At 44.2% G+C, this 72,089-nt stretch overlaps 1 protein-coding gene across 2 annotated transcripts; it reads right to left on the bottom strand.

Moving 5' to 3' along the window:
• Positions 1-18,349: 18,349 nt before the first annotated feature.
• EDNRB (endothelin receptor type B) lies at positions 18,350-45,637 on the bottom strand. 2 transcript variants are annotated; one of them, XM_075918841.2, is made up of 8 exons: positions 45,164-45,637; positions 44,063-44,553; positions 30,255-30,367; positions 29,459-29,663; positions 28,617-28,766; positions 27,085-27,218; positions 24,851-24,959; positions 18,350-22,616 (listed from the first exon to the last, which is right to left on the bottom strand). In XM_075918841.2, the coding sequence occupies exons 2-8, from the start codon at positions 44,513-44,515 to the stop codon at positions 22,485-22,487; spliced, it is 1,296 nt and encodes a 431-aa protein (XP_075774956.1). In that variant the 5' UTR covers positions 44,516-44,553; positions 45,164-45,637; the 3' UTR covers positions 18,350-22,484. The 2 variants fall into 2 exon arrangements, with proteins under 2 accessions (XP_075774956.1, XP_075774957.1); XM_075918842.2 differs by having other exon boundaries at positions 45,310-45,637.
• Between the last annotated feature and the right edge of the window lie 26,452 nt (positions 45,638-72,089).

Raw genomic sequence — 72,089 nt, 5'->3', positions numbered from 1 at the left:
GAGGGGGAAAGACAATGGAAATAGCCAGAGTTCAGAGTCCCACAAAGAGAGATGGTAAAATGCAGACGATTGCAAGTGAAAACAGAAGACTTGCAGCCAGAAGGAAAGAATGGGGAGGCTGGAGAATCACACCAGTACCAGGAAAAGGCAGGTCTATGTGTCTGGGGTCTTTCTATTAAAGAGCACAGACAGGTCTTTAACGAGAGCTAATCCAAAAAACAGAAGGATATGCTATCTGCTGGGAGACAAGATATGAGTTGTGGACCTCAGACTGGAGAAGATCTTACTGGGCGCAAGAAAGAATCCATTGATTGTCCTTCATGTGGGAACAAAGAATACTAATAGATTCTTGCTGAGATGCAGCAAAGAATACTGCACCAGGCTAGGAAAATGCTTTGATAAATGGAAGCTCAGGTGATCTACAATGGTTTCATTAGGAAGTCTTTGGGATATTCCCATGGGGCAGATTCCACCTGAATAGGGAGGGATGTAGGATGGCACAACTGTGTAAGGGAGCTTTAAACTAGGAATTCAGAGGAAATGGTTGGGAGAGGCTGATGTAATCTCAATGCTTGATTCTAGCACTGAGCAGGAGAAAAATCAAATAAAAAAGATACAATGAAGAAAGGATGAACTGAAGATAGGAGAACAGAAAACAAGAGGAAAGATACAGTCAGTTGTATTAGCATTTAGCAGGTAGGTAGGTGATGCAGGGCAGCAAAATGACTGAAACTAATCAGGCAAGGAACCTCAGTGAAGCCAAGCAGAAACAACAAAGATGACTGTACAACAATGTAATAGAGATGTAGCTGTGTTAGTCTGTTCTTGCTGACTAACACTAACAATGTAAGGAAGTGAGTAAGAAAATAGAGGAACTAGAACTACTGGTGCGGGAAATGAAACCAGATACTATAATGATGATGGAAACATGGTGAAATGGTAGTCATCATGCCTGGACTAAGTTACTGAAGAGTATGTGCTGTTCCCAAAAGACTGAAATAAAGGTTAAAGGTAGTTGAGTAGAATGGTATGTTAATGAAGTTAAAGTGACGATATGGATAAAGCAGAATCTGCATCAAAATCACTTTGAGGAAGACAGATTTTGTGTGCACATATTGAGAGAGCTCCGCACCGATGCAGATTTCTAGCTGCGGATAGAGACTGGTATTTGCTGAACCACAAGGCTCTACTTCCAGGAATCACAGTGGCCAAAAGAGAAACATATTGTGCTGCCACTCCCAGGAGCTAGTGTCCTCCTGGCTGTGGGGCTATCTCTCCCTCAGTCCCGCCCCAAGCCTTTCAACACAGCTGTGTCTGTCAGGAGTCGTGCAGCCCTGCTGTGGGCAGTACAGCTGCATGGAAAGGAGAAGCTGCCAGGACAGGGCACTGGCTCCTGGGAATGGCTGTTTGTCATTATTCTCCTTTGGCCACTGCCCTGCAGTTCTATACATACCAATCTCTGTTCACAGACATCCACATCCATGGACAGCAACTTCTATCCATGCAGGGCTCTACCTACTGAATGATGCTTGTTTTGAGTATCTGTAATAACAGCAATAAAAAGAAAAGCGTACTGAAATGCATGCCTCTCTCCTCACTTGCCATTTATTTTTTTAGGTCATAATCTGCAAACACATGTTAATACCATTACTGATGTAGGGAGTCTCACTGAACTCAGTGGGACTATTCATATGCATAAGTATTTTCAGAGTCAAGCTTTTAGATTGCAAGTTCTTTGGGGAAGGGACTGTGTCTTCCTGCATGTTTGTATAGTGCCTAACACACTGTGGCCCAGACAGGGACCTCCAGGCAGGCCCTCTCAGAGAATGACACAGGCCTGGGCCACTGTGTTTAGAGACCCCATCCCCAAGCCCTGATGTATCTAACTTCTAAGAACATAAGAGCAGCCATACTAGGTCAGACCAGTGGTACATCTAGCCCAGTATCCTGTCTGCTGAAAGTGGCCAATACCAGATGCCCCAGAGGGAGGAGACACAACAGGTAATCATCATGTGATCTCTCCCCTGTCATCCATTTCCAGACAAATAGAGGCTATGGACACCAGTCCTACCCATCCTGGCTAATAGCCATTGATGGACCTAACCTCCATGAATCTATCTAGCTCTTTTTTGAATCCTGTTAAAGTCCTAGTTTTCACAACAACCTCTGGTAAGGAGTTCCAGAGGTTGACTGTGTGCTGAGTGAAGAAAATCTTCCTTTTGATTGTTTTAAACCTGCTGCCTATTAATTTCATTTGATGACCCCTAGTTCCTATATTGTGGGAATTAGTAAATAACTTTTCCTTATTCACTTTTTCCACACCAGCTATGATTTTATAGACCTCCATCATATCCCTCCTTAGTCTCCTCTTTTCTAAGCTGAAAAGTCCAAATCTTTTTAATCTCTCTTTATATGGGACCCATTCCAAACTCCCTAATAATTTTGTTGCCCTGTTCTCATCCACAGGATCATATTAAAATAAAATAAAAATATGAAAATGAACACTTGAGACATTTATTTATTGATAATTAAGTCATTATATCAATAGCACTGTTACCCCAGTGACCCAGGTAAGCAACTTGATACTGTGGGCTGACTATGATTTTGAGAGTGTCTGCACAGAAGTAAGGTTTGGCCTGGCACTCCCGTATCTAATTACTGGTAAGATTAACACAGCCAGAGTCCGGAATAAATTTAAACTCAATTATATTATAAATTTGAATAGACACAGTAGTTAAAGACATAAACAACAACCCCTGACACTTTGTGTCACAAAGCCAACCCATACCCACACCCACGAAGAAATAGAAGACAGTACAGAAAACCTCAAAAGGTAAACAACTTTACAATTGGTAGATGGTACAACAGAGGAACCGAACAGGATTCGGGTAAGCTGCTCGGGACTTTCAACCCTAGGGCTACTTATAGCCATTGGGGAGGAAAACTGAGTGGTCCCTTGAAGATTCTAGGTGGTATTAGAACCGAACAGTTCCGAAAAGGCCTGGGCCTTTGCCACAGCGTCCGAAATATCCACAAATAGCTGCTCTTGTTTTTATTTTCACCGATGCTTGGGCATTCACCACAACTCGGAAACCCGGACTGCTGAGGTGTTATCCAGCTATGATGGTGAGGACCCTCAGTCTCTAGTTGACACTACCACACGCAGTAGCTGAGCCTTCACTACAGTCTACACTGAAAGATGTCACAGAGGCCTGAGAATCTTACCACCCTTGAGTCCGACAAAGCAGCAACTGAGGAACAAGGGAACTCAGGAACCGAGGAAGAAGCAACCTAAGCCTTAGGGCAGGACCTCCTTTTAAAAAGTCCTTGGCGGGAAAAGGAGGTTTGTGCCGTGTGCACATTAGATGGTGCAGAATGCAAACAGTTAGTGCTGAGTGCAGATGTTTAGTGCCATGGGCAAATGATGGTAAGTGACATGTGCACCTTTTAGTATTGCGTGCAACAGTTCTTCTGGTGGGAAAATCCAGTTCCTTTGCCTCAAACAGTCTCAATAGTTCATAGATGGTAAAATGGAACCGAGAATTCAAAATGGAAGTTGGATTGCACTGTCCATATTAGCACATAGCAGCACCCAAATTAATCCCAACAGCATGTATATTAAAAATTTAATTTTAATTGTGAGCTTCTACTGCAAGCAAAACTCTTCATTTTAGGGATGCATTTCTGGATTTGTTGTGTGCAAACTCATTTATAATTGAAGAAAAATCTAATTCATGTGCAACATCACTGTTAATATTAAGCATCGCGAGCTCATTCAAACGCTCTTGTCCTATTGTAGAATGATGATTGTTCTTTATTTGTTTTAACACATTGAATGTACATCCACCTGAAGCCATTGATGCAGGGAGACTGACAAAAATATGTAATGCAATTGCAATATTAGGAAATACAGTCAGCAGGCCAAGATCGAATATTTTTTGAAGCAGTTCTTTTGGCTTGCAGTCCGACTTAAAGTTGGTGAAACGTAAATGTTCCAAGAAGATGATCTTATCACGGAGATCTCTTGAAATTTTGTTGTTGTACCTTTGCTGAAACTGTTCAGCTGCTGAATATAGATCTTCATCACTTAGTTCTCTGAACTCCCACAGGAATCCAAAAAGGGGTGCAAATTTGTCACAGTAACTCAGATCGATGTGTAAGACAAAATTTGATGGCGTCAATAATAAACAAAAAAGAAAAAAAAACCCACCCATTGACTCGATAGTGCCTTTCTGCATCAGATTGAGATGTTAGGTTGCGATTGGTGGAAAGCTCAGATGAAATGTCGATACCTTGTGCTACTGATTTGGACTCAGAAAAGATTGCCTCCCATTGATCATGAATCTTCTGAATATCTTTAAGAAGTTGTACAGTATTATCTCTCTCAAACTCTAATGTAGCATTGCATGCTTCAATTACAAGATTAGTTTCATAGATCATTTTTAGCAGCTTCATCCACATGGAAGACATTAAAATGCATTCAAATTTGGATGTATACTTCTAAATTGACTTAAGCTCAGTGTGACCCTGTGATGTGAGAGTAAGAGATTCAAGCTCACTTAAAACCTTTCTCAGAGAATCCAAATACTGTGCAACTGGTTTAATGCCATCGATTCATGCTGACCATCTCGTCATCGACATGCCATGAAGGGAAACAATCAGATGCTGCTTCAGAATTTCCTACTTTTGAGGACTGCTACTGAAGAGGTTGTACAATTGCTGGATTGTTCTAAAATATGTGTTTGCTTTCTTGCATGATTCAGTGCAATCAACGCCAACAAGATTAGCATGTTGCCACCAATGAAGAAAATACAGTTTGGATTTTGCTCAAGAAGAATTGTTGTTTGCACAAATGTCCCACACAGCTCAATAAACTCATTTTGCATTCTGGTAGACAGATAATGGACTTGCATGCATTTTCTGCTCTCTTGTGATTCATGAACACACTTAAAATGGCCTGATAAAAGTGGGTCATACTTTCTTAGAAGCTCAACTATACCTAGAAAATTTCCATTTGTAGGAAAAGCTTAAAGAACAACAAATAGATTAGTAGCACCTTAAAGACTAACAAAACATGTAGATGGTATCATGAGCTTTTGTGGGTACAGCCCACTTCTCCAGATGACAGGAGTGTTAGAAGTCCAGATCCAAGAATAAATAAGGGAAGGAGGGGTGGAGGGGAAGAGGAGGGAAGAAGGAAAAAAGAGAAAGAAAAGGAGAGGAGGAAGAAAAAAGAAAGACAGTGAGTAGATAAGCTTCAGGGGGTAACCGAATTAGTCTGTAACAGGAAAAACTTAAAAAACAACAAATAGTCTAGTAGCACCTTAAAGATTAAATAATTACAAGAGGCTGATAAGAACCATTAGCACTTCCATTATTTGGTTGGTAGGTTAAGTCATAGGATGTGGAAGGTAGCATGTGAGCCAGTGGATGTCTTTGTTCATACCATTTGCATAAGAATTAAACTTGTAAATGAAGTTACATTCCTATCCTTCTCTGTGTATTTGGCTTGTGGATTTGCCTGGAACAAAACGGTGACTTGGAGATCCATTAATGAGTGTCTAGGTAGATTAAAGTGTTTTCCAATAGGATTTTGTCTATTGTCTTTTCAGATATCTGATTTGTGTCCATTAATTCTTTCCTATAGAGACTGTCCAGTTTGGCCAATATACATGGCAGTGGGGCATTGTTGATATTTGATGGCATAGATCACATTAGTGGATGTGCAGTTAAATGAGCCTCTGATTTGGTGGCTGATGTGGTTGGGACCAGAGATGAAATAGCTGATGTGGATGTGTGGGCAGACGGCAGAGTTGGCACTGGGGCTGATTGCAAAGGTGGGTTCCTGGATGATTATGATAGAGATGTGTTGCGTGGTTATTGGAAAGAATTTGTTTGAAGTTAGGGTGTTGGCTTAAGCGAGGATTGCCCTTTCCCCCAAGACCTCTGAGAGTGAGAGGTCATTTTCCAGGATAGGTTATAGATTGTTGATAATGCGCTGGAGGTGTTTAAATTGTTGACTGTAGGAATTCTGTTCCGTTTGTAGGGTCACCCGTACATTGACTGGAACCAAACAAATCCCTATTCAGAAAGGGAAAAAAAATGACATTCAATATCAATTTTTGCAGGTATTTATAGCTTCTTTTGTTGTCTCTGTTATAACTGCAAGGTGTATAATAAATGGAAATTACTCGGTAAAAAAATGTCAAAATTTGAGGCCCCCTTTTCTCCTGAGGCCTAGACCAAATTGCCCTCTTGCCCCCCTTCTGATAGGGCCTGCCTCTAGGCTATTGCACTATAGATATAAATTAATAATAAATATCATTTATCTGCATACGATTATTGTCCTAATTATTGCAGCCATACTTTTGTGTACTGGTGTACTGGTGGAAAGAAATAAACAGAGAATCTATGAGTTAATTTTAAGAAATTTTGATGTTATAAAGCAGTGGTTGGGAACCTTTTTGGGTCAGGTGCCACTAACCCACAGAAAAATAAGTCAGGGGCCACACACAAGTGAGAAACAAACAAACAATAAATAAACAATAAATAAAATCCTTAGTGACATGGCCTCTGACTGAGACGAAAGACACTCCCCACATTCCCTTTGTACACTAGAGCTTAGTGGGGCCCAAGCTAGTAGATTTTGTGTGCTCCAGCCCTGCAGGCTCCCCTGGGAGGAGCCCAGAGCCTTGGGGGCCAGATCCAGGCAAGCTGGGAGACACATTCAGACCCCGAGCCTTATGTTCCCCACCCCTGTTATAAATGATAAAATGGTACTGAAAGCCTGTCACTTTCTCAGAATAATATTTTTCATCTGGGTTTTCTGCAAAGAAAAAAAAGGAAAAAGTTTAAGAAAATACATGCATATTTTTAGTTATAGTCAAATGATGGTTAACCACAGTTTGTATTAGAAAATTATTCATTTACTTTCCTATATGAAATAGTATCTCCCCAAGTTATCTTTGGTGCATGACCCCTGAATACCTACCATTCACTGAATATGCCTGCTAGCATTTTATAAAGTCCAGACCTGATCAACAGACTGCAGAAAGGCAATAAAGGGATTCTAATAACTTAGAAGTGCCTATACAGTAGAAATGCTTCCCACAGAGAAATATTTCTCCTGACTTCACTATCTGCATTTGACACAGGAGCTGATAGTATTCAGTTAAACAGGCATGAAACTTGATATTTGAATTACATAAATCTCTAAATTGAACTGGAATGGTGTCTCTTTACATGTCTTTATACATAAAACAGTGTTGTGTATTTGGGTTTTTTTTCCTTCTAGAGATGAAAATGGTGAGGTGGAAGAATGTTGGGAATGAAAAGATTCAGAGATTTTTTTAAAAACATAAGCTAGCATACCATGCCACTGATATTTTTTAAAGGCAGACATAATTTTGTTGTTGAGCAGCAAAAAGATTTTTATAATTGAACCTGATGAGACTATGCCTTAAAAAACCAAGCAGGTACAATATTGTGCATGGTTTGGTCACAGCGATCCTCTTGAAACTCTTCCTTGATGAGCTGAAAATATCTCTGAGCCCACCCACCTGTCCTGTTGAGCCAGACCCTCAAGTCTTATCCAGCTTTGGCACAGAGTTGGGGTCACAGTCCACAGCAGAGCAGCACAGACCCTGAGATCCACTCAGCCCTAGGAAGGCTCAGTCAAGCGGACCTGACACAGCACTCAGATGCACAGCTGCAATGGGACCAACACCCTAAATAAATCCATCTCAGTATGCATAAAGTTAATACAAAGTGAACTTCTAACATGTTCACCCCCATTATCAATTAAAGAGAGAGATGCACAGCTGTTGTCCCTCCCCACCCCCAGGTAAGAGTTATGTGCACTGGGTTGATTAATAAACAAAAATGATTTTATTAAGTATAAAAAATAGGATTTAAGTGGTTGCAAGTGATAACAGATTAACATAACTTACTAAGCAAAATAAACAAAACATGCTAGTTAAACCTAATACGCTAAGAAATTTGTTACATTCAATTTCTTACCCTAACAGTGGTTCTAATCACTTTTTCTCACAAACTAAGAAACCTCTCCACTTGGGTCTGATTAGATTTTTCTAGCACTCATTTTAGATGGTAACCCAGGGTCTCCTGGCATCTGATAGCAACCCATATTGTTAGGTTTCATGCCTTTATTTATATCTTTGCCCAAGGCAAGAATCAAACTTGTTCAGTTCAAACTTTTCTCACCTTGAGTGGAAAAGTATAGCATCCAAAATTATTCCCAGAATCAGATGGCCTGATGACACATTTTTGTGGGACTAACCATCGTCCAGGTTCACGGGAGAAGGAAGACTATTCATGGATCATTGTCCCAAATACTAGGCCATTAAGTTCCTTAACTATACCTAATGGCCCTCACTTACCAGGTTCAGATCAGTATACATGTTTATGCTTCATATTTCTGACTTCAGATACTGGAATAATACATGAACACAAACAGAATATACACATTCAGCAGATTCAAACTTTTTAAATGATACGTGAGATGCAATATTTTATATAAAGCATATTTGAGTTAGGCATATTCATATTTATAAATATATTTGCATACAGGATATGAAACACACAGTTACAAATATGGCTTCAAAATAAGAAAAAGAAGACTTTGTGAGGGTAGCAAATGTAGCCTGAAATACTGGAGGATTTCTCTATTTTAAAAGAAAACAAGTTGATCACCAATCTCGTGATCATGGTAATACATGCAGAAATAAGAGAAGCTACTGGCTACAGGTGATGAGGGAGAAGAGAAGAAGGTATGGGGGCAAAGGAGTTAGAAGCAGCTCCTGATTTTGAATGGAGCTGCTTCGATATTAATCTCTGGTCCTGACATTGTCTAACGGTGGTTCTAATCTACTATTGAAAGCTGTCATCATAAAGGGACCATGTTGGGAGCAGCAGACTCTGATATCACCATATAGTAAGGATCAGCCAGACAGCTGCATTTTTAATCTTTTAAAAATAAGTTAGAATCATAGAGCTGGAAGAGACCTCAGGAGGTCATCGAGTCCAGCCCCCTGCCTAAAGCAGGACCAATCCCAACTAAATCATCCCAGCCAGGGCTTTGTCAAGCCGAGACTTAAATACCTCTAGGGATGGAGATTCCACCACCTCCCTAAGTAACTCATTCCAGTACTTCACCACCCTCTTAGTGCAATAGTTTATCCTAATATCAAACCTAGACCTCCCCCACTGTAACTTGAGACCATTGCTCCTTGTTCTGCCGTCCATCACTAGTGAGAACAGCCTCTCTCCATCCTCTTTGGAACCTCCCTTCAGGTAGTTAAAGGTTGCTATCAAATCCCCCCTCAGCCTTCTCTGGCTGAGCCTTTGCATGCTGCTCATGATCTGCCTGGCACACAAGAAGTGGAAGACAATTCTAAGTCTGAAAGAATCATGCTGGCAAGATTGTGTAAAGAACATTAGAATGGAAGTTTAGCAGGGTCCCAGAACAAGAGGAGTAGGCAGCAATGAAAGTAGAGATTGTAAGTGGGGAAAGAGTTGTTTGGGGACCAGGATCTGAAATTTGGGTATGTGGTAAGAGGAAATCAGTGACAGGATTATAGAGTGGAAATGGTGTGTGTGTGGAGAATTATGAGTCAGAGTTCACAATATATTTTAGGTACAGGCAGTCCCCGGGTTACGTACAAGATAGGGACTATAGGTTTGTTCTTAAGTTGAATTTGTATGTAAGTCGGAACTGGCTCCAGATTCAGCCGCTGCTGCTGAAACTGACCAGGGGCTGACTACAGGAAGCTGGAGGCAGAATTGTTCTGCCCCCAGCTTCCTGGAATCAGCCACTGATCAGTTTCAACAGCGGCTGAATCTCCAGCCCGGGACAGAACAGCTGGGCTGCCAGGTACGTCTTTGCAGGACCAACCCGGCAGCACCCCAGCTGCTCTACCCCAGGGTCCACAACAAAAGCCTGGTCTTCTGGGGGGGGGGAGAGGGGCGCACTAGCTGTGCCCCCTCCCCCCCCAGCAGACCAGGGACAGGGGGAGCAAAGCCCCAGCAGACCAGGGACACCTGGAGCAAAGCCGGGGAGGCGGAGGGGTCCCGCGCCTCTGAGGCTTAGAGGCGCGGGACTCCGCCACCGCTGCGGCTTTGCTCCTGGTGTCCCTGGTCTGCTGGAGATGGTCCTCAGCAGACCAGAGGCACCGGGAGCAAAGCGGCAGCGGCGGCGGGGTCCCGCGCCTCTGAGGCTTTGCCACAGAAAAGCCTCAGAGGCGCGGGACCCCTCCGCCTCCCCGGCTTTGCTCTGGGTGTCCCTGGTCTGCTGGAGATGGTCCCCAGCTGACCAGGGGCACCTGGAGCAGATTTTCTTGCCCCGGAGGTCGAGGTGGCGGGACCGCTGCGCTCTGGGCAGTCCCGCTGCCTGCGAGCTCCGGGGCGAGAAAGCCCCGTTCGTAAGTGCGGATCCGACATAAGTCGGATCCGCGTAACTCGGGGACTGCCTGTATGTTAAGAGCCCTGACTATAAGTTAAAGGTGTCATATATAACCAAGAGCAAGTTGCGGGACTGAAAGAAAAAAAAATTATGGAGGCTGAAGGAAGTTTTTCCACAGACATGTTGTTCCCAAATAGAACTCTATTTGCATTGTTTCTGCCGTACCTGGGGGCAGTTTAAAGGGTTAGTCTTAGGAAGAAGAATTTTATCTTGAAGGCAAACTTTAAAAGTAACAGACAATGCATTCCTTTCTTATTAAAATATGCCATTTCTGATTTTTGTATATTAGTTTGCAAAAGAAAATCTGGAAACTTTAAGCCTCACTTTGTCTCCAGTCACCTGCACCAAAAACATTCATCCCTTTTGAAAGAAGGAAAGAAGTACAAAAATATTTCAAATAACACACAATCCATCTTCTTTTCAAATCAACAATGAGAGATTCCAGCACTGACTGATTCCATTCTCCCTCTCAGCCACATGTTTTCCATTGAAATCCTTCTGTTCTGAACACAATTGTCACAGTACCTTGCTGAGCCAGTTTGAAAATAGGCAGGTGTGTGTGGTGTCATGCCCAGTTAATTCTCAATTTGGCAGATAAACAACATCCTAGGTACAACAAACACTACGTAATTGTGGAAGGAAAAAATTTTGAATGTATATAGTCTGTTCATAGAGCTTCAGAGAAGACAGAAGTGGAAATTATGGATGCCTTGTCAAAGCTACGCACAATATATAATGTATATTATATATACAATAGAAGCAGTATGTACGCTTTAAATTACCTCCGTGGCTGTTCCTGTTAAGATGGTTTTAGTTGCAGAGAGAGGACAATCTTATGGTGAAAGCATTTGACTGGGATGACTCCTCTCTTTTCCAGATTTCCTAAGCTTCCTGCAATTGAACTGTTTGGAGACAAACAAACTTTCCCGTTAATTTGATTCTTACACCTCTTTCTCATCAGCCAAATGACCTTAATAGAAGCACTTATTACCAAAGGTACTGTATTCTAAGACTTGAAAAACCTATATATATATAATCTTAAAAATAAAACTTTTACACCTGGGCTATGTCTAGACTGCAGGCTTCTTTCGAAAGAGGCTCTTTCGAAAGCATCTTTCGAAAGAGCCTCTTTCAAAAGATCGCGTCTAGACTGCAGGCGGATCTTTCGAAAGAGAAATCCGCTTTTTCGAAAGAGAGCACCCAGCGAGTCTGGATGCTCTCTTTCGAAGACGGCCTCTTTACATTGAAGAATGCCTTCTTTCGAAAGAGGAACTTTCGAAAGAAGGCGTTCTTCCTTGTAAATTGAGGTTTACCGCCATCGAAAGAAAAGCCGCGTTCTTTCGAAATAATTTCGAAAGAACGCGGCTTGAGTCTGGACGCAGGGGAAGTTTTTTCGGGAAAAGCCTACTTTTCCCGAAAAAACCCCTGAGTCTGGACACGGCCTTAGAAAAAAGTGCAGCTGCTGAAGCTGTAATCTTTGAACAAAGCACAACTGTAGTTCTTACTGAGAGATAAAAATCTAGCCACAATTTAAGAAAATCAGTTTTATATTTTACCATTTTGAAATCATGGGTCAGCATCAGATCTGCAAAATTTTTATGGCCACCACAATATTAGCTAAGTGTAAATGGTTTCCCAATTCTGCTTTTCCTGTTTTACAAATTCCCTCATAACTACAGGTTGAACCTCCCAAATCTGGAACTCTCTAGTCCAGCAACATCTGTGGTCCAGCAAGGCTATGGTTGTTGCTGGACCAAAGAACCCTGGGAGAGCCAGCTCTGCGGAGTCCCAGCTTGGCCACCAGTGGAACCCCAGTGTCAGCCAGGCCAGATGGTGTCTGGGAGCCTCCTCCCTCGCCAGGGGACCTACAGCCTCAGTGGGGTCAGGAGTGACTGGAGTGGCCCTGGCCAGAGAACCCTAAGAACTCCCCGGTGGCAGCAGGGCCATGGGAGCTCCAGCCAGGGAATCCCAATGGTGGGACCAGGTGGCAGCTGGGAGTTCTAGCCCCACAAGGGGAATCCCTGGAAGCAGCAGGGCTGGCCTGGTGGCCCCAGGCAGAAAACCCCAGAAACCTCCCAGCAGCAGTGGGTTGACAGTGGCTGTGTGTCTTTGGAACCTCCTGGGGGCAGTGGAGCTGGGCCACAGCTATGGGACAAATGGCAGCCAGGTGGCCTCAGGGCTGGGAAATCCCAAGGAACCCCCAGAGGTACCAGGCCAGCAGTGGCTGACTGGGGCTGGCAGCAGTGAGGCGGCCCTGGCTGGGGAACCCCTGGTGGCAGCAGGCATGGAGCCTCATCTGGGCCAGCATGAGCGGGGGGCAGTGGCAGGGTGGGGAAGCCCCAGCCTTGAGTGCCCCAGGGAAAGGAGCGGGCAGCAGGACAGCCAACATTGGAGCATTGACCTCCCCCGGTCCAGAAAACTCCCTGGTCTGGGAAAGCGCAGGTTCTGAGGGTGCCAGATCAAGGGGGTCCAACCTGTAGTTAGGAAAATGGAGTAAAAGAAACTGAATCAAATATCTAAGCACGTCAAGCCAAAGTTTCTAATAGCAATATTTACTCATCCATGTGGCACAAATGATATGTTATTGAACAATATATTAAGATACACATATACCTTTATTTAACAGGTACAATGTTAATATATGTGTGACATGGTTTAGTCAATGCGGATACAGTAATTTAGCTCTCGAATGCCAGGGTTTTTGTGGGGTTAATTTCTCATTTGTAGTACTGCATTCACCTATGTTTGTGGCTGTCTAGAGCAGTGTTTGTCAAATGCAGCCATTGCGACTAAGAAATGGCCTCTTCTGAAATAACTAATAGAGCTAACACCTGGAATAACGCCTCTTCTGAAATAGCTATTTCGGAATAGCAGTTGTGTGGATGCTCCACTGCTACTACAGGCAGTCCCCGACTTACGTGGATCCGACTTACGTCGGATCCCTAGATACGAACGGGGTGAGGCAACTCCCGCACATGTGCAGCAGCATTCCCGGGGCTTGCTCACCTGGGTCCTAGGATCCTCCTCCTCCTCGGGCCGGCTCCGACTGGGGTCCCACAGAGCTGCCGGGCAGAGGAAAAGTGCCTCCCCACGCTCGCTGCCCCCCACCACCTCCCTGCCAGCAACAGGCTGCCCCCTCCCCTGAGCAACAGGCTGCCGAACAGACAAAAGCAGCCTCTCCGCCCCTCCTCCCCTCTATACATGCCGGGCTCCCGGAGCGCAGCAGCGTCCCCGGGGCTCGCTCACCTGGGTCCTAGAATCCACCTCCTCCTCCTCTTCGGCCGGCTCCAACTGGCCTCTGCCTGCAGCAGCTGGCCACAGGGACAGGGATCCCGCAGAGCTGCCGGGCAGAGGAAAAGTGCCTCCCCACGCCCGCTGCCCCCCCCCCCGCGGCCTCGCATCCTGCACGCCTCCGCCCTCCCCCCTGCCAGCAACAGGCTGCCCCCTCCCCTGAGCAACAGGCTGCCGAACAGCAGACAAAAGCAGCCTCTCCGCCCCTCCTCCCCCTATACATGCTGGGCTCCCTGGGCAAACAAAGACTCCACCAAAACAAACAAAGTGCTGGCCTCATTGTGTTAGCAAAAAAAGGACCCTCCTCCTAGAACCCTGGGTGGTGTGTGGAAATAAAGCTATTAGCTCAAAGCATGGTGCAGAGCTGTTTGGTATTTGATGAGTTACTCCTTTAGTCCTGAGTTTGTCACAGGGACAGAAATAGATGTGAAATCTTCTGAACAGGGGAACAGACAGCAAAACAAACATTAGAGGGGAGTTAACCTTTCCCTATGCTATCCAAAACTAAAAAAAATGTTCGGCTAGAGTTTCCCCTACAATATGGACCAGTTCCGACTTACATACAAATTCAACTTAAGAACAAACCTACAGTCCCTATCTTGTACGTAACCCGGGGACTGCCTGTATTTCAAAATAGCTCCTCCCCCAGGCCATTCAAAGTAATTAATCCCCGGTGTTTCCTGGGCCTCTAAATTGAGGTAGCACATCCACATTAGGGGAGCCTGCCTCAGACTAATTTCCAGGCTTCCCTGTAGTATAGATGTGCTATTTTGAAATGTGCTATTTCAGGGTATTTCTTTCAGAATTGCTTATTCCGAAATAAGTGCACAGTGTAGACATAGCCTAAGAGACTAACTCTTTTGTGAGTAACAGTTTAAAAAAAAACAAAACTCTTTTGTATATTTGTTATCTGTAGCAAACATCTGTACATAAAAGAGTGCACTAGGATAATTCTCTCATTCCCTTTCAGCAACTGATTGAATCCACTTTGCAAATGGATAATATGAAAGAGATTGTTTACAGGATGCGGTCTCATTAAGTATCTTTGATTTCCTTCCTTGCTCTGATTTCATATTACTTTATTCTGTCTGCCCCATCTAGAGTATCCAGATGTTATAGTCGGATGGACCAAAAAGTTAGTACATAACAATAAAATTACAGATAATCATTGCAGGTGTGTTACAGAACTCTACTTTGAAAATTTCTGGGTTACACTGTGTTCAAATAACGTAGTAAATAGTTGGCATCTGTCTATATAGTGTGCCTATCACTACAGAATAATTCATGTGCTTCTTTTAAAGGATCTTGAACTGCCAATCTACAATCTCATATTGAAAAAAGTTCTGGTGGTGTTTCTTATGTGGTGGATGTGTAGGGACAGGGTTAAGAGGCTCTTCTACATTGAAGGGGAAGGAATTGATATCACTTGTCAGGTAGGGAGGCTTTCAGGTGCAAGTTCTTAATTAAAATAGACAACTTGATCCCTCCAACTGTATAATTGATGTTAGAGAATGTGTTTCATTATCTCCATTAATTGTATTTGACATCTGTAGGTATAAACTTGTGTCTCAGAGCTTCCTTCTTGCTTTTCATGAAGTATGGTAAAAATCAAAGATTTACAGACATCAAAGTTACTACTTGCAGGTCTCTGTAAATGCATGCAGATCTTGATTACAGAAGGGTATACATTGCTTCCAAATGTGTTATTTTGCTAGTTTTCCTTGTTATGAATATATCTTTTCTGTTCATGTTATTTAAGTGAAATTATAGAAAAAATCTTTTGATAAAGGTAATCTTATTAAATTATCTCTCTGTAGCAGTGGTTCTCATACTTTTTGACTTGCGGCCAACCTTACTCAACACAGACCATCAGCCAACCACTCATGATAACAAAATGGGTGCAGGAGGGGTTGAGAGTGCGGGATCTGACTGGGAGGTAGGGTGCAGGAGCAGGCTGCGGGTAAAGGGTCTGGAAAGGCGGTAAGGTGCAGGAGCAAGGTGGGGGTGGAAGGGTACAGAAGAGAGGTAGGGATTAGAGATGTAAAATCCCATGTAATTAGTTTACTGGTTAAACGATTAATTGAGAACCCTGAAAATCCACAGTTATTCACTTTATATCAGTAGGTATCCTCATCCGTGAATGGGGATATCTTTGGCTCATTTTTGCAGATGCAGATACTAATTTTGCATATAGAATCCTGCAAATGTTCAGGTATCTGCTTTATATCCATAGGTATCTGCATGGGCTTTAAATATATAGTACTACACTAAAACCTGTGTTATCCGGCACACTCGGGGATTAGGGCGTGCTGGTAACCAAAAAATTCTGTTTATCTGTGGGGGGGGGCCTGAGAATTGTGCAGGGCCTACTGGGTGAGCCACAGAAGCCGTGAGGGGGTCGGGATGTGGCCTGCTAGGGGGGCCCACGAGCTACGGGGGGTGGGGGGAGAGAGCAGGATGAGGCCTGGTGAGGGTGGGTGGAAGCTGGGGGGGTAGGAGGTGGAGATGGCGGGGGCGGCCTGCCGGGGTGGGAGGGCAGGAGCCGTGGGGCGGCTGGCCTGCTGGGTCATGGGGGTAGCCGAGATGCTTATTACCAGCTGCCGTTCACTCCTCCTCCAGGTACGAGCAGCATGGTTGTCTGAGGAGCGGCCCCGACACTTAAAGGGCCAGTTTCCTTTTTTTGTTTTGTTTTTTGTTTTGTTTTTCCCAGCATCAGAAATTTGCTGGTTTCTACAGTTTTCTGGATGCTTAAGTTCCGGATAGCGCAAGTTTTACTGTACTAGCATAATTTACCTGGTATTGCTTGGGTCCTTAAGGACGGGCTTAGGGCAAGGAAGTGGGTATGTGGAAGGGTGGAGTCAGGGTTGGGAGGTGAGGAGAGGCTGTCTGGGCAGGGGACTGTGGGTGTGGGTGCTAAGGAGAGATTGCAAAAGTCTCACCACCACCCAGAGATTCATACCAGGGCTACTTGCTCTTCCCTTCTGTCCCTGTCAGGGAGCAAGAGCAAAGTTTACAGTTTGTCTACCCCCTGCACTCCCCAGCCTGAATGAGGAATGCAGCAAACTGTGCACTTCTCCTTCACACCCTGATGAAGGAGAACAGCCAGCAATGTCCTAAAATGAATGGGGGGGGGGGGGGGACCCAGGACCCTCCCTAAAGGCCACCTGGGGTATAGGAGGCTTGGGGTTGGGGCAGTCCCAGACAGGGCCAGATTAAGGGTGGGGGGGGGGTTAGTCAGGCAGCTGCCTGGGGCGCCAACTTATGGGAGGGGACGCCTGATGGCAGCTGTAAGGGGTGCCGTGCACCCGGCCGCGTGGTGCCCCTTAGAGCTGCCATCAGGTGCTGCATGCCCAGGGCCTGCATGGTGCCTGATGGCAGCTCTAAGGGGCGCAGGGTGTCGGGGCCGTGCATGCTCTGTGCTCCTGGGGGCGGAGCCACGCATGCATTGCACGCCTGCTGCCCGGGGTGCAGGAATGGTTCGAGCTGGCCCTGGGACTCCCAGAGGGCAGAGAGGGGGCGCACCCTCAGCCATCCCTTCACCTTCCTGGTGATTCTCTTTTCTGTATGGTTTTATGAGAAGCAATCCCATTCCAGGCACATCACATTTTCATGGCACAACCTTACATTGCTTTAAGTTTTAAGAGGAATCTGTATACCGAATTTGGTGGTCCTAGCTCTTACCGTCTCAGAGTTCATGAACAGACAAACACACACTTTCATTTAGTAGATAGTAAATGAAATAATTAATTTGTGCTACTGTGGCTCTTTTGGGAAATCTTGATTGCTAATTTGGCTCCTGAACCACTGCTGTCTATCACTGAAGTAGACAATTTTAGTCCAAGGGGTCTCTGAGAGTGCCTCTGGAAGTGATATCCGTTCCATATATAGGGGAAATTAAATTCCTGGGAAGATGTAGAAGGAAAGACCAACATTAATGGAATAGGCTGCACTTTGAACACAGGGAACCAAATTGGTGCATAAAAACAGAATGTAGGAAATGTGAGCATAGGAATTTCTAAATATCTGAAAATATGAAAAGTGTTAATTGCCATCATATTAACTACATGCTATATTTCCACCTTGAAGCTACGCCATCAAGGATAATAAAGTAAAACTTTCTTTTTTTATAATTTCAACCTATGTTCCTAATCTTCAGAGGGGTAGCTGAGTTAGTCTGTAACAGGAAAAACTTAAAAAACAACAAATAGTCTAGTAGCACCTTAAAGACTAACAAAACATGTAGATGGTATCATGAGCTTTCATGGGCACAACCCACTTCAGATGACAAGCTATGTTCCTAACGCTGGACAGTGTGTTACTATTTATGAGTATGAAGGAGGAGCGTGCAATTGACATTTTTTATTAAAAAGAAATAATACACGGAATACAACAGGCATGATTGATTTTCAGATAAACATTAGAAAGCTTTGCAGCATATACTCAAGTCTTAACCATTTCCATCCTTCATTTAGTGGAACAACCTCACTCTTTCTTACAAATCACAGATTTTTAACATCAGTGTCATTGAAAAACAGTTTAATAAGTGAGTGTTTGTAGAGAAGGAAAGATCAAAGAACATCAATGAAGCAATTAAAATATTTTATTGGTAATTAAGATTGTTTACACTATGGCAATCACAAATGTTGCTATGTTTAGTGACAACCGAAAGCAAAATGTAATTATTTTACATGGTTATACACAGTAATAAAGTACAAAAAGTACAAAAAAGATTTTTACATTTTCATATAGGCACACACACAACATTCCATCTGTGTCTTGGTATAGCCAGCCCATGTCTATTAAAAGTTGTGTGGGACAGTGAAATACCAACAGCAATACAATGAGCACTAACACTGTATTTGCATTCGACTTTTCCTAAATGCAGTACCAGTGTATCAGTGCACTGCACCCAGTATGAAACCCACTTCACTCACACAAGGCCCTGCGTGTGGAGTGCAGTGATGAGAAAAGTGAATCCAACTGCTCACTGATGGCCAAAGCACAAAGCTCCCATGAGCAGTGTGTATCAAAGGCCAGGGAAAGTTATGCCTTCCCTACCCATACTAGGCCGTGGTCCTACCCATGTTTTGCCCCGAAGGCCCCACCTCTCCCCCTCTTTCATTAAGCTGGTTGGGTTTCAACTCCAGCTGGTGGACAGAAGCTCAGGCCTGCCAGCAGCTGATGCTCAGGCCAGTGGCTTGGCCCCGTGTTGGGGCTGGCTTGTGGCCTGGGGCTCAGCCTAGCTGGTGGCTTGAAGTGGCTGTGGCAGGGCTTCTCTGGCCAGTCTGGTGGGATAGTAGGGCAGCTTTGGGGCTCCAGCTGTATGTGCGTGTGTGTTTGTGCTGTGGGCAGAAGGGGCAGGTCTGGTGGGGTAGCTTCCCTGAAAGGTGGCTTATCCATCATCCATAGTAGCCACCTCTGAGGCTGTTAATTTAGCCTAAGAATTGAAATAGAGTCTTAAGTCCCTCTGTGGCCATTGCACAAGGTATCAGGTTGAGGAATCTGGGATCCTTTCTCCGGGTCGCTATTAGGCTAGCATGCTATGTCAGGCTGCACTAGAACAGTGCACAACCTTTTCCTTGGTATACAGGTGTCCCATATGGCTGATAGACAATACATGAGATATCTACTAGCCTAGAGCTTGATACCAGAGGTAATTTCACTCCCCTTTACCTCATCACTATTCTAGATAACACTTCATCCTGGAAAATAAATTTTGCATTTACTATTTATTTAAGAATGGTAAGACAGGTAGCAAATTTCAGATGGATATTTTAAAAGCTCCAAGATTGTAGCCTAACTGTTCTTTCGGAAGCCAATAGTTAAACTTTCATTGATATCTCAACACTCAGCACTCTTGCAAATCCCATCCTTCATACTTTGGTTTTTGGCTAGAACATAGATTTCTCTAGTGTTTCTCCTTGTATTTTTTAACCTATGTAATCAGCAAGTTTTTTTATTAAAGGAAAAATACAGTTGCTGGAAAAATACTGTTTTGTAAATATTGGAAGTAAAATAAAAGTTTTCCATGAAGTATATATTATTTTTTGAAAATTAAGCAGCGCACATGCCCTTTGTCTGTAATACCTAAAAGGAACTAATTAGTGCAGAAAAAACAAAAAACATGCTACGTAGTTGTAGAATACAACAGTTACATTTCAAACAGAAATAAAAAAAATACATGAACAAAACTGTAATGATGTAACTTTATGAAAATAACACTGACCAGTATCAAATTTAGGATTCAGTTGGTTATCCGTTTTTAATATATGAAATGCATTTCACAGAAATAATTGTTTTTCATGTGCATTAATTCACGTTTGCACGTGAAAATTGATAAAATAAATGTGTGTTGAACATACAGTGTGTTGAACATTCATAATATTTACATGGTATACTAGTCAAATTACTGAATTGTGCATAGGAAAAGGAATTATTTTTACTTTAGGAATTGACAGAATATAGCTTGAATGACTTTTCGTGTTTCTAATTAAAGGGAAAAAAAAACCCCATGTATTTCATTCTTTAAGTTTATAGCAGTTGGGTTTATGGGCAAAGGGTGATGAAACTAATGATGGAACCCCCCCACTTTCCCAGAGTCTCAGCTTGTGTAAATAGGCATAATGCCAGTAGTTTCCAATGGAGCAACACCAATTTACACAAGTTGAAGATCTGATTCAAACTGTTTTTATCCTGAGAATATTTAAAGCACTTTGGCTATGTCCACATTGGCAAGATTTTGCGCAAATACTTTTAATGCAAGAGTTTTTGCGTTTAAGTATTTGCGCAAGAGAGCGTTTACACTGGCATGTGCTTCTGCGCAAAAGCATCCATGCCAGTGTAGACACTCTCTTGCACAAGAAAGCTCCGCTGGCCATTTTAGCCATCGTCTTTCTTGTGCAAGAAATTCATGCTGCCTGTCTACACTGGCCTCTTGTGCAAGAACATTTGCGCAAGAACATTCCTGAGCAAGAGCATCATAATTCTTGCGCAAGAAGCACTGATTTCTTACATCAGAACGTCAGTGTTCTTGTGCAAGAACTTGCGGCCGGTGTAGACAGGCGGCAAGTTTTTGCGCAAAAGATATTGCTTTTGCGCTAATTTTTGCGCAAAATCTTGCCAATGTAGACACAGCCTGAGTGGATAAAGTGTAAAGGTTACTGAAGGAAAGAACATTGAGGAATTCACTTGAAATTTGGAAGGTAAGAAAATTCCCAAGTTTGACAAATACTAAATTATAATGATTATTTCTCACTCTTAAAATGTTTTCTGTATATACTTGTAGGAAAAGCTCACAAATTACTGCTTAAAATGTGTTAATAAGTTTTTGGGGAATCTTCAAGACATCAATTGGAAATACAAAGTCAAAGAATGATGTTTTTACTAAGCTGAGTTGCTTATATTAAAATGTTACCAAGACAAGCATTATTGTGCCATGTATACACAAAATGTGAGGTGCTCCTGGCATTACACATCATGTTTATTATAGGCATCTTAATCTCTCTAGATTTGTATAGGGTCCTGCCCATATTTTAATATCTTACATGTAATTATGCTTCACTAAATATTTACAGAAGTCAAAACTAATCACACATGCTATTAACACATGGAAAGAAAAACATTTTCTTAACAATATCAGGAATGACAGTATGATGTAGTACTAGCCCATACTAGCCTTTTAAGTACAGTTGTGAATATTTTCTTAAGGATCTAGCAGAAGTACAATTAGAACCCAAAATGCTCTGTCTACCTCTTCTAAATTTTGTACTATCTGCTATATTAAGGGACCCTCTCCAACTATTGTTTAGATTGCTTCTGATTTTTCCCAAGAGAAATCACTTGAATTTGTAATCTCTAGAAAAATAAACTTGGCTAACCTAAGTCAATTACTTGAATGTCCATTATTTAAAACAGATGCTGTAAACTTGAAATCTAATCAATTAAAAAAAACCACTAATTTCAACTACTATCCAGAATTTTTGTGCTTCTGCAGTCCAATTTGCCACCATCTAAAATGTTTTTCTCCTCTCTTATCTGAAAGACTATATCAGATAACCAGAGAAACAGTGAAATGGACGATTACTAAACAAACTGATATGGGAGAACAAAATTTGCCGTGACCTTAAATGTTACTTGTAACAATAGTAGGTAAAAATACTTAGAAGTGTGATTTTTAACATGAGTGTATCCATATAGTATTGTTTTCGGCTAGTAGTGTAATATTCCTGATAAAAGTACTTTATTGTTGTTTAAACTGTGCTATGAAGTATTTTGGATTTGATTAAAAAAAACAATTTGACACACAATCTGCTTTACAAATATAATACATAGAGTTATATACAATATTACTTTGTCTGATCCACTCAACAAAATATATGGTTTACTATTTAGTAATAATTGTGACTCCAGGTCCTAAGACGCTTATAATGAATACTAATGACTGATATTACGGAAGTGAGGATGACCTGGGATTGTTGACTCAAAAGAGTTTAAGTGCTTTAATAATTAGTTGTTTCTGCTGATGATCATCATGTTGCATATGGCTAATGATACCATGCATCATTATGAATGTTATGTAACTGTGGGCAATCCATTTTTTATTATTCATGCAAACACAAAACTAGATTTTTCAAAAGTTCTACTCTCTTAATCTACAACAGCAATTGTCAGTCAGACTCAAAGACACTGAAATTAATTTCAGAGGATAAACTTTTTATGAAGAACTGTACTTATTACTGGAACGGAAATTATCATATCCATGATCATCAGCTTTGAACTTTAAGCAGGATTGTTTTTCCTCCAGGGACAACATGTCTTTGGATTGGCACCAGCAACACAAACATGACTGTTTTAAATAAAAATAATAATGATTTTATACATTTCTATTATACACATTTTTGCATAATGCATTGTAATATTGCCATTATCTATCTTTGACTGAGAACATAGGGGCCATTATAACGCTGTTATACTACAGGAAAAACAATGTACTATCCCCTATATGCTTGGGTAGAATGTGACCTGTAATTGTTGTGGTATCTGGAAATGAAATGAAAGATTTAGTATTTTCATTCTTCTTATAACCCCTCTTTTAGTTTTATGTCTAAGGTTGTTATAATACCTAAGTGCACCTGTCACACTTGTCTGTGATTTTTATAAAAAATTGTGTGATTTCCTACTTTGTTTCATTCTAAAGCAGGAAAGAGAAATTATTTCATCCAATCCCTCTGCCAATGCAGGACTGGTCTGTGGGAGTTGGGGGACAACTTGTAAACTGTAAAAAATTCCTTGCCTCATGGAATTTTTCTTTTCTGCTGACCAGCAATTTCCAAACTTATAGCCTGATTCTACAAGTCTGTTCTGATGCTGCGTACTCTTAAAATTTCAATGGGTGGTCCACTTGTGGGGAGAGCTTTCAGAATTGGGCCATGATTATAGATAGATCACAACAAAGGTGAAGCTTGACACAAATGTCATTAATAATGACAAATAATATCTGATATTATAAGGGAAATAAGACTAATATCTAAAAAGTACAGCCGGTTTTAATTATTTGACTAATGAAGTTTTGTCAAGATGGCAATGTTATGAACAAGGTTTTTTTGGTCTGAGAGGGGCAGAAGAAAAAAAAGAGGGAAATAACGAGACACACCAAAGCATAACTATGTGATGAGGGGACTTACATGGGATGGAGGAGACCCACTAGCTTGGTAATTAGGTTACTCACCTGCAGAGCTGGGATTGAACCTAAGTACAAGTGAAATTCCCTAACCATGTAGCTATTCTCAGGTAGGTTGGGCTCTTTCACAGTTTTTGAAAGGTCTCTGATTCATTCCACATATAGCTAAAGTCCTTGATATCCTTTGAAACCTTGAAACTTTTCATAAAACAGAATTGTTGTTTTTCAGGGGCCCTAATAATTTGTCTTTGGTCTCATGAAGTTTTAAGGCTCATTCTATATGGGTACGTCTAGACTGCAGCGCTATTTCGGGATACCAGAGGTATCCCGAAATAGCTATTTTGCATCTTTTAAACAAGCCTGTTATTTTGAAATAGATTTCAAAATAATGATCTTGCTATTCCAACATCCCTGTAACCCTCGTTCCACAAGGGTTAAGGGATGTTTTGGAATAGAAGTTTATTTAGAAATTTGGTGCTTTATAGAAATACACTATTTTGAAATTAGATCAAAATAAGGTACGCAATTTGAGCTACGTATTGCATATCTTACTTTGATATCCGTGTGCAGTGTAGATACACCCTATGAAAGAAATAAAGACCGAAGAGTGCCCTCCTGAATTCTCATGAGAAAATAAAGATTTATCATGTATGAAACCACGTCAGACTATTGAGAGAATTATTGATTCAGCTCAAGAAGGCAAATAGGCATTAATTTATAGTGCAAGAAGAGTGAAATCTAGCCATGGATAAGGTGTATCTTGCAGGATCAGGCTTTGTGCAGAAGGCCTGTACTAAGCATTTTTAAAGTTCCATTTGAATCTCAAAGGGTAAGTAAGTCCTTGCTTGAAGAGGCACAGGTCCTCTGCATGGAGTGAATTTCACTCAGGGTATGTCTACACTACCCTCCTAGTTCGAACTAGGAGGGTAATGTATGCATACCGCACTTGCTAATGAAGCCCGGGATTTGAATTTCCCAGGTTTCATTAGCATAAGCGGGGAGCCGCCATTTTTAAATCCCCGCTGCTTCGAACCCTGTGTAGCGTGGCTACACGGGGCTCGAACTAGGTAGTTCGGACTAGGGTGCCTATTCCGAACTACCGGTACACCTCGTTTCACGAGGAGTAATGGTAGTTCGGAATAGGACCCTAGTCCGAACTACCTAGTTCGAGCCCCGTGTAGCCGCGCTACACGGGGTTCGAAGCAGCGGGGATTTAAAAATGGCGGCTCCCCGCTTATGCTAATGAAGCCCGGGAAATTCAAATCCCGGGCTTCATTAGCAAGTGCGGTATGCATACATTACCCTCCTAGTTCGAACTAGGAGGGTAGTGTAGACATACCCTCAGAGAGAAGGCATTTTCTAACCTGGGGAAAAGCAGTCTTATACATACAGGCTCTTACCTTAAAGCAGTTTTTGAATCTTTTGCTCACCAAATACAGGGCTATTGGATTAATGCAGGAATTCAGCGAAGCCATGTTAATGCCAATGTAGTCCAATACAAGAAAAAAGCTGTGTGAAAAGTAAATGTGAGTCATACACCACTTCCTCATAATGTTTATTGAAGTTCACAGTTGTAAATATCAGGCTCAGTCCTGCCATGATTAACTACCAAGTATAGGAACAGCAGCGCTGGGTAAGGGTGTGAATTCAGTGGGTCTGACAGCCTCGCTGGGGCCCTGTTCCGTGCCTGCAGAAGGGGCGGGGCTTGGGGTAGAAGGGGTGGGGCTGGGGCAGCCAGCCCTCAGCACCACCTGGGCCATGTCACACACCCGCTCACAAGCCCTAGCATTGCCCGAAGCATGCTGCACCACCGCAGTTCAAAGTGTTCAGGGCTCAAGCTGCCACCGCTGCTGCAGTAGTGGTGACAGCTGAGAGGTCTGGGCCCTCTTGTATCCCTAGGCCTTGGGGTAGTGAAGCTTCCTGCCTGGGAGCGAAGTGGAGCCGAGCCAGCAGGGGCTGGCAGCCCCACTCCCAAGGAGGAGGCTTTGCTGCTCTGCCGCAGTGAAGCCGCCTTCTCCGGACGTTGAGTGTAACTGACACCATTAACTGCTAAGCATCTGCTTACTGGTTAAATGGTCACATACACTCTTACAGCTCCACCTTGGACTGGACTGGTTCAACCTCAGTGCAGAAGCTCAGGGCTGCAACGAGGGGATCATATGTATCTCCCTGACCTTAAACACAGCCTACTCTGTCCCTCCACATAGATCTCTGGACTAGCAGAATGCCCTTTGCCGATTCCCAGGGAAGCGTGTGGGGAAAACACTGCACTGACGTACAGAGTCCCCTTAACAAATAGATCCTGAGAATGACAGGTCAGTCTTTAACTTTGAATTAAGAAAAGAATCATATTTGTCATCAGATCACTCTGACATTTCTTCTCCTCCCTCCCCCAGAGCCAGCTCAGCCAATGCTGCTGGTGTAGCTGCTTAGTAACTGTGCACTGCACAGTCATGGGACAGTCCTAGGCTGTGTCTACACAAGCACTTTTGTCAATAAAACTTTTTTGTTGGTTGAGGATGTGAAAAACCCCCGCTCTGACCAACATAAGTTACACTAACAGTAATGTCGGTGCGGACAGTAAGGATGTAAGCAACTAGTCAAACTATCCGATACGCATAAACTCTGGTGGAGGGCAGAGGGGAAACAGCGTGAGCAGGGACTGAAGCAGTCGCCATTCATGACGGTTCCCACTGTTGCACTTCAGCCTTTGAAATGTACAAGAACCCCGTGGGACTGCTCAGTCCCAGCTCGAGCTGGCTCCTGGAGATACTCCCACTGCAGCTCTGCAGAGCAGTCCTATCAACTAATCATATGGTCAATACAAATTGTATTGACTATACGATTAACCTGATAACTGCATTTTAACATTCGTAGTGGACAGTGCTATGTCGGTGGGATATGCTCTCCAGCCAACATAGCTACTGCCACTTGTTGAGGATGGTCTAATTAGGTTGACAAGAGTGCTCTCCCATCAACATAGGCCTTACAGTAGATCTCTAACGTACACATGTTCAAATCCTGGGCCTAGTCTTTTGTTACCTTCATTGGGGAAGGGTTGCTTCACATTGTTTGTGCATGACTCCTCTGGCTTTGTAAGAGAAATGAGGAAAGCCTCTTAAAGAAGCTCACTGTTGACAACTCACAATTTTATTACTAGTCTCATGATATTTGTCTCCTGTCTGGGAACCCTGGCTCCAGAAGTCATGTGAATATATAAGAATCACAGCTTTCATTTTTTTAAAAGCGAAGTTTCTTGTCTTAATGGTCATAGAGAAAAACTTGAAAATGTGACTCAAGTGTGCTCCAAGGTTCAAAAAACAGAATACAAATCAACAGGAAATGTAATAAAACCTCCTTATTTCTAAAAAAGCCATGACACTGGAGGGCCTGACTCATGATATTTGAACCCCTGGGGTCATCAATACTAGAGTTCTTTCCAAGTCTGTGTAAATCTGGAAAAATAGGAATGCCAAAAATGTCCAGTGCATAGGGTGTACAGCAAAAGGATCTTCAGTCATGGAGAGAAAATCATTTCATCAGGGAAAGCAAACACAAAAGCATGCTTAGGGAGAATACAATGTTAATACCGGGTGGGTATTTTCCTTATCTTATTCAACTATAAATGTCTTACCTCAAAAGTTCACATCTATTGGGGTCTCTTTGATCATATACAGTGAGCTTCAAAATCCTACTTAGGTGAAGGGGGAGCCAACAAAGGGCAAAGACAAGCACCAGACAGAACACAGTTTTGGCCACTTCACGTCTCTGAAAACAAAATTGAAAGGAACTGGGTTAAAGTTTCTCTCGAGTTTTTGTTATTCACTTCTAAAAGCAAAACACACGATACCGTAGAATTTAAAAAAATAAATGCCAGTGTAGTACATAAGTGAAGTTTAGAACATCTTATTTAAAAAAATAATTAATTTTGAGATCTTTAACTATTGTAGTTGCTATTCATAAACTAATCATATTTATAACCTGATCTGCTACATCTACACTGCAGGCTTTTTGCGCAAGAGTGACGGTTCTTGAGCAAAAACTTGTGGAGCGTCTACGCTGCACGCGCGTTCTTGAACAAGTAAATTTACAGTAAAGCATCAGAAAAGAGGGCTTCTTGCGCAAGAGTTATTCCTCTCCCCACGAGGAATAAGCCCTCTTGCGCAATAGCTCAAAAGAAGGCAGTGTGGACAGGCAACAGGGGTTTCTTGCGCAAGAGACCCCTATGGCTAAAATGGCCATCGGGGCTTTCTTGCGCAAGAGAGCATCCACACTGCCATGGACGCCCTTGTGCAAAAGCATGTCTCTTGCGCAAAAGCACTTGGCAATGTGGACGCACTCTTGTGCAAAACAGTTCTTGCACAAGAAGCCTGCAGGGTAGATGTAGCCATCATGTTTACTGATCAACTGTGAAAATTCAAAGTACGTACAATCGCATTACAGGTGGAAAAGTTAGTTATCCAGTCCATCCCTCTTCAAGGTACAGATTGTTTTCACCTGTATATTATCTAGTACTTTTCTCTTTGGTCTAATTTTAAAGATCTCAAGAAACATACATTAATATCTTATTTACACTAATGGCATTGTGAACTATGATGCAGGCTAACATACAATTAACAAAGCAAGGACTGCAAATATATTTTATTTTAAAAATGTAGTTTAGATTTAGTTATTTATGATGATTGTTCATTGTATGCTAGTAAAAATAGTATATTTTGGAATGAAGATTTTTGCTGATACATGACTACAGCACTGCAATGTTACCTCGTCTCAGTTTTATTGTGAGTGTCATAATATTTGGTGTCTGTCTTAAATCCCAGCTTCTGGAGTCCTTGGAATGCATTGTAATATCAGCTTTCATATAAAAAAGTTTCTAGACCTCAGTGCTGCCAAGAAAAGCTTAAAAATGTGAACTCTACAGGTGCAAAATGCAGAAAACTCAAAATTTAGTAAAGAGTCAACATTTTAAAGACAATTTCATAATTTTGGGGGCCTGACTTATAATTTTTGAACAGCTGGGATTGACAATACTGCTCATAAATGTTTCCTGAGAAACAACGCAGGGACTGTTCTTTCAGAGTGCATTAATGATGTGGTGTTTGGATTAGTGAAGGTTTTACTGTAATCTCATGGAAAACTCAGCAGTGTTTTCATTGCATATTTTACCTGTTTTAAGTGGTCATTTAAAGCAATCTGCATTCCACTTTTCTTTCTTAACATCTCACAGGTCATCAGAGTATAAAAAACTGCCGTGATGGCCAAGGGTAAACAAAAATAAAAGCTAAACAGCCACCAATCTTTAGCTGTCTTGTAAAGCTAAAGGGGGAAAACAATAGAACATATTAGTTCAGCATTTTGCAAGCCTGAATTAACGATTTATCAATCCTTCTAACAGCACTAATGAGATAAAAGCATCATTGTCCCTTTTTACAGATGAGGAAACAGAGATTAAGGACTTTGCCCAAAGCAACACAGTAAGTCATAAGAACATAAGTCAGCGACAAAGGTTTCTATACACCAGGGGTGGGGAACCTCAGGCCCAGGGGCTGGAAGTGGCCCCCAGCTTGCCTGGATCCAGCCCCCAAGGCTCATGCCCTCCCGCCCCCACATTGGGGAGCCCACACTGGTGCTCCAGCCCCCCTGCTATCCACAGCAGGACTGGAACACACAAAATCTACTAGGATGGGCCCCCCTAGGTTCTGGTGAGTGAGAGAATGTGGAGAATGTCTTTCTCCTTCTCAGTCTGGGGCCAAGTCAGTGAGGGTTTTGTTTTGGTTTTTTTTGCTTCTCACTTGTGTACAAGTGACTGATTTTTTTTGTGGGTAGGCAGCCCCCAGCCCCCAAAAAAGTTCCCCACCTCTGCTATAAACTCTTCTACTAAACAATTCATTTAATAATTAATGACAAGAAAAACCTAGGAAGTTTTGTACTTTTAGATTGTTGAGGAAACTAGATTCAGGTATTGATTAAGGAAAAGGATTCTCTTGTTTAAAAAGATAATGTCTTACCCGCATGAAGGATGTTTTTTGTGTGGGGTGAAGCATACAGATTCTAAGATGCTTTCCTTTGTATTCCATAACAAGTATATCAAAACCTATAGCTTCAGGAACAGCTAAGACTACTGACATAACCCAGATCAATACAATTTCGACGGCAGTCCACTTTGGAACCCCAATTCCTTTGATGCGGCTCCAGGAAGCAACTGCTCGATACCTAAATATCAACAGGGAAACTTATTAGATTACGAGTTAAATTTTGCCCTCTGTTAAACTGATATAAATAGGAGTCAATGCTAGGGATGTAAAAAGTTAACGGGTTAACCGGTAGAGGCTGGAGCAGCTATTTGGCCGCTCTGGGCATGGGGCTGCTCCGGCCCGTCTGTGACAAGCACAGCCCAGCCTGGCCCTCCTGCCACAGGTTACACACTGTGGCTCTCTGAGAGCTGGCTATACAGTCTGCAGTGAAGCCTTTCCAGGAGCGGGGCTGGCAGCCCTTGCTGGCACTGCACCTGGGGAGGTGGCTTCGCTGCAGCAGCTCAGTCTCCCCAGCCCAAGAGCAGAGCTGACAGCCTCTGCCAGTCCTGCTCCTGGGGAGGCTTCACTGCAGGCTCTGCAGTATGAAGCTAAGCCTTAAACTGCAGAGCCCGCCATGTATATAACTGTGTAACTGCTAAGATTTTTAGTGGTTACACAGTTACCTTTTTAAACAATTTTTTACGTTGTTGCTTGTAGTATTAGTTGAACACGAAGCAGAAGTTGGCCGTTTAAAGAAAACAGAGTTTTGTAACAATGAAATAGGTCTCACCTATCAATGCTGAGGGCACATAAACTTAACACAGTGATGCCCACTGATGCCTTTTGAATGAAGGGTACCAGTTTACACATTTCAACTCCAAACGGCCAGTCCCCTGCAAGGAGCTGCAAAGAGAAAATACTAGGTATGATTAACAATTTCAATTTTTATATTTCTTTGGATAGTTTTCTCTTTGAATATGTAAGGTTCAATGAAGCCCTTCAGGGCAAGGAAACATAGTTGGGAATCACTACCTTAGAACAGTGTTTCTCCAAGTGGGTTGCAGGGCCGCTTTGAGAAAGCCGCTAGCGGGCCCGTGCCACTTTGTTTACTTAAAAGAATTCATAGCCAAGGAACCTTGCAGCTCCCACTGACTGTGGTTTGCCACTTCCAGCCAAGGGGAGCTGTGGGAAGCAGCATTATGCAGCATGCAGGAGGCTCTAGGGTGGGACCAGGAGGATTGAGTGTGGTGCACACATCGGGGAAGGCACATTAGAAAGTTGGTGCTGCTGACTGGGATGTGCATTGAGGGTTCAGCCCTGACCTACTGGAACCTGGAGGATCCAAAGCATTATCCTTCTGTTTTATCTTCCCCATCCTCATTTTTTATAGTAATCACACCCTGATGGTGGAGATGGACCTTTTGATGTTACTTCATATTTGGCTTGAGTGCTCATTGCTTTCACTCTTGTAAATGCCCAGGGCCAATCCCTATTTGCTAGATATGGAGGAAGTAATCTGAGATAAATCATCACTCAGAAAGTTTTAGCATCAGATACAAATGACCTTTTGTTGAACATTTATCCAGTGCGATTGTATATACTTTTACTCTTTAATATTTTTATGTTTCATGACAGGTCATAGGTGAGAGGAATATTTATTTATTTACGTTATTACTAGGGATGTCAGCGAGTAGTTGACTAGTTGAGTGGAGTATTGACTACTCACTTTCTCTTCCCCCTTCTGCCTCTGTAAGAGGCTGCGGGGGGAGAAGGGCGGTGCACAGGAGCTAGTGCTGGAGGGAGGTGGCTTAAAAGCTGATTCCCCCCAGCACAATCTCCCTGGTGCTGCCTCCCATCCCCTGCTCCCTCTATCGTAGAGGCCTTCCTGCAGACAGGGGGTGCTGCCGCCAAGCAGACCCTGTTTGGGGCAGTCCGAGTTGGTCACGTGCAAGTCTGAGGCCAGCTCTGGCTGCCATGAACAGGTGCTGCTGGATTCAGTGCGAGGCAGGACCAAGCAATCCCGGTTTGGGCTGGTCCAGGACACTGTGCCTATGCAAGAGCCTAACAGCTCTTCCTACATTTAAAATACAGAGCTGCAGCATGGGTGGCTTGGCCCTTATTGACCAAATTGTAGCGACTACATGATTAGCCAGACAACTGCAATTTAACATCCCTAGTTATTACATCAGTTGTAATAAACCTTAGGGGCTCATTTAGGGTCATGGGGAAGAACAGGCCTACTACATGAATACGTGGATTTAGAGTGTTTTCAACATACTGAGGTGCTATTTGTTGCAATTTTAATTTAACATGACCTGATGTATCTACCATGCCAATGTTTTTCATCCTTTTTTTTCATTTGCAGACCTCTACAAAATTTCAAATGGAGATGTGGGCATGTGGTGGGGTGGCTGCCCCCACATTGGCTGGAAGGGATTAAAATCTGGAGTCAATCAGAGGGCAGCTTGCTGAGGCAGCTCAGAATATAAGGAGCTGTTCAACAGAGAGTGAACAGTTGGATCCTGACCAGTGCAGGATGCAGAACTGGTTACCAAGAGGGAGCACCTTAAAGAGCAATGTTGGGCAACCTCAGGGGCTCCAGAGAGAGAGGGAGGCTCCAGCTTGTTACCTGCCAGGCTGCAGGCCTTGACACAAGCTAGTTGCAGAGGTCATAGGGAAGTGTACCAGGGAACAGGAGGCAGTTAAAAGGAAGTGAAGGAGAGCAGGACAAAGCTGCCACCAGAGGGTCCCTATGCTGGGACCCAGGGTAGTGGGAGGGCTTGGGTTCCTCCCTTTCACCTTATACCACACCGTGCCACCAAATATAGTGGCTTGCCCCTGAGGCAAAGGGACTAGGTTTTAGGGCCACCATTGGCCACAATGGTAGGTGAAACTGGACTGGGAACTGGTGGTATGCCCGCCCCCCCGGAAGGGGATCATGGCCCATAGACTGCGGTTTACCCCTGAGGCAGAGGAGCTAGATTTTGAGCCACAGTAGCAGGTGAAACTGAGGACAGTTGATTCACCCCTGGAAGGGGGGTAAAAGACCATTGTAGTGGGCATTGACAGAGGGCAATGTCACAAAGAGGATACAGTGGTCTGCGAGCAATGGGAGTCCAGAATATCAGCGTGGTGCTCAGACGAGGGAGACACCTGCCAGAAGGAGGTACCCTGCTGTTAAAGAAATTAATTCCCTGGAGCTGCCAGCAGGAGGTGCCACAGCGGTGAGTCCCGCCCCGTGACAGGGCTCCTTTGCAAATCTTAGATACTGTCTGTGAACCTCATGGGCCACATGATGAAAAACCACTATACTCTGCTGTGAGCTGAGATGGCCTAGATTTATGTCCTAGTATGAGCCAAATCTTTCAAATCCTCATTGAAACAAGTCCATCCACAACTGAGGAAATGCCAGAAACTATAATGACAAAGAGTGTACAGGAGAGGCGACCCTTTGAGATTCAGTAAGGAGTCATGTTACTGAATCCATTCTGAACAAGTCTAGTATTCATAACTCTCTACAAATGTTATGGGTATCCTGTACATCACAGTCTACAAGATACAGACACACAGGAACCCGAAGCATTCGCTGCCAACAAGGAATTACATCTCTCAATTACTTTTGTCTCTGTCTCAACTGAGTTGCAGAGTTACAGATGTTTCCTTCAGAATCAGGCTTATACCAGCAAAATAATTGAAGCATTTGAATTTTTAAATTTTGTGGAAATAGGGAGAGCAATTATTCTTAGCTCAAATCGAGAGTAAACACTATTCAGGAAAACAGGAAAAAAGGCTGTCCATATTAGGGATGTGATCGACTGTCCAATTAAGTAAATGCTTATCAGATAGTGGACACACTAGTTGACTAGTTGCTTCCTCCCACCTCCTTGCTGTCTCTATCAGAAAGAGGCAGCAAGGGGTGGGGAGGGAAGAAGGGAGGGTGCTTCAAAGCGGCAGTGCCACTTGGACCCTGGTGCCAGACCCTGGGCTCCATGCGGTGCTGCCGCTTTAAACATCATATGCAGCCTGGGGCCAGGGCTCCACGCAGCATTTCAAAGCGACAGTGCTGGGTAGAGCCCGGGGACAGCTGGGGACTCCCCTGCTAGCCCCGGGCTACATGTGGCACTGCAGGGGACTGCTTGAGTCCCCCTCTGGCCCTGGGCTCCCCACAGCGCTTTCACCTTTGAAGTATAGCAACAGCCCTGGGCGGAAGCGTTCTTATCAACTAATCGATGCAAACCGCATTGAATATTTGATTAGCTGATTAATCTGAATTTAACATCCCTAGTCCATATGAACAGTGGAAAGCAGTAAGGAGTCCTATGGCACCTTAGACTAACCGATTTATTTGGGAATAAACTTTCATAGGTAAAACCCACTCTGTCAGATGTATCCATCTGTATGCATCTGACCAAGTGTTTTTACCCACAAAATCCTATGCCCAAATAAATTGGTTAGTCTAAGGTGCCACAGGACTCCTCGTTGTTTTTGCAGATACAGACTAACACAGCTATCCCTCCGAAATATATGAACAGTATTTATTGTTAGTAAAGTAGAACCCTAGATGTATTTATGCCACAAACTTTTCTACTGTAAAAAGTAAAATGTTAATAAGATTCAAAATGGAATATAAAAGAGAAAACTGATTTCCTAAAGAAAGATCTTCTTCTACAAATACTTTGGATATAGAAAGTATATTTCTGGGAATGGGGAAGGAAGAGAAATATCTGAATATTTTCATGAGTCAAACTGAAGTGCAAACAAAAATAATTTCCTATGTGCCAAGTGGTGTCTTCCAGTGCTTTATATCTACCCAACACGTGGTGATTGCCACATATTTTGCAAAGACTAAATAAATACAGAAAAAGAGAGAGAGAGAGAGAGAGAGAGAGAGAGAGGCTGCATCGTGGAATGGTGTAAATGGGAACCCCCAGTGCACCAGCCCCATGTGGTTCTGTCTGAGTTAGCTCCTGGCAAGCTGCCACATGGTTTGTTTACCAGATCATTGCCAGGCATGGCCACTTGCAGCTTCCAGTGGCCCTGGTTCGCTGATCCTAGCCAATGGGAATTGCAGGAAGCAGTGGCCAGGCCCATGCCAATTCCCACAGCTCCCATTGGCTGGGAACATTGAACTATGGCCATTGGGAGCTGCAGAGCTCTTTGTCTGCAGATGTTCCAGTAAACAAACCATCTGGCAGCCCACCTGCAACTAACCTGATGAACAGTGTGTGGCCTGCGAGTAGGAGTTCCCAACCTGTGGTGTAAATCATAACTAAGAAATCCAGTTCTCTTAAACATGCCTTATCTAGCTCTAAGCCATTAATAACAATAAAATTCAGAAAGGGCTACACCAGGGCTATTCAACACGTGGCCCGTATGCGGCCTGCAACTCATTTGTTTGCGGCCTGCGATGCAGTTTGGATTTATGTGGGGCTCAAAACATAGCCCATGGGTGGGAGCCAAAAGAAAAAAGTGGTCAATATAATGGTCTTCGGTTGATATGCGTTTTAGTACAGGCAGTCCCCGGGTTACGTACAAGATAGGGACTGTAGGTTTGTTCTTAAGTTGAATCTGTATGTAAGTCGGAACTGGCGTCCAGATTCAGCCGCTGCTGAAACTGACTGCCAGTTCCAACTTACATACAGAATCAACTTAAGAACCCCAAGCGTCCCCAAGTCAGCTGCTGCTGAAACTGATCAGCAGCTGATTCCAGGAAGCCCCGGGCAGAGCAACTCTGCCTCGGGCTTCCTGTAGTCAGCGCTGGTCAGTTTCAGCAGCAGCTGACTTGGGGACGCCTGGGGCAGAGCAGCTGGGGTGCTGCCGGGTTGGTCCAGTAGCGCCCAGAGCAGCGCTGCAGGACCAACCGGCAGCGCCCCAGCTGCTCTGCCACAGGCGTCCGGAGAAAAGCCTAGTCTGCTGGGGGGGGGGGGAGGCGAACTAGCTGCGCCCTTCCCACCCCAGCAGACCAGGAAGACGCGGGCGGCGGACTGAGACGCATCGCGGTCCTGCCGCCTGGGTCCTCTGCGGCTTTACTCCCAGTCTCCCTGGTCTACCAGCAGACCAGGGAGACGGGGAGCAAAGCCTCTGAGGACGCCAGCAGCGGGACAGCTGCGGGGCGCCTGGGCTGCTCCGCTGCTGGCTTCCCCGAGGCTTTGCAAAGCCGCGGAGGGGCTCGGGCAGCGAGGCAGCCCAGGCGTGCCTGGGCTGCTCCACTGCTGGCTTCCCCGAGGCTTTGCAAAGCCGCGGAGGGGCTCGGGCAGCGAGGCAGCCCAGGCGTGCCTGGGCTGCTCCACTGCTGGCTTCCCCGAGGCTTTGCAAAGCAGCGGGGGGGCTCGGGCAGCGGGGCAGCCCAGGTGCGCCTGGGCTGCCCCGCTACCGGAGCCCCTCCGTGGCTTTGCTCTGCGTCTTCCTGGTCTGCAGACCAGGGAGACGCGGAGCAGCTTTTCTCGCCCAGGAGTACACGGGCGGCAGGACCGCGAAGTCCCGCAGTCCGTGTTCTCCGGGGCGAGCCCCGTTCGTAACTGCGGATCCGACGTAAGTCGGGGACTGCCTGTAGTTACATTCCTGGACTGTCATTGCTCATTAAAAGTGCTGTCATATGGGAGGAAATTGGGTAAATACTGCATTTTATTAATATAGGACCCATGTTGTGTAGTCTTGCCTTAATCTTTGTATTCATGCCCATCAGTGTGAAAGAAGCTATTTGCATATATATTTTCATGTATATGCAACCACACTTTAAGTTGTAGCCCTCCACATGTGCTGTGAGTATCAATGTGGCCCCCGGGGCTTCCAAAGTTGAGTAGCTCTGGGCTAGACTATGTACAGGCAGTCCCCGAGTTACGCAGATCCGACTTACGTCGGATCCGCAGTTACAAACGGGGCTTTTCTCGCCCCGGAGGACGGGAGCGGCAGGGCGAGAAAAGCTGCTTCCCGTCTCCCTGGTCTTCTGGTCAGACCAGGGAGACGGGGAGCAAAGCCTCGGAGGACGCCCGCAGCAGGACAGCCGCGGCGCGCCTGGGCTGTCCCGCTGCGGGCATCCTCCGCGGCTTTGCTCCGCGTCTCCCTGGTCTGCTGGGTGGGAGGGGGGGCGCAGCTAGTGCCCCCTCCTCCCCAGCAGACCAGGCTTTTCTGCCCACGACGCCTGGGGTAGAGCAGCTGGGGCGCTGCTGGGTTGGTCCCGCAGCGCCGCTCCTCGGTGCTACTGGACCAATCCGGCAGCACCCCAGCTGCTCTGCCCCAGGCGTCCTGATTCAGCCGCTACTGGTCAGTTTCAGCAGCGGCTGAATCAGGATGCCTGGGGCAGAGCAGCTGGGATGCTGCTGGGTTGCTCCAGTAGCGCCGCTCCTCGGCGCTACTGGAGCAACCCAGCAGCACCCCAGCTGCTCTGCCCCAGGTGTCCCCAAGTCTGCCGCTGCTGAAACTGACCAGCGGCTGACTACAGGAAGCCCTAGGCAGAGTTGCTCTGCCCCCGGCTTCCTGGAATCAGCCGCTGATCAGTTTCAGCAGCAGCTGACTTGGGGACGCCTGCGGTTCTTAAGTTGAATCTGTATGTAAGTCAGAACTGGCATCCAGATTCAGCCACTGTTGAAACTGTTCAGTTTCAGCATCGGCTGAATCTGGACGTCAGTTCCGACTTACATACAGATTCAACTTAAGAACAAACCTACAGTCCCTATCTTGTACGTAACCCGGGGACTGCCTGTATTTATTTAGATTCAGCCCTGAGCGAGAGAGGGGGAATGTGTATGTGTGGGGATAGGGTTGGGGTGGGGGAAGGAGAGAATGTTAGAGGAGAACTGCACAACTCCAGGCGCAAAAATGGCGGCTCATTTGCATGTGTTCTTGCGCAAGAGAGCGCAATGAAGTCGAAGCCTAAGGGTAAGGCTTACCAGTTAACCTGTTATACCTTTACTACCCTAATAGATACATCCAAAGAAGCTAGTATATTACCATTTGATGTAATGGACACCAATATAAACACTGACGGCAAAGGATTTTTCAGTCTTTCACAGGAACAACAGTTTCAAATTCTAGGTTTTACCAATAAACTATTCTTAATGAATGAGATAAAATTACACAATATTCAGTTCAAGCACTTAAGATTATTAAGATTAACTTAGCTATTGGAGCCAAGATCTGGTTTTTAGACATATGCATTTCTTTTTCTCTAAGCTGAGAATGTCTTATTTAGTCTAGCAGATGAAAAATGTAAATCCAATTATGTTCAGCAAATAATGTCTTTTGGTTTCATTTTGTTTTTAAATTCTTGTTTGTGTAAAAATATTACTTTAAGGGTAATTACAAAGACAGCCCCAAAGAGAAAATAACCCCATAAACACTAAGGAGAGACCTTGAAAGGTAAACAGTTGTAAAATCACTTCTCTTGCAGTCTTGGACAAGAAGCCTGGATGGATGTGTTGGCTCCCAATGAGCTGGGGTCCCATAAGGCACAAACACAAGAGGAGAAGCCAAGACTAAGCAGGAGAAAAGAATTGGTAGTGGTGTTGGTCACAAGTATTTATGTAATAAGTGAATAAGTGTACAGATAAACTGGCAAAAACTGTACACTGAATTTACAAAATCTAATGATATTTTGCAAATATAAGTGACCCAGACTAAGCTGCTTGGAAAATGGTTTCGATATACTGCATGGACAAATTTCCCCATATCTTACATATAAGAGAAACAGGCTCCAGTGCTTGTGGGGAGTTGGCTCCCCGCCCCCCCGTGTAAACTTTGCTAAAAACATCCAGAGATTACATGTTTACACAAATATCCATGATCAGAATTACTCTCTCATCATCATTACACTCTGCACCTCAATAAGAGACAGAAACTATGCCAGTGGGAGACAGTAACTTACGTCACACAGAGGGTAGTGACGTAAAATCTCAGTTAATTGGTTAAACATTAGGTTAACCTAACAATTAACCAGTTAACTGACTAAAGGGGCATACTGAGTTGGGCAGGGGCTGCCGCTGGCTCCTGACTCCCAACCCCGGCTGGATCAGCCTCTGTCTGCAGTGGGCACAGGCTCCCTGTGGACAGGGGCTGCTCTAGAGAGCAGCCTCTATCTGAGCCAGACCTGCTGTGGGGTTGTAGCAGTACCCTGCCTGTGGCAGGCAGGGAGGTGCTCTAGTCCCCACTGATTACCAGTTAACCAGAACTGAGGCCTATCAGTTAACTGGTTAACCTTTCACATCCGTAGCAGAGGGTGGCTTTTTCATAACTATTGAGTGACATAACTTACATCAACTTAAGCCATAATGTAGACAAACCCTTACTTTGGGATGGAATGTCCATATTCAAAATAATTTATTCCATCATAGCTATTCTGATCAATTTCCCACTTATACCAGGCCATAGGTTAAACTAGGGGTGGGCAAATACCAGCCCATGGGCCGGATCCGGTCTGCCAGGGTTAGTCTCTAGTGGGCCCCCACACTGCCGTATTTACTTGCACCTCCACAAGTACAGGGGGATCACATTGGCCATGGATCGCTATTCCCTGCCAATGGGAGTTGCGTTCACCTGTACCTGCGGAGGTGCAGGTAAATATAGTGGCAGCAGCCCCCTAGAGGCTCACCCTGGTAAACTAAGAATGTTAAGTGTCATGTAATTGACTAATCAAGTAGTCGATGAATTTTTGCTGCCTCTATCTGATAATCAATTTGATTTGCTTACTGGATAGTCAACTATAGTCCTTAACAGCCGCATGGTGAGCTGCATGGTGAACTCGGTATGCCTTTTTATTGCCCACCCAGGGGTTAAATCTCCATTGTGTTCTTAAAGAATGACCAAGCAGCTACACTTTCATGCCCTTAATTTGCTCTTTGAAAATATTTATATTATACAGAAAACAGCATAAAAATATAATCTTTAGGGACAGAAGTTTTCCATACCTAGTATCTGTCTAGAACTGAGGTTTGCGAAATCTCAACATAATTGGTTCAGACATTGAAAAGAGTGAAAATACTGTACATTTCCCATTGTAGAAAAAAATTACAACTTTTTCTGCATCTGCAATACCATGGGGCTAATAGCTGAAATTTGTAATAGTAATAAGTATCTTGGTTTGGTGAAGTTAGGAAATATCAAATTGATTATTTCCCAGGCAACATTACTTTAGGGCTGCATACATGCATTATTATCATTAACTATATGATCACACATTACATTTTTCAGATGATCCGTGGACTTTCCGTGCACAGATTGGATGACCAAGAGACCAAATTAAGATTGTATGGTCTACCACAAACATGGTGTTTCCTAACTTTTGCATACTTGACTTTGCAATCTAAATAACATTCTCCTGCATGGTTTTGCACGTAGTTATTAAAATACACTCAGAAGAGAGGATTATCATATACAAGGGTAGACGGAGCTTTTGCTCGCTGGTTTCTGTTGTAATCCTCATGGCCCCTTAGCTTTGGTGCCTAGGAAGAGCCCTACGATGTACTTGCGACTCAAGAGTGGCAATTGCTTTTCTACTAGTTCTGGCAGGCCGGGGGAACAATCTGTGACAGCCTCATACCAGGTGCAGATTTTCCTCCTGTCTCACATTGGCTAATTTTATCAGCCAGTGCATGATTGGGGAGAGTAGAGTCAAGGCTCTGTTTCTCCCAGCCACATGTGGCCTGGGAAAGTAGCAGTTGTGAAGAGCGAAGGTCCAGGACACTTCACAAGAGGCCCCTCTGCGGTCATACAAAGCTAAATCAATAAAATCTGCTGGAACATACAAATATTATGATGTAAGTATAAGAAAATTAATATTACAAACTACTGAACAAATGTACTGAAAGTTTACAGGTTGTATACCTCCCTAAACTGTGAGGTGGCTATCTGGGCCCTGGTTCACAAATTGTGGCTGCATTCTAGGAGGGGGCATGATGCACCCTTAGCACTGTAAAGAATCCACCGTGTGCAAGAGCCCAGTGTAATTCAGTAGTTGCAATAACGTCTTTGTGGGCGGAACCAATCAACCACTCATTCTTGAACTCAGAGAAATGTTAAAAACAAAAAAATCACATCACCTGTGGGCAAACACTTTTCACGTAATAATCATTCCATTTTTGACATCTCAGTCCTCATCCTCAAAAGAAATCTGTACAACACTTTCAAAAGATGAACCTGAGAGCTTAAATGTACAACTTTTATAGACATTAAAAATCATAGTTTTAGGACACTGAATTTATGGCATATTAAAATAATCTGTAATCCACTAACCACCTTTTTTGTTTTATGACTGCGGAGATGTTAACAGGTCACTTTACCTTGACTGGTTCTTACAGTGCATTAACTACTTATATTAAACAATCTGTTCCAACTTGTATTTAGTGAGTACTTTCCCCAAACCTGAAGAGCTCTATGTCACTCTAAAGTTTATCTCTCTCAGCAACAGAAGTTGGTCTGATAAAAGATATTGAATCAGGCCTACCGATTGGGGGGGGAGGGCGGGGAGGAGGTACAAAAGGGGCAACTGCTATTTTCTGAACCCACTGTATAACATCCTCCAGCAAGGAGTTCCACAGGATGACTGTGAATTGTGTGATAGTACTTCCTTTTGTTTGTTTTAAACCTGCTAGCTAGTAATTCCATTTGGTGACCCCTAGTTGTATGGGAAAGAGTAAATAACTCTTCTTTATTTATGTTTTCCACATGATTTTATAGACCTCTGTCATACCTCTCCCTTAGCTGTCTTTTTCCAAGATGAAACATCCCAGTCTTATTACTCTCTCCTCATATGTCAGCCATTCCATACCCCTAATCATTTATTACTACAGTGTCATTTTGTCAATTCATAGCTTTTCTTTTAAAAAGTTTTTTAAAAATTTGATACCTATTTATTTAACACGCACAATCAGTCAGAAAACCATCACCTCTTTTTGTAGAAACACTGATGAATATATAGTACAATGATGGTCTAAATAAAATACTGAGAGTCAAATTTATCCCTGGTGTAATTCTAATTAATTTGTCTCTAAAGTTTATAACTGAAAGACTGGGGGAAGTTATTATAGAATGCTCCAGTCAGCATGACATATGAAGGAAGATTAAAAAGATTGGGCTTGTTTAGTCTGGAGAAGACAAGATTGAAAGGGGATATGATAATAGTTTTCAAGTACATAAATAATTTTTACAAGGAGGAGAGAAAAAAATTCTTCTCGTTAACCTCTGAGGATAGGACACGAAACAATGGGCTTAAATTGGAGTACGAGCAGTTTAGGTTGGACATTATTAAAACTTAATTGTCAGGGTAGATAAGCTGTGGAATAAATTGCCCTGGGGGCTGTGGAATTTTCATCATTGGAAAATTTTAAGAGCGGGTTAGAGAGAAACACCTGCTAGGGATGGTCAAGAATGCTAGATAATACTTAGGCTTTATCTACACTGCTAAGCTTAAAGTGCTGCCACAGCATTGCTTTAACATGGCAGGGTGATTGTGGCACCATTGCTGGGAGAGAGCTTTCTCAGCAGTCTAAGGGTGCATCTACACTGCAGGGCTTAACTCGGAATAAGTTAAGAAACTGAGCTATGTCAATTGAGTATCTTATTTCAAAATAGCTTATTTCAAAATTAGAGCACTCTTTCTCTGACTTCCCTTATTCCTTGTACAATGAGGGTTACAGGAGTCGGAGCAAGAAGTCCTCCAGCTTGACAGAATTTTGACACTATTTTGAAATAACTGCCTCCTGTGCAGACATGGACTAAGTTTTTTCAGAACAGTTCTAGTTATTTCCAAATAGTGTTGCAGTGTAGACCTACACTAAGTAAACGACTTCCACAAGAGAACAACTCACAGTGGTGGGAGCATGTTTACACTGGTGCTTTACAGCAGTGGTCACCAACCAGTAGATCAGGATCTACCAGTAGATCTTGGAGCCTCTGACAGGTAATCCTGACTGGTTTGGCTGGGAGGCTATCAAGTGGCTGCACTTCAGCTGCTCCTGCCCAGAGCCTCCTGCTTGTTGTGCAGAGTGGGGAAGACAGAGGCAGAGGGCATTGGTGTCACTCTGTCCCCTTCCCCTGCACCCCATCTTCACAGAATGAGCCCATCTTCACAGAGTGAGGAGGGTGCGGCCTCGGCAAAGGGGTGGAGCAGGGTGGGGAGGAGAGCAGGGGTATTTGCATTTGAGGTAGATCTTAGACTGACAAATTCAAAAAATGATCTTGTGATTAAAAAGGTTGGAGACCACTGCTTTACAGTGCTGTAACTTTCTGCACTTGAGGTGAGGTGATGTTTTTTCACATCCCTGAAAGCAAGAAATTTACAGCACAGTAAAGCTGGTAGTGAAGACAAGCCTGCAATGAGTACAGGGTATTGGATCAGAGGACCTCAAAATCCCTTCCCATACTACAGCTTTTGTTTATAAGCAAGCATAAAGATTCACTTCAACATCCTCAGAATGAGCACAAATCACAGACTAACTTAAAACCCGATATTTTCAACATAAGTTTTCCCAAATTAAAATAATATCCAAACCCAAAACTTCTAAACTGCTAGTGGGGTAAGGAGTGAAGAATAGATCTGCTTGTTTACTTTGAATCTCTATAAGATACTCTGATATTTAGACTAGGACACATCATTTGAAGAAGTGGGCTGTGCCCACCAAAGCTCATGATACTATCTACATGTTTTGTTAGTCTTTGAAGTGCTACCAGACTATTTGTTGGTTTTTTTTAGTTTATCCTGTAAAAACTAACTCAGCAACTCCCTGAAGCTATCATTTTATATGTTCACTGTCCAGCACAATGAGCCTGATCTTGCCTGATACATTATTATGAATTAATAATTATAATAATAAATACGCTGCAATGACTGGGTAGAAGAGAGATTATTTAATGCGCTCTAGTAGTTATATTGTAGCTTTATTCAAAAGTCAATCACACCCACAGTTACAAACCTTTCACTAACTGCTCTGGGGCAGATGAGGGAAAAAGAAAGGGGAAGGAGAGCTTTCAGCCTAGGCCACTGGGCTCTGGCACAGGGATTCTTTATAATGCCAAGGGTGCACCATGTCCCTTCCTAGAAGGCAGCCACAATTTGTGAACCAGGGCTCAGATCCACACGTGGGAATTTGCAGGAAACTTCCACTGGCCAAGGCTGGAGCCAGTTTTTCTTTGTGCCATTTCTTCTGAAGGAAGCCCAGATTCAGCAAAGCACTTCAGGGGTTGCTTAATTTTAAGCAGGTGAGTAAATCCATCCCTAGTAGGTCAATCCGATTATTAAAATTAAACACTCATTCTCCCCCCCCCCCTTTCATCCCCAGCTAAAATTCTCCCATATGGGGGCCAGCGGGACCATTTATTTAGCATGCTTTTTGCTACCCCTCTACTAGGGGGTGAACTAAATCACCTCCCCTTTCTTGGCTGTTTTATATTAGATGATGGGTGACATCTATCCCTTTGAGACAGCAGGCGCCACTGCACTTGGCACCCTTATCTTAAAAAAAGGCGACTGGACACAGTGCGGTCTGGAGGGGGTAACGCTGTTGAAGAATAGTTTGTGGAACAACTCCTGCCAGCGCCACCTGTCTGAGCGGGGATGTCCCTACGTCCCCGCCTCTGGCCAGTCAGCCCGGGCGCCGGCCGCTTTACCTTGTACACGTTGATGGGGATGTCGATGGTGATGTGCAGCAGGTCCCCCAGGGCCAGGCTGGCGATCAGGATGTTGGGCCCGTTCCTCATGCACTTGTTCTTGTAGATGATGCGCAGCAGGGTGGAGTTGCCGATGATGCCCAGCACGAACACCAGGCAGGACACCAGCGTGTTGATGTACTTGAAAGTGTCCTTCAGCCCCGTCTGCCCGGTGCACATGGGCAGGGAAGGCGAGCGGCTCCCGCCGGGCCCCGCCGGGCCTGACGCGTTGGAGCCCGAGCCCCGGAGGCCGGGCGTGCGGGCGGTGTGGGTCACCGCGGCCCCCGGGGCCAGGGGGCTTTGCTGCGAGACGCCGCTGGGGCGCGGGGACCCCTTCTCCTCCCAGGCGGCGCAGCAGCAGCTGAGGAGCAGCAGAGCGGGAGCCAGCAGGCTCCAGAGGTGGGGTCGGTGCATCGCCGCTGCCGGGAGCCGGGCAGAGCCAGGCGGCGCCGCTTCAACAGAGAAGACAGGAGACGGGGATCAGCCCCGCGGCGGCCCTCCAGGTGCAGCGCCAGCCCCGCCGCCACCCAGCACGTGGCCGGCTGCACGCGGGGATGTCTGCGCGGCTAGGAGACGCCAGCGCCTGGCCCGCCTCAGCTTTCGGGGCTGGTTGGGTGCCGGGTAAACCTTCCAGCTGCCCCGGCCTAGGACCCTCGCGGGATCAGGGGGCCCTTCTCCCCGCACTGGGCAAAGATCAGAAAGGGACCCCCCCCTTGTTAAGTGAGGAGGGGACCTTTAAAAGGACAGGCGCCAGCTCCCCCTTACAAAAGGCACCAAGCCCCGCGGAAAAAATCCATCCCCCCTCTCTCCGCACTGCCTCTTTTAGAGCGGGAGCGATGGGCAGCCTTGATCCCCCCCCCCCCCCTCAGCACCACAACCGAGGGCCGAGGGATTCAAGCCGACTCTTTAGGAGCCACAAAATCCCCGCCATGAACTATCGGTTTGCTTTTGAAGCACCGACCTTAGTGGGAACCGCAAGTGCAGCTGTGGAGAAGAAAACCCGAGAAACGCTTGGAAGAGGAGAGTCCCACCTCCTTAGCTCCCCAGGCTTGCAGCCCTTACCTCTGTCCCTAGAGACGGGTTCCTCGCCGCGCCTCCAAAGACTTTTATCCGTTCAAAGAAAAGCCCCCAAGTTTCAATTCCCTCCCGCCGGGAAGAAAACGCGCGTTCAGTGGCTTGTCCTCAACTTGCTCTAAAAATCTATTTACCTTTCCAATCCTCCCAGCACAAGCCAGCTGCCAAGAGCTGGTTCCTGCTTCCCAGAGCCTGCCCGCGATTCAGCACGCTGCTTGGTTAGCAGCAGCTTGGCTCTGCAGCAGCAGGAGGGACTGGCTCTTGCGAAACTGATTTAAGTGGATGTCAGCAACAAAGCAGACGCCCCTTGCTCTCGGTGTGTGCCTAAATCCAGTAAATATTAGGCAAATCGGAGCTTTTCTTTCATTCAGTCACATCGCTCCCATCAATCATTGCCAAACTCCACCCGCTCCCGCCGACAGAGCAACAACCTTTTCTCCTGTCCCTTTGCCAGGCTCTGACTCCCCCAGATGCCTGGAGAGCATCAACAGAGAGTTTCCTGCTAGCAAAGGCACATAAGGGTCACTGTGGCCAAATCTGCCCGCTGAATGGGCCGGTCAAATGGTTGATTTCATATGGATTTAGGGGGGTTATAAGTGGTCTGGCCACATTAAAAACAAAACTAAACAAAAAACCCGACTTAATTCAATTCTTTTAGGCTCCTAGAGGGTGAAACCAAGCAGGTAGTGCTTTTGCATCTTGGTCCTAACATAAACATTAACAATCTTTCTTAAATATTCATATTTTATAATGATTAAATACAGTAACAACTAGTCTACCAGATTATGGAACAAAATATAATCACGCAACACCTTTTGGGACTTTGAATGTATCTTTCTTAGTGTCTTGGAATGAACTGCGCATATTGTCAGCTCAATTACAATTTTATTTTGTAAGATTCTTTATTACTAAAAACAGTGTACCATTGACTAATGAAAAGGTACCCTCAATTCCAGTTTGAGTTTCTGTTGACATCTCTCTTCTTTACTTTTGGTTCTAAATTGCAGTGTAGTATTATGTGCTATAATAGCTGCCAACTGCCACGTGCCCCACATCCAACTCTTCTCCCCCTTTCACTTATCTATTTGTAAGAATAATAAGGGTATGTCTACACTACCCCGCTAGTTCGAACTAGCGGGGTAATGTAGTCATCCGCACTTGCAAATGAAACCCGGGATTTGAATTTCCCGGGCTTCATTTGTATGAAGCTGGCCGGCGCCATTTTTAAATGCCAGCTAGTTCGGACTCTGTGCCGCACGGCTACACGTGGCACAGACTAGCTAGTTCGGATTAGGTTTCCTAATCCGAACTAGCTAGTCCGTGCCGCGTATAGCCGCGTGGCACGGAGTCCGAACTAGCAGGCATTTAAAAATGGCGCCGGCCGGCTTCATGCAAATGAAGCCCGGGAAATTCAAATCCCGGGCTTCATTTGCAAGTGCGGATGACTACATTACCCCCGCTAGTTCGAACTAGCGGGGTAGTGTAGACATACCCTCAGAGACTAAAGTGATGGGAGGTTTGTCTGAGAGAGGCGGGCAGGACTAGTGCCATCGTTTTTAAAGTGCTTTGAGAGAGGACAGGTGTTTTGTATGACGTTCTTATTAAAACCAATTTTTTATGATTTATTGTAAATTTCAGTCAGCTAATCTGATTGGCTCTTTACCATTGTAGGCTCTTTAGGACTATTCTCAAATAAGGATTGGCATCACAGAGCTCATTAATAGAATTTAGGAGGCAAACAGATTTATGCAATGTTTTCTTCCACAAGTCACAACATCTGTACTTATTTCTCTACAGTCTTAGTTAAATCACACTGAAGCTGATTCTGTTGTCATCTACACAGCTTGTGTGTGTAAACACTGTAATTTATGTAAGTGGCTCATCTCCTTCCCATAAATTATGATGTGTTAGTAAAACACTATGTAAACTGAGGTATTAGTCTCTATGTAGTCTGGCTTCAGACTGCTCTCCAACCCAGCTTCTTCTGCTAATCTAGTAGGCCACTGCTTCTTGCAGCTTTTATCGGTTAAGAATGGCAAACTGCAGCCATTGAGTGCCTGCGGATGCTCAGGTAAACAAACCATATCTCAACCCGCCAGTGGCTAACTCTGATGAACCAGGTTCAGCCTGTGGGCCAGAGGTTTCTCACCCTTCCCCAGATCAACCTTCCTGTACTCCACCCAGCCATCTGTTTTCAAACCTTACCTGACCATATAACTTTTCTCACTTACCCATAACTTTTAATTGAGGTGTTAATTTATTATTCATCTTTCATTTTTTGTTTTGTTTCACAACAGTTGTAAAATAAAGTCTTGGGAACTGGTTCTGATTTGTACCAGTGTAAATGAAAGCAGCATATGGTCCAGCGAGACACAATGCAGTAATGTCAGAATCAAATCACAATTTTGTATTTGCAGTTATAACACCACTGGTGAAATTCTACACTAATATACACTGGTATAATTTTTAATGCAATAGCTTTGAAATCAGTGGAGTTACATCACATCTTGTCATCTTTCACTAGGCAGTCCTAAATCCTGTAAGATAATTGTATGTGCAAAATAACAGATTTCATTATTTGTGCCTTTAATTTGCAGAGTTCAACAAGTTCCCATCCTATCTACTAGTGCAGACAGGATCCAGACAGCTGCTGGTACTTTAAGCAGCATGTGGTCTAGTCCTGCTCGGAGAAGGTTTATATCATTGTATGACACAGCTTAAAATGCTGTTGGCTGCCAGCACCTTGCCTACAGTAAGTTTACACTGTTATCACTAGTGGAGTGAATCAATAATATTGGGAAATTTTAGATGGAAAAAAAATCCTAAATTAGTCAATAAGGGTGTGTCTAGACTACAGGGATTTTTTTCAAAAAAGTGGCCTTTTAAAAAAAAAATTTTACCTGTCTAGACTGCTGCCGCGTTCTTTCGAAAGTAAATTGAAAGAACGCGGCAGTTATTTTTACTGCAGAAAACCTTGTTTTACGAGGAAGAACGCCTTTTTTCGAAAGTGCTCTTTTGAAAAAAGGTGCTATGTAATGCAAACTGGGCTTTTTCGAAAGAGAGCATCCAGTCTGCCCGGGTGCTCTCGTTCGAAAAAGCCGCTTGCTTTTTCGAAAGCACTGATTGTAGTCTAGACACTCTTTTTTGAAAGTATCTTTTGGAAAAGCCTCTTTCAAAAAAGGCGTGTAGTCTAGATATAGCCTAAGAGTTGTTAAATGGAAAATCCTCCCTACTCCTCCACCTGGCTATTTATTTTTACAGGAGATTGAAAATTTGGGAAATAAAAAGAAAAATATGAGGACATAGTGTTGCCTTAAAGTCTTAGGTAGGCAATGAATATGTAAAGCGAAGAAATATTTTAAATGAATTGTGTGTGGGCATAAAATACTTTTTCGTCTCTGTGTGTATCATCATAGCATTATATAGTATAAATTCTGTATCTGTAGAAATTAGTAGAATCCTTATGCCTTGCACAATTGACTGAACCAAAATTTAAACAAAACACTTAACACACTCTTATTCAGATGAATAGTCGTATTGATTTCAAGGACTATTTGAGTGAGTTAAGATTGTCAGGATCAAGTTAATAGTAATCCTAGATTTGTTATAAAAATACAGCTGAGAATGTTTATTTTCTCCTATAGTCCAAAGTTAGAAGAACTGACACAAATTATTTCCTCAGTATGCAACAATAAAATCACAATGTAAATATTTAAAATTCTTAAAAAACAGCATTCAAGTAGTTACATGTAACTTAATGTGTTGTAGCAAAAATACGATGGACTAGATTACCCTCTTTTAAAGGAAAACACAGTATGGGGCTTAAAGGGAGAGGAAGGGAAGGAAAACCTTTCATTGTTTTGTCCAAATAATTTAGACCAGTAATTGCCACAGACCTCTTCCCCCACAGCAAAAGAAGCAGTTGGTTCAACAAACCCTATTTGTATCTTGAGGGATTTATTGGAGGCACAGGGGTTTTGCGTAAGTTTCCACACTGGCTTCTTATGCTGCCTGGCAGCATGATTCAGAGGGAGCAATGCTTGCAGAAACCTTTCCCTTAGGGCAGTGTTTCCCAATTTTATTTGGCCGGGGAACCTTCTTCAGCTTTTCAGAATTTCAAGGAACTCCTAGGTTTGTCAACCAAAAAAAAAAAAGGGGGGGGGGAAGGACCCACCAATTCATGAAAATCCCCCACCAATGCATGAAAATCACATTCCTTCCCCAAGACCCCACCCCCACTCCCACCCCCCTTCCTTGAGGCCTCATCTGCTCTGTTCCCCTCCTCTCCATCACTTGCTATCCCCAGCCTTATATGCTCTCACTAGGTTGAGACAGGAGGTGTGGGGTGGGAATGAGGGATTTAGGTGTGGGAAGGGATGAGAAGTCCAAGCTCTGGGAGAGAATTTGGATGCAGGAGAAGGGGATGTTGGCTCGGGGAGGGGGCTCCAGGCTCGGGAGTGTTGGGCTCAGGTGGAAGGTTGGTATGTCGAGCAAGCCATGGGCTTGAGGATGTAAGACTTTCCTCGCATGAGCAAATGAATTTTGTGTTGTGTACGACTACTGAGTTCATGTGGCTTGTTTGGATGTGCCATTGTGGCACCCAAGTTATTAATAAATATTTTATAAACCTTTAACTTTTCTCTCTGCTGACTTGTCTCCTCCCCTGGTGCCTGCTTCCTCCCAACTCCTCACTCTCCTCTGCTGTCCTGACTCCTTCCCTTCTCACTGCCCCCAGCCTTCCTGAGACCTGCCCCCCTCCACCAACCCTTCTCTCTTCCCTGTGCCCACTCCTCCAGTAGCCCCACTCTGCTCATGTGAGCTACCCCTCCTCATCCCCTCTCCTAACACCTCCCTCTACAAACCTGCCCTGCCTCTCTCCTCTGAGGCTGGTCCCTCCCCTGCAGGTGTCTGCCCTTCTGCTTCGCCCCCAGAATTCCCTGGCACTTGCACCTCTCTTACTCCTGCACCTTCCTGGTGCCTCCACCTTTCCTCACTGCCCCTATCTCCTTTGCCCTCTTTTTCCCTGATGCCCACCCTCTCACTACCCTCTGCCCCTGTTCCCCTCATACATGACTTGCTCCATCCCCACCTTCCTCATGCCCACCCCTTCTTTCAAGCCTTCTCCCAGCACCTCCCCCTCCCCCCTCTATCCCCCAATGTCCTTACTCTCTCCTCTCCCAGCATCACTCTGTCCCCCCTCCCACTGACACCTCCCCTCCTGCCTTTTTCCTCATTGTCTGTACTTGGCCCCCTGGCATTTGTCTCTCCTCTACCCTGTCCTTTTGGTGCCTTCCCCTCTCCTCCCCCTCTGCACAAGCCCCTTCCTCTCCCAGCCCTTCCCCTTCCTCTACCTTCCACTTTGCGGGGCTGGAGTTTGCGCTCCGTCCCCAGACTCTGAACCCGCAACTCAGCCACACGGAGCAATGCAGCACCCAGCAGTTTTAAAATCGTGACATCACGTCACGCCTGGGCATCTCCCTGCCTACCGGTTTGAGCACGTCGCACTGGGCAGCAGCAGACAGCAAGGGGGAGCTCAGTGAACAGCAGGGATGAGACAGGGATGGGGTCGGGGGAGAGACGCTCTGGGGCCAGGACGTGTGGGGGAGCCTGCTCCAGCTCCAAATATTGGTGTAGCATGGTCACCACGAGCCCATACAACTCGCTGCCATGCCTCTCCTGGCTAGCCAGCTCTCTCTCTCCTTCAGAGGGGGCGAAGGAGTGCTGGATCCTCACGGAACCCCTAGTTTTGCTTCACGGAATCCCAGGGTTCCCCGGAGCACCAATTGGGAAACACTGCCTTAGGGTGTTCTATGGTGGGCCAGAGGCACTGAGGGAGATCTGTGCAAAAGTAAGCAAAGCTTACAGACTGCCCAAACTTTTGGATGGGCTGGGCACACTTATCTTTGCTGCTGGGGGAATGGACTTAGGGGTGGGGAATGTCAATGCTTGAACATGCAAATAGCCTTCTCCACTCTGGCAAAAGGGGGGCTGGGGACTGGTGCTCGGGCAGAGAGCAATTCCACTCCCATCCACTATTTCCATGTTGGAAGATGGACAGGCAAAGCTCGTGCATGGATCCTAAAAGAACAAACCCCCACACATATGTTTTTACAAAGTTTTTTTCTTTTTCCTGATATTTAACCTCAAAGCAGACATCACGTGTTAATATATTTTAATCTTAAATTGTTTTATTTAAAATGTTGCATTCACAACATTGATGCAGATGTACACACTTACATGTTCCATGGGAAGTAATTGAAAAACCTGATATGCAATCTGTTTTTGTTTCAGAGATAAAGATTTACTTTTGATTTGCAGATACTGCAGGAGATTGGATCATCTTCCTGGAAACCTAGATAAGGTCAGTCATAAAGAATGATTGGGAATGTATCTGTCACTGAGAAAAGCATGAGTTGGCTGAAGAAATGTGATAGCCAATCATCTATTGTTTATTTTACTATCCACAAATCACTTTAGGAGAACCTCCCAAAATACTGGTGAAATCTAGCAGACATCCTGCATCTGAGTTACTATGATTCACTTATTTTGGTTTTTCTCAAGTGTGGAAAGCCGGCTCTAACATTAATAGAGCTATCATATAGATGAAAGCATTGCTGAATGTATAAAGCTGAAATGATTCTCTGGATAATTGAAGCCCAGTGAAAGCAGATAGTTAAGGACAGACAAAACCTGAAATGCAGCACAAATGCCAAGTAGCTAGACTATTTGCTTGGGATCTCTGTTGGGGCTGGATGGGGAATATCCTTCTTTTCTCAAGATTTAGGGCTGCCATCCTACTCATGGTGGGTCCCTTTTCTCTCCATGAAGGAGAATTAATGATGAATCTGCATAATTAATGGGATTACTTACTTATGTAAATTAGCTTCAGGGGGTAGCCAAATTAGTCAATACAGGATAAACTTTAAAAACAACAAATGGTCTGGTAGCACTTTATAGACTAACAAAACATATATATGGTATCATGAGCTTTCATGGGCACAGCCCACTTCTTCAGACACTCTAATAGGTATCACCCACTATATACTTTAAGGCTACGTCTACACTGGCATGAATTTCCGAAAATGCTTTTAACGGAAAAGTTTTCCGTTAAAAGCATTTTCGGAAAAGCGCGTCTAGATTGGCAGGATGCTTTTCCGTGGCCAATCTAGAGCGTCTGTGGCCAATCTAGAGCGGTTTTCCGCAAAAAAGCCCTGATCGCCATTTTCGCGATCGGGGCTTTTTTGCGGAAAACACTACCGTGCTGTCTACACTGGCCCTTTCGGGCAAAAGTCTTTTGGAAAAAGACTTTTGCCCAAACGGGAGCAGCATAGTTTTTCTGGAAAAGCACTGATGATTTTACATTAGATCGTCAGTGCTTTTCCGGAAATTCAAGCGGCCAGTGTAGACAGCTGGCAAGTTTTTCCGGAAAAACCTTGCTAGTGTAGGCACAGCCTGACTATTTAAAATATTACCTACATGGATGTTTGCAGTGTTGTTGTAGCTATGATGGTCCTAGGATATGAAAGAGACAGGATGGATGAGGTAATCTTTTATTAGCCCAATTTCTGTTGGAGGAAGTTACAAGCTTTTGAGCTTCTCAGAGCTCTTTTTCGCCTGGAAAAGATTACCAAAGTGTCACAGCTGAATAACTTCTCATGTTGTATTTAGCTTTGACACTCTGGTTACTTTTTCTAAATGTGAAGAAGAGCTTTGTGAAGCCTGAAAGCTTGTCTTGTCTACCAACAGAAATTGGTCTGATAAAAGATATTACCTCACCCATCATGTTTCTACCTGCATCGATGTTTCGAATCCACCCATTGGTTCATAGAATCCTAGAAAGGCTCACAAACTTGCATGATTTCTCTATATGCTTTATTTTTTCCTAAGGTCTTTAAAATATGTAAAAATTCAATGTCGGCAGTCAGTTTTCTATTAATCAGACTTCTGAGGAGGATCCTCCACAATGTGCATTCCAGCAGATATATTGGACTCAAAATTGCACTTCTGATATGGTAGTCTGAGACAGGAATATGTAGATAACATGTGTATAGTACTGAAATTACCTCAGTTGATGTCTTAGACCAGCGGTTTCCCGCTGCCGGGCCATGGGACCTCTGGCTGCCGGGCTGCAGCAGCTCTGGGACTGGGGCTGAGGTACACTGCTCTTGCCACAGCTGTTGGGAGAGGCATGTCCTGCCTATCTATCAGCCAATCAGCACCAGGAAGGGCCGGGAGGAGACCTCATGTTGCAGGGTCCTCCCACCGGGCAGGGAAGCGCTCTTCCACAGCCAGGAAGAGACCTCTCACCCCTGTGCAGCTCTGATTGGCTGGGAGGCAGGGCAAGACATGCCTCTCCCAACAGCCACAGTGGGAGGGGAGGTGCTGGGTGGTGTACTCCAGCCCCGGTTCCCAGAGTGACCACAATGTAGGCAGCAGCGCAGGACTGAGGCAGGCACCAAGGGCTCCGTTGGTGTAACTAATGCTGGGGGGGTTCTGGAGGCTGAGCTAGTAGTCGAGGGTGGAGTGACTATGGCAGCAGGCCTGGCATTGTAGGGCTATGGGGATGGGGCTAATATTGGGGACTGGCCTGGGGGGAAGCTCTGGGGAGATTGGGTGGGGTGGGGATCTGGAAACAGGAGGCTGGTACTGGGAGGTCTGGTGGTGGGATATTCTAAGGGGTGGAGGGCTGGCACTAAGGCATTTAGGACAGGGGACGGCACTAGAGGAACTCTGAGGGTGGAAGGCTGGCACAGGGGGGTTGGGTGTAGGGAACTCTGGGGTCAGTGGCTGGCACTAGGGGCTAGTGGAGGAGTAGGGGGCTCTAGGAGTTAGGGCTGGTACTGGTGGCTCTAGGTGCTGGGTTTTTGGTGGACCGATAATGTTTTATTTGCATATTTACCATTTGCATAATGAATATTCAAATTGCAAATAAAATGTAAAAAATAAAATGGTCAGCCAAAAGTTTGTGAATATGTTTGCCTATTCCTGGTATCAAAATGATTGGGAGCTACTGTCTTAGATTGAGCATACTAGCAATACATAAGTATTCAGTATCTGTCCAAAAGCACTCTTTGAAAAGGTGTGAATAGTCCTGCAGCACCTTAGAGATTAACAAAGAATGTAGATGGTATCATGTGCTTTTGTGGGCACAACCCACTTCTTCAGATGAAAAGGTGGCAGTATGGTGGGGGGAGTGGGAAGGGAGCATTTCTGTCACCTCTTTAGGACCAAATCCCATGCATCCCACTCCTCAGTCCCATTTCAGTGAGAGCTCTGATTGCTCAGCATCTCTTGGGAGGCCCCCAATATCTCTGCAGGATCAGGACCTTCAGCCATCCCACTTTTCTGATGCTGTGTATGTGGAAGTCTAAGATTACTGCTGAGCCCTCACTTTTGTTCTTTGTCCAAGTCAGTGCTTTTATTTAGCTCCTTGTTGACAGTGTACACTGACAATTGAACTACAAAACTTTTGTCATTCACAATTGCTTAATCCTGTCTCCCTCCCCCCAATGCAAAAGTTTTGCCATAGCAAGTGGCAGTGGTAAAGGGCTTGTTAGTAGGAGTATTCTCCTGTCAACAATACAGGGGGTAGAAATATTTTGTTTGCAAAAGTGCCAACAAACACTGTTTACACTGCCTGACTTTTAGTGACACGACCATGTTGCTGAAAGCCATGTAGTGTAGACAAAGCCTAAACAACCACCATCTCTGCTAAAGGATCAGACTGAATGTTTGTACTTCTGCATAGACATTTTGGAGTTACTGTATTGTTGTTGCAGATCTTCTAAGGAGTTGATTGGGGCACACAATGCCCAGAACTTAGTCCTTTCAATCTTATGTACTGTTTATTAGTGTTGGATATGTTTATAATACAGTGTAGTTTCCGCCACTTAAAAAAAAGTGGTCATAGAGTAACACCTACTTCTCCCCTTATATGGTAAAGGATCAAACTCTGTGTGTGAGTTGTACGCACATCTATATTTAGTACCAGAGGAATACATATTATCAGCCAAAAAGAAACAGGAATTCTGTCTCCAGATGCTCTTTTTATAGAAAATGATCTCTGGAAAGAGGCTCAAAATCATGACTTTGTTTTTGATAGTACTAGGAAGTTTCTAGCTTGCAGTGTGTGTGTGTATGTGTGTGTGTATGTGAGAGAGAGAGAGAGGGAGACAGAAAGAGAGAGAGAGCGATCACCTTGCCCTGCAGAATGTGTGTTTGTGAAAGAGAGAGATCAGCCTGGCCTGTAGAGTGTGGCTACATCTAGACACCGGCTTCTTTTGGAAGAAGATTTTCTGGAAGAGATCTTCCAAAAAAACTTCTTCCGAAAGAAAGTGTCCACGCTTGCAAAGCACATTAAAAAAGCGATCTTTTTTTTTTTATAGATAGCGTCCACACTGAATGGATGCTATTTCGCATTTAAACTGTGATTACTATGGACGGAGTGGCCACCAGGACACCTGTGCTTTATCCTGGAGGCCTCTTCTTTCAAAAATACTCCCTTGTCCACACATGCCTTTTTCCAAAAGAGCTCTTTCGGAAAAAGGCTTCTTCCTTGTAGAAAGAGGTTTACCAATGTCGGAAACACCTCTCTGTTCTTTCTGTTTTTTTTGCAGTATGGACATAACTGACGTTTTTTTTGGAAAAATGGCCGTTTTTCCTAAAAAACTCTGTAGTATAGACATAACCTGTGTGTATGTGAAAAGGAGATCACGATGGCCTGCAGTGTGTGTGTGTATGTGTGAATAATAAAATCATTTTATCAATCACTGTTTTCACTCACATTTTTCATCTCATTTAGAGATTTGGAAATGGAAATGGCAGATTTCAAGGAGTCAGTTATCTGAGTGGAAAAATTAATCAAGCTGAATTCTGATTTAGAATGCCTTGCTCGACAACGTGCACAATTGGCAAAACTACACAAATGGACTTTAGCTTCTATGATGAGGTAACTGGCTCAGTGGACATGGGAAAGTCAGTGGATGTTATATACCTTAACTTTAGCAAGGCTTTTGATACGGTCTCCCACAATATTCTTGCCAGCAAGTTAAGGGAATGTGGATTGGATAAATGGACGGTAAGATGGATAGAAAGATGGATAGAAGGCCGGGCCCAGCGGGTAGTGATCAACGGCTCAATGTCAGGATGGCGGTCGGTTTCTAGCGGAGTGCCCCAAGGTTCGGTTCTAGGACCGGTTTTGTTCAATGTCTTTATTAATGACCTGGATGAGGGGATGGATTGCACCCTCAGCAAGTTTGCAGATGACACTAAGCTAGGGGGAGAGGTAGATACGCTGGAGGGCAGAGATAGGGTCCAGAGTGACTTAGACAAATTGGAGGATTGGGCCACAAGGTTCAACAAGGTCAAGTGTAGAGTCCTGCACTTGGGACGGAAGAATCTCAAGCATAGTTACAAGCTGGGGACCAACCAGATAAGTAGTAGTTCTGCAGAAAAGGACCTGGGGGTTACAGTGGATGAGAAGCTGGATATGAGTCAACAATGTGCCCTTGTAGCAAAGAAGGCTAATGGCATATTAGGTTGCATTAAGAGGAGCATTGCCAGCAGATCCAGAGATGTCATTATTCCCCTTTATTCGGCACTGGTGAGGCCACATCTGGAGTATTGTGTCCAGTTCTGGACCCCCCACTACAAAAAGGATGTGGACGCATTGGAGAGGGTTCAGTGGAGGGCAACCAAAATGGTTAGGGGGCTGGAGCATATGACCTATGAGGAGAGGCTGAGGGAGTTGGGTCTGTTTAGTCTGGAGAAGCGAAGAGTGAGGGGGGATATGATAGCAGCCTTCAACTTCCTGAAGGGAGGTTCCAAAGAGGATGGAGAGAGGCTGTTCTCAGTAGTGACAGATGGCAGAACAAGGAGCAATGGTCTCAAGTTATGGTGGGTGAGGTCCAGGTTGGATATTAGGAAAAACTATTTTACTAGGAAGGTGGTGAAGCACTGGAATGGGTTACCTAGGGAAGTAGTGGAGTCTCCATCCCTAGAGGTGTTTAAGTCCCGGCTTGACAAAGCCCTGGCCAGGTTGATTTAGATGGGATTGGCCCTGCCTAGAGTGGGGGGCTGGACTTGATGGCCTTCTGATGTCTCCTCCAGTTCTATGATTCTATGATAAGGGGATGGTTTGAGAACATGATCTTGGTAACTAATTGACCATTCATTATCAGTGGGAAATAGGCCAATGGAGGGATGATAGGAGTTACTATAGAGAATTTTCTGGGTGTCTGGCTGGTGAGTCTTGCCCACATGCTCAGGGTTTAGCTGATCGCCATATTTGGGGTCGGGAAGGAATTTTCCTCCAGGGTAGATTGGCAGAGACCCTGGAGGTTTTTCGCCTTCCTCTGTAGCATGGGGCAAAGATCACAGCTGGAGGATTCTCTGCATCTTGGGGCCTTCAAAGTATTTGAAGGCTTCAATATCTGAGACATAGGTCAGAGGATTATTCTAAGAGGGGTGGGCGAGATTCTGTGGCCTGCACTGTGTAGGGGGTCAGACTAGATGATCATAATAGTCCCTTCTGACCTTAAAGTCTATGAGTCTACGAGACTGACATGAAGAAATCGGAGCACGATGATAATCTTATTCTGCAAACTTGGAAAGAAATTACTGTTACATACAATGCCATGCAGAATGTCTGCTTGGCTTTACTTTCAATGTTTGGCTCAACCGATATATGTGAGAAGGCTTTCTCTCATTTGCATCACACCAAAGGTACTTTGCATTCAGGATTGACAGAAGACAGCCTGAATGAGCACACAAAGCTGAATTTGACCAGTTATGATGTAAACTTCAAAGAAATGTGCAAAATGATGCAGCAACCGAAGTCTCTTTAAATAAAGGCTGTGTCTACACTGCACCCCTTTCCGGAAAAGGGATGCAGATGAGACAAGTTGGAATTGCAAATGAAGCGGGGGATTTAAATATCCCCCGCTTCATTTGTATAAACATGGCTGCCGCTTTTTTCCAGATCAGGGCTTTGCCAGAGAAAAGCGCCAGTTTAGACGGGATCTTTTGGAAAATAAACCCTTTTCTGGAAGATCCCTTATTCCTCTTAAAATCAGGAATAAGGGACCTTTCGGATAAGGGTTTATTTTCCGAAAGATCCCGTCTAGACTGACGCTTTCCTCCGGCAAAGCCCCGAGCCGGAAAAAAGCGGCAGCCATGTTTATCCAAATGAAGCGGGGGATATTTAAATCCCCCGCTTCATTTGCAATTCCGACTTGTCTCATCTGCATCCCTTTTCCGGAAAAGGGGTGCAGTGTAGACACAGCCCATGTGTTTGAGTACAACGTATGCTATTATTAATCATCTTGCCAATTATATTAAGTTGTATATTTATATATTTATATTTGTATATTAAGTTTTATAATAATAAGTTGTATATTTTCAGTCATGCAAATGGTCATTCTTATACTGCTCTTTGTTGACCACTTATTCTGAATTTTGATATAGTTTGGCTCTTTGGTTTAAAAAAGTTGCCGACTCCTGCTATAAAGTCACTTGGTGCTCTGACTAAGCTTCCTCTGGGGTAATCAAAATCCAAAGGAAGGTATCAAACTTTAGTTCTGGACTCATGCCACATGTAGACTTTAATAGTCCTCGATGACATGCCCTGCCTCAGGAATGTCGACATGTGACTGTGGGAGAGTAAACGGAGTGAGGAGGAGCAACCCGTAGGAGATTTAAAGCCCGCAATGGGCTTGTTAAATGAGCTGAGCAGCTGGCTCTACAAGAGAGCTGAAGCAGTTTTTGATGGGAGCTGACATCAAAAACTGGGAAGTCTGCTAGGGAGTCAGCTTTGATCAGGGAAGCTACAGGCTGAACCCCAGAATTGGGCAGCTCCTGGTGATAAGACGACTCCATGAAAGAACCCTTTTACTCTTCTCACAGGTCCTTAGATAAGGGACAGCTCTGGCACAGCCATCTGGGGCTCTGAATTTTATATTTCAGTTTGTTTTGTTTGAATCAACAATCCCCTCCGCAGTATGGGTGATGTGGAGACTGTGTGAAAATGCTCCAGAACCAGGAGACTAAGGAGCAGGGTAGTGCAGAAGCTCCTGAGCCATGAAGCCTGGGAATGGCCAATTCACTTGCCCTACAGACTGGGTTTTTCCCAGAATGACATTCATGTAGCGCTCTCTCCTTGGCTTCTGCAGCGCAGTCAGCTCAGATACTGATGCATCTACACAAGGTATAGAACTTCCTTTATAAGATCCATTCCATTGCCTGGATTTCCCTAGCACTAAGATTTACAGCCCTGTCCTTGCAATTCCTCTCACAGCCCGTAGCATACCCCACTTCCGTCCCTCTTCTACCTATGCAACTTCCTGAATCATTATTCACTCAGGTAGGGCTGAGCCCACCCCCCCCCCCCACCTTGGGCAGATCCATCTTCCTTTCTGTACATTTCTTGGTCTTAAAGGTGTCCTATCTGGGCTTTGCCTTGCAGTGTCCCTACTCTTGCTTAGGATACTTCTACACTAGCCCCCTAGATCGATCTAGGGAGGCTAATGAGGGCAACCGGATTGCAAATCAAGCCCGAGATTTAAATATACCGCGCTTGATTTGCATGTTCCCGGCCGGTCGCCATTTTAGAAATTGACTAGCCCAAAGTTACTGCTCACATCTACATGTGGCAGTGAAACAGGATTCCGATTTAAAGCCCTAACTCGAATTAGCTGGTATTCCTCCTGTAATGAGGTTTACCAGCTAATTCGAATTAGGGGCTTTAAATCGGAATCCCATTTCACTGCCACATGTAGACGTGGGCAATTACTTTGGAGTAGTCAATTTCTAAAATGGCGACCGGCCGGGAACATGCAAATCAAGCACGGTATATTTAAATCCCGTGCTTGATTTACAATTCCGGTCGCCCTCATTAGCCTCCCTAGATCAAGCTAGGTGGCTAGTGTAGATGTACCCTAACAGATAGGGCCCTTAACTATTCCCTTCACAACTCTTCTGTGCATCACCCCATGCTTCTCTATTGGGCAAGCCGTGGTTCTTTGGTCTGGTTGTTCAATCAGCCTGTCACCGCCACTTGTCCTATGAAGTACCCCAGTGCTCAGGTTTTTTTTCCCCTTAAGATAGCTGCCTCATCCTCTAGGTTCTCCAACTTTGCTTTCTTTTCTGTAAAGAGCTCAAGAAGACTTCAGTAAGGCACCCAACCAGCTCATCTTCCTGCACAACTTCAGAGTAAAGGCTCTTCCTTTATTCTGCAGAAGGATACTTCTAGTTCTCTCTGCATGGCTTGTGCCAAAACCTCAACCCTCTAGGGGTATTTTTCTTCCGTCTTTTGCAACAACTGACTCTGTAAGTTGTTAAGATATGTGAAGACTGCCTAGTTTTGGTCAGCCTTGGCAACCTTCTTTTGTAGATCAAATAAGTGAAGAACTGGAGAGATCTGTGGTAGGCTAGAGGGATTACTGCTATCCCTCCAACATCTATCCTGAAGACATCATCTGTGATGTGCTCTCTGATAACTACTCCATTTGTGGCCCTCAAACTCTTTGAACATCTACATTGTGACACAGCTGATCTCTAGGTTTCACCCCAGTCTCAGAATTTCTCATCTCTTGATTTCATAGCCTTATTGCACAGCTTCATGGATGCTCCTGGGCTCTGGTTGCATATCTTTTCTCAGTTCTAGGTCACCATTCTCAGCACTGGGGTCTTTAGATGCATCTAGTTGCCATCTATTAGTTTTCAGTGACAGATAGTGTGGCATTGCTGTCTCTAATGAGTCTCTGGAGTCTGCTAGTCATAGCCTCTGGTTGCCCTTTCATCTCTGCTACCTGCTGCTCCAAAGATACTTGATTTATCCAGCTCAGAAATATGCTCCCTAACCATGTCTCTGGACCCCTTTTAGTCCTTGACCTCCATACATAGCTGTATATAGAACTGCACTAGCTTCCCCTTCTGATCAAACACTTCAGTCCATGGTCTGGTCTGGGAGACACCCTTTACCTCCTTCCCCTAAGATTCCCTCTCAGAACAGTCACATTTCCCTGTGTATTGGATACAGACGTTCTTCTCAATGAGTACCAGCTCCAACTCTGGCCAGCACTTTATATCTGCCAGCATAGACATGGCCTAAGTCTTTTCTTGTAATCGAGTTTTGCCTAAAAGCTTTCTTGCTCTGTATGTGTCATCTCAGCTAGGGAGCTCTCCCCCTTTGCTATGATGTACCTGCCTGTATAGAGCAAAAATCATATACTCGGGGTTCCTTTTTGTCTTCTTTCCTTTGTTCAGTGGCTCTCTGAGGCTGTTCACATCCATCTGTTTCCCCTAAGCATTGAGAACTCTCTTACTGCAGGAAAACTGCTGGATTTCCTGGGCTTTCTAGAGCTTTGACCCCCAAATCCATGAAGATGCCCCTTAAGCTAATTTGTTCATTCCTGACAGTCAGATAACATTCTTTTCTTTCTGAGCATTCTTTTTATGGCTTTCTCTTTAACTGCCGCACATCAGGATTTTGGATCTCACAGGAATCTGTTACCAAGTCCTTCACATTCATAGGCTCCTAGGATGACACAAGATTTGGAATTTCTGCTCTAGCCAAATGAGAGTTCAGATTTTGCTGCTAGTAGACCACAGGGACTGCTTCCTGGTTTGCTTATTCCTGGGGTCCTAGACTTCCCCTTCATTTTTTCCAGAGTCTAGAGTCTTCCTAGGGCAGTGATTCTTAATGTGTTCTGTTTTCTAACTAAAAACCTCAACCTCATACTACCCTGGGAACTTACCCTGTCTTCCTCCTGTCTTGTCCTTTCCTGTGTGCTTTGAGTCCTCTGTTAAACGTGGGATCTCCCTTTAGAGCTTGACTTTGGTTCAGTCACTGCATAGGGGATAGGCTGTAGTTTTACAGCCAAGGGTGCTGTCCTGGGTAAGGCTTGTGTCTGTGATTCTCTGACTGAACTTCCAGTATCCAGAAGGTTTGGAATGGGTCCCATGTGAGAAGAGGCTAAAGAGACTGGGACTTTTCAGTTTAGAAAAGAGGAGACTGAGGGGGGATACGATAGAGGTATATAAAATCATGAGTGGTATGAAGAGGGTGAATAAAGAAAAGTTATTTACTTGTTCCCGTAATATAAGAACTAGAGGCCACCAGATGAAATTAATGGGTAGCAGGTTTAAAACTAATAAAAGAAAGTTCTTCTTCACACAGCTCATAGTCAACCTGTGGAACTCCTCGCCAGAGGAGGCTGTGAAGGCTAGGACTATAAGGGTATGTCTACACTGCCACCCTAGTTCGAACTAGGGTGGCTAAGGTAGGCATTCAAACTTGCAAATGAAGCCCGGGATTTAACAGAGTTTAAAAAAGAGCTAGATAAATTCATGGAGGTTAGGTCCATAAAAGGCTATTAGCCAGGGGGTAAGGAATGGTGCCCTGGGCCTCTGTTTGTCAAAGCCTGGAAAAGGATGGCAGGATACAAATTACTTGACCATTGTCTTCGATCCACCCCCTCTGGGGCACCTGGCACTGGCCACTGTCAGCAGACAGGATATTGGGCTAGATGGACCTTTGGTCTGACCTAGTTTAGCCATTCTTATGTTCTTATGTTCTTATGTGCTTAAGACTCTGAAAATCTTGCAGACTCCTAAACATTGGGTGCAATCCATTTGAGTTCCTCCTGCTGCAAATTCTCTGTTCAGGGGATTAACTTCCCCAATGCCCGAGGACTTTCCACATAAAGGTACCTGGAGTTCCCACATTCTTAAGGAAGAGGTCCTTTTACAGCACCCAGAAACTCTGCAAGTAGAAAAGACCTTTAGTTTTGGTTTCTCTGTCTTACATCACTTCTGCTACTCCCAGTCTGTGTCTAATGCAGGGCATCCAGCTTCAATTCTCCAATTTGCCAGTCTCTTTGCAGTCCCAAAAAATGGAGTGGGGTTTGCCTCAATTTACCATCGCCCCCAGTTTCTTCTGCTTTCTTTGCAGCAAACTGTAAAGTCACATTTCTGTGTCTGCAGTGTAGTTTAAATAATAAAGCATGCCCAGAGCCAGGGCCTGAGATGAACTCAGACTCACACCAGCTTAGGCTTTGTCTACACTTCTAAAAGTGCAGCCGTGGTAGCACTGCCGCGGCAGCACTTTGAAGTGAAATCATGGCCACGGCAGAAGCATTAGGAGAGAGCTCTCCCAGCGCTCTATGTAAACCACCTTCCACACGGGGAATAACTAACAGAAGTGGGAGCATGGCTCCCAGCGCTGCGAGCCTATAAAGAACCTTACACTGTGAAGAACCTTAAAGGAGGTTTAATGGTAATTCGAATTAGGAGCTTTAATTCGAACTACCTAGTCTGTGCCACATGTAGCCATGGGCAGGTAGTTCAAACTACGGGGCATTTAAAAATGGTGGCGCCCAGGAACATGAAATGAAGCCCGGGATATTTAAATCCCGGGCTTCATTTGCAAGTTCAAATGCCTACATTAGTCACCCTAGTTCGAACTAGGGTGGCAGTGTAGACATACCCTAATATGTTAAAAACAAAGTGAAAGAATGATAACCCCTTAACCTCTGGTCTCTTCCGATGAATTAGTTTGTATGACATTTGTAATGACGTGAGTGTATATCACTGCTTCCTCTTTCTTGGCTGTAGACTGGAAACAAGAAGCTTTTTTACAATGGGAATTTCCTGGGTAAACATTTTAAACAAATTAATAAAATGAAGGAGTTTGTAAGTTGTATCCTTTCTGACATGATCCTGGTGCGGTCACATTGATGTGACTCTTCCTGTGACTATCTTGAATGCAGCCTGGGATGCGCGTATGTTTCATGCTCGCATTATGCCAAAGGGCATAAAAGCCATGAGAATTAGGCCAAAGAAGATAAGTGGTGAGACCGTAATATTTAATAATGTAGTTCTAAGTCTTTCTGGTGTGGATTTGTGTAATAACAGCTCATTTGCCAAAATATCTCAGGGTTGATGTATGCCTAAAAACATTGGGCCTGATTCTTATCAAATTTGTGCCTCGTTTATGATGCAATAAATCTGGAGGGCCAGATTTATCAGTGCATTCCAGTGGAGCAAAGTACTTAAGATGGGTTTATGGCTGCTCAGTGTCACCAGAACATGTCAATCGATCTGGCCCATTAACTTCGCTGAAATATTCCTAATTTATGCTAGTATAGTTGGGCCTCATTCTAATGTCAGCATTTTATTCTAGTGGTTGCTTTTACTCCTAAGAAATAGACTCAAGCTCCTGAATGTCATTCCTTACCCAGTGGCTATTCCAAGAACTATGATACTTTCATCTTGTATGAGATTCTGGGCTTGTAAATGCAGTTATCCAAAAATAAAACCAATACGCACACATTTTGCCTTCAGAACCAAAAGGAACAGTACAGTGGAAAATCCAGATTCCTTCCCTAACTTTTTACTATGTTCTGTAGGAGCATAAATGTCTGATTTCCATCACGTACATATTTTGAGTACAGTATGTTTTCTATAGAAAATTTTCTGTAGGTGTGGTTTAGCATCTTGTTTATGTCCTACTTCCCTCTTTCCCCATGATGAGTGGTTATTTTCAGTAGTATAGAAGGAAACTAAGCACCATACACATCTACATCTCTAAATGAATTACTGTACAGATGCTAGCTTTTTTAAAGCAGAACAAAACTATATTTTTAAGATTACTGTGTGTTCCTTTTTCAGTGAAAAATTGGTGAAAATTCACCTCTGTTCAGAGGGCCAACATAACTTCCATGTATCTCTTAATTCACACTTAAGCCTTGGGAATAGCATTTCCATGATGCATAGGCTTTGCACTTCTCTGCACAGGGTTGAATTTTCCTACGTGAGAGTAGTTTACCTTTATGGAAGCCAATTCAACCTGGGTTGTAGCTCTCATCAAATTCAATAAAAGTTGCATCTGCCTATGCTGTGGCATGGACTTCTACATCCCAATGGGTTCAGAGTCTCTCGGAAAAGTACCCTGACCTTTGCTTGCTTCTCCAAAATGAACATTACTTGCTGTATAAAGATATGGCAGAGACATTTCAAGTGTGATTTTACTTTGAAGAGTGACCATATAACATTGGCACATATTTGCCAGCAGGTCTGCTCCCTGCATGTATTTTGAGTTATACCTGCTTGATTCAGTGATTAAAAGCCAGCTTTACACTGCCCCCTGCCCCATACAGCAGAATCTCCCAAAAGAGAGTCAGATGGCCAAGAACCTTGGGTAATTTCCTGTATGTTATTCTCTCAGATAGGAGAGATTCCGGGACATTGGAAGGGAAAGAAGCAAGGCTCTTCCATCTCTAGGATTTGGAGGTTGTCAGAATCCCAAGGCTTAGAGCTGTCCAAGTGCGTGGAGGTTTCGCTGCCACTCCAATGGCCTCTTTCTCTCTGGCAGCATGGATAGTATAGGCGCTCCTATAGTACCCGTGCTGCCAGTGATTGGGTTTCCATTAGGAATGTAAAAGTTTAATGGAATCATTGATTAACTGATAAACTAATACTTATTGGTTCTGGTTACCAGTTAAATTCCTGTGGCTGCTGGCAGCCTGCAGAGCTGGCAGCGCCAGCAGCTTGTGGGGCCGGGAGCACATATGGCCAACAGCCACTGGTAGACCACAGGGCCACCGGCCAGCAGCTGGCAACACTGGCACCCAGCGGAGCAGGCAGCTCGCAGTGCTGGGAGATGCCAGGGGGCTGAAGTAACTGATTAAATTGTCATTGGTTACACGGTTAGTATTTTTTATCCCTTTTTACATCTATAGCAGGGTTTCCCAACCTATGGGTCGGGACCCAAATATGGGTCGTCGTTACATTTCAAAAGGGTCGCCAAGTGTCTCCCAGGTGGCTCTGCCCTCCCTCCTCCCCCCATTTTTGAATTGCCTTGGGTCACCAAGTCTTCCTGAATTGTCAAAATGGGTCCCCATCTGGAAAAGGTTGGTAACTGCTGATCTATAGTTTCCATACCCCTGGGTGGGACTCAAGACACATTACTATTGCTCTGAGTAGTGTGGGGGGACGGGTAGCCATTCTCAGGCTCTTGCACTTTGTTCTTGGCTTTGCTGCCAGCACTCTGCAGAGCTTCTTGGTCATGGACCACCTGCTGGAGGACATCTGTGGGGTGAGGAGAAAGGGGTGCAGGGGCAGCACTCGGCCACAGGTGGACAAGAATCAGGCACAGAGGATCCCCTCCACATGAATACATGGAAGCAACTCTCTCTGATCGAATTTAACTTTAAAAGTGTTTGGGACCATTCATGCATAAGTTTAAAGAAGGGAGCCAGCTCTTTTTTACAGTTGCTAGCTGCTTTTCCTGATTGATACTCTCCAGCTATGTCTATGCTGCTTTGTTTTTCCGGAAAGATTACGCAAATTGCAAACCACAATTTGTGTAGCTTTTTCCGCTTCTTTTTTCAGAAGAGGCTTTTCCGACATTTAGCCCGTTCACACTGGGCCAAATGTAGGAAATCCCCCTCTCCTTTTTGGAACATCCCTTCTTCCTTGTAAAATGAGGTTTACAGGGATGCTGAAAAAGCACAACTGCTCTTCCGAAAATTTTTTTAGAAGAGCAGATGTGTTCCCTGGATGTGACACAGTTTTCCCAGAAAACTCTGCAGTGTAGACATAGCCTCCATGTTCTTCTATTCCCCTAGCATGCAAGTTGCACTAATCTTGCATACCCATGAAATGCCAAATACATCCAAGTTACACTGTTTTATCACTTTCATCCATCTTTATCTGTCTTCTCATCATTTACACCCAACGTGTACCACTATTTAAGCCACCAGTAAATTCAGATCACTGACTCCAGACCATGGCTGGTTGTCTGCCTTCATTGTCCAAATTCTGATTCCATCTCGGTCGGATGCAAACTATAACACATATTTTATTCAAATGGGTTAATATTCCCACAATATGACCAAGAGAAAATATTAATCTGAGCTTCATTGTGTGTGCATGTGCATGTGTACGTGGTAGCAACCCACTCTTTCTTGACTTTGATTTCAGGTTATTTAGGGCACAACTCTGCTCCCCGGGAAGTCAGTGGGAACATCACATTGGCTTCCCGAGGAACAGAACAGGGTCCTAATCATGAAATGTTAAATGGCTTTGCCAAATTCCGTTCTCTTATGGTTAAAACCAGAGAAGCTAAAAAATATAAATCAATGTAGAGACATAACTTCTGGAGAAAAGCCAGGTATAATAAATAAGTCATGAGCAAAGGATTTTCTAGATTAAGGAAACAAACTTTGATGTTTTGCCAGACATTAATACTTAAAAAAAAAATTAATATTATCTTTTGCTAGACTGTGGTTGTTTAAGTAATGCTGATGACATCAGTTGTATTTTGAACACCAAAACAAATACTAAAAAAAATAAATCCAAGATTGAAAAATGTAAAAATATTGAAACTAAGTTGAACATCTGATATTTTTGTGTGTTTGCAGAGCAGTTTACAAATTTAAAAATGCACTTTGACCCAAAGGAAGGTTGGTTGACTTGAATGTGGCTTTTGAAGAAGTTTTCCCCTTCTTTTGTTTTTATATGTATAGCACTTGCCCTTGTGTATAAAAATCCAAAACCTAATTCTAGCTATTTGGTACAATTATGGGACAATATATAATTAGAGATGGGCCTAAGTCACAAATTTGGATCCAGATTTGGACTTCTTCAATAGATGGAAACATTTTGTCCCAACATTTGGTGTATAGGCTTGTGCTTAGTAACAAATGTATGATGTATTTGTAACTACATATGAGACAATGTTCCATCTACAGTTTCACCTCTGCTACCTCACTGACTTCACTAAATTCAAACATGTTCTGGCTGTGTCACTGAAGGGAAATGCATTAATTTCACAACTTTTATTAAACTGCCTTCCTTAGAAATGCACAGATGGCATTAAGGGCAGGATTTGACCTAAGCACTTTTAAATTCGTGCTGGTGGTTTAAAAAAGTTAAGGCTAGATGGCACCTATAGCTCCACTCTGAATATGGGCACACTACCCTGGATGGATTAACAGGGAGGCAGTGTCCCTCAGAGCTATGGTGATACACTGGATCTCCTGCCTCTTTGGCCCATAGTTAAGATAAGACAATCTACGTCTCTTGTGGGCCAAATTCTGCTCTCAATTGCATTGGTGCAATCCTTTTGAATGCGCTGGGGTTGCATCCATGTAAACAAATGAAACAGTTCGGCCAATCAGGTTGCAGAGAAAAATTTAGCTCATTCAGAAGGCAGTGAAGTTTATTATCTTGTGCAGGATCAATTCATAGAGGAAAGGTCTGAGCTCCCTTCCTTCACAAAATCCATCTTCATTTTCATTGATCTCCCTGCTGAAAGCAGCTGTTTAGCATCTTTCTTTCTCTCTCTCTTTCTCTCTTTCACTGTTGTGAAACTGATAGACCAGGGAGATTAAGTCCATCACAGAGAGCTGACTTTACTCGCTGAGAAATTGCAACATCTTATTTCTACAATTGTCTATAGTAGCTGCTGGTCCTGAGATCAAAGAATGCAAGTTTTGCTCAAACAAGCTGACTTTGTGAATTGGAAATATAAACAATACCATTGTTGGCGTTGAATGAATTTTCAGATCTGGTTCATGAACTTGTCATTGATCTTCATTTCAGTGTCAGTGTTGGAACTTGTTTCCATTTGGTTTGCATTTGTTTTTTCTCTGATCCAGGCTAATTGTAATGCTGGCCAAAATCCAACTTTTGTGTAAGTGCTTGTAATTTGTATTGGTTTAAACAGAGATGCATCCCTTTATGCCCATGACTGAGTCAGCACATTTTCCACAAATTAGATGTGATGGGCCAGCAAGGCTACTGGTGAGGGAGGACTCGAGGGAGCCACTGGCAATGGGACCCCCCCCCCCCCCAGCCCAGGGAAGGGCCAGGACAACTCCTCTCTATCCAAGGCCTGCTTTCGCTCCCTGCCTTGCTCCCCGGGCACATTGCTCTGCTTTCTGCTAGGGAGTGTGGGAGTAGTCCCACACTCTTCCACAGAGTGGTACAGCTGGGAGAGAAAAACAGCTGTGGCTGCCTTGCTCCATTTACCCTGCTGAGGCTAGTGAGTGCAGGGTAGTCGGACTCCTCCTGCGGGTACCAGCACCTCCTCCTGCTAGTCCCCCCCAGTGACTGCTGTTCATCCCCTCCCACCCATAGCGTCTGGGGAGCATGCCACTCTTCATGACCCCCATGCATCACCCCTGGTGGGCCAAATCCTTTCTTAGCTAAGCCCCATTGTCTTGATTGCAGTTACCCAGGAATGAATTTGGTCAAGTACTGTAAAAATAGTATGCAAAGCTGGCTGTGATGAAGCAGTTGCCCCGTCATGGAATATAAAGGGTTATAAGCCCTGGGAGAGTGCTGAGGCTGGTTATAAGCCCTGGGAGAGTGCTTCCAATGGGCAAGAAGGAATGAGGCAGCCAATCAGAGCCCAGCTGGGCTGGATAAAAGGTGTGCTAGCCTGGAAATGCAGTCCGTCTCCCTCTTGCTGAAGAGAGAGAGAAGGACCTAGCTGCCAGATAAGAATGAGTATGTGGGACAGAGCAGTGCTGGGAAAAGGCAGGAGGAGCTGGGGAGCTCTGACCTGGCAAATTCCCAGGCTGAGTCCTGCCATAGACACCTGAGGAGGTACTAAGGCTGCTTGGGGGCAGCCACGGTAGAAAGGCAGCAGGTTTACTCCCTTGGCAATGATGAGTGGCCAATTTAGACTGTAGTTTGCCCCTGAGGGAAGAGACTAGATGAAGAATGGCAGTAAGTCACTGAGGCAAGGTGGAACTAGATGTAATAGGGTTCCCTGGGAAGGAAGGCCTCCAGGCATAGGGGAACTGTCAGGAAGGCAGTCACTGAGGATAGGGGAACCAAGTTTTAGGAGGGACATGGGGCCTGAAGTGTTGGAGAAAAGGAGAAAGTAACAGCAGGAAGAACTCTGATCGGCAGAGAGAGCTCCAAGGCCGAAGAGTTAATTTCCAGATTTGCCAACAGAAGGTGCCATAGAGGCAAGTTGAACATGTCATGCAAGCAAACACTTCACATTTGTTTGCCTAGAATAAAGCATCTAAATTTTTACAGACAGACCAGATTTTTCAATTCACTATGGCCATTTTGAACTCTACAAACAGGGCTGACTGGGAATAAAGCAGCGAAAGATAGCTGATGGAGAATTCCTCCTGTGCAGAAGAACTCTCCAATGCCAGAAATTTGGCAAAGATGGCTCGACTGCCTTCTGTGTCAGCCGTCATCTTTCCCTTCTTTTCTTTTTAAGGAGAGGGAAAAATTTTTGGAGTGGAAACAGAGTTCTGTTAAGTTTGATCCTCACTACTGTATATTACTACTTTATCTAGGAGCTATATGGCATTGAATTATTTATCTGCAATCAGCTTCCTATAGTCTCACCTCCCCAAGACAGATTCGAGAATCAAGGCCATTGATTTTTAAATAAGTAGTCTGCTTTTTCAGAGTTAATATTCTGAATTTTCCTTGATTGTAGTAATTCAACACCTGTAAAACTCTGCCTACTTTTATTTGGGTGCCCAAATATGGGTGTAGGTGTCTATTTTTAGACCCCTAGCTTGGAAGATTGTCGCAGAAGATTTCTGGATAAGTGTTTGAGGCTAACTAATGAAATAGGTACATCTGATAGGCTCTTGAAAGCTGGGTTGTGACCTGGATTAGGACCCAAGTTAAATGAATTGTTGGCCCCAATTTAGTATGTACTGGACATTTGTCAAGATAACAAATCCACATAACAGTTTGGCTGAATTTAGTTTAATGGGCATTCTTGGTTTAGAAGTTCAGTATAAATCAACAGAGGTGTTTGGAGGACAGGTATGAGATGTTGAAATACAATAAGAACAAATTGCTATGCTAGTAATAAACAAATTTTAAAGATTTGGTTTCGATCAGCATCTGTACCTCTCTTGGGATACGATCTAAGTTGCAAATCTCATATTTGAGAGGTGGCTCTGCGGGAGCTGGTAACGTAGGGAGCCAGCCGCCTGTCCCACCCTCATGCTGCTGCTTCTGTATCATGGGGGTAGCAGGTGGCTCTGTAACTACTCATAACAATTGCACCTTGGGTCATTTGATTAAACAGTTTTCATTATCACCTTTAGCCACCACCCCCATTATTCATTTTTTGTAAAATTATACATTTTATGCATATATGCAAGGCTAATTATACTGCCAAACATTTGAGGATTTCTTTACTTCAACTGATAGGACTCAGGGGTAGTCTTAAGCCTTTTCAGTACACTTTCTTTACATTTCTTATAGCTATAGCACCCTCCTCCAAACGATTAAAAACTTGTGGTGCTTTCTTAGTTAATTTGGTCAAGAGGATAAGCATTCCACTTATCTTCTGGGACCTTATCTACAGAGCCTCTCAAAGGTGGACAAGAATGCGTTTAAACAGTCATTGTGTAAAAAGGAGCTGTCTATACAGCTACTTTTTGCGCAAAACCCCCCTCTTGCGCAAGAGCCGTTCTCCTTTAAAAAAAGCGGCAGAATGGCTCTTGCTCAAGAGGGGGATTTTGCACAAAAAGGAGTCGTGTAGACGGCTCCTTTTTGCGCAAAAGCCCCTTGTGCAAAACGGCGGCTCATTAGCCCATGTGTTTTCAGGTTGGCTTTGAATCAGACAGCTTTACAAATCCTGTGTGAAAAGTAGCCACTGTATGGGAGGCTGCACCTTCATTAGTAACTTTCTGCTTTTTTACTCCCAAGAGCAGATAGTAAAATTAAAATTGATAGGTTGCATGAGATATTTTGTTTAAAGCATCTTTGACTTATGCATATTTATATTCATAAGCCACACTTCATAAAGCATGGGGGGAGACCGTCACACTTCTATAATAATCAGCTCTATATGTTTAGGGCTGACCCAAGCCAGTCTGGATGGGGTTCTTCTGCTTATGTTTAGGTATTTTTGCCCTGA

Source organism: Pelodiscus sinensis, chromosome 1, assembly GCF_052426305.1.
Source record: "Pelodiscus sinensis isolate ZL-2025 chromosome 1, ASM5242630v1, whole genome shotgun sequence".
In the NCBI taxonomy this organism is placed as follows: Eukaryota; Metazoa; Chordata; order Testudines; family Trionychidae; genus Pelodiscus; species Pelodiscus sinensis.
The sequence above is the reverse complement of the archived record's forward strand: the minus strand, read 5'-3'. Positions and strand labels throughout refer to the sequence as shown.

Coding starts and splice junctions, on each gene's coding strand:
- EDNRB (XM_075918841.2), bottom strand. CDS start 44,515: ATGCACCGACCCCACCTCTGGAGCCTGCTGGCTCCCGCTCTGCTGCTC. Junction 29,664..30,254: donor TGTGCCCTCAGCATTGATAG/GTGAGACCTATT, acceptor GTTGATATTTAG/GTATCGAGCAGTTGCTTCCT. Junction 22,617..24,850: donor GATTCAAAAACTGCTTTAAG/GTAAGAGCCTGT, acceptor TATTTAAAACAG/TCATGTTTGTGTTGCTGGTG.